The 72,089-nt window shown below is 35.7% G+C and overlaps 2 protein-coding genes across 2 annotated transcripts; both read left to right on the forward strand.

Moving 5' to 3' along the window:
- Positions 1-5,166: 5,166 nt before the first annotated feature.
- Positions 5,167-35,629, forward strand: LOC128550026 (uncharacterized). Its single transcript, XM_053527870.1, has 11 exons — positions 5,167-5,437; positions 7,076-7,123; positions 7,940-8,107; positions 8,569-8,772; positions 9,499-9,702; positions 10,131-10,175; positions 10,527-10,700; positions 11,429-11,662; positions 33,829-34,095; positions 34,412-34,842; positions 35,252-35,629. Exons 1-11 carry the CDS (start codon positions 5,188-5,190, stop codon positions 35,627-35,629), a joined length of 2,403 nt encoding a protein of 800 aa, XP_053383845.1. The 5' UTR covers positions 5,167-5,187.
- A 1,455-nt stretch (positions 35,630-37,084) lies between these two features.
- LOC123535576 (cerebellin-1-like) lies at positions 37,085-39,600 on the forward strand. Its single transcript, XM_045318273.2, has 3 exons — positions 37,085-37,227; positions 37,684-37,968; positions 39,117-39,600. The coding sequence occupies exons 1-3, from the start codon at positions 37,110-37,112 to the stop codon at positions 39,560-39,562; spliced, it is 849 nt and encodes a 282-aa protein (XP_045174208.2). The 5' UTR covers positions 37,085-37,109; the 3' UTR covers positions 39,563-39,600.
- Positions 39,601-72,089: the final 32,489 nt, after the last annotated feature.

A 72,089-nucleotide genomic window follows, 5' to 3' on the forward strand; every position in this document is an offset into this window, starting at 1 on the left:
TAAAAATAGAAAAACATTGTGACCTCTCTAGAGGCCATATATTTCATGAGTTCTTCATGAAAATTGGTCAGAATGTTCACCTTGATGATATCTAGGTCAAGTTCGAAAGTGGGTCACGTGCCACCAAAACTAGGTCAGTAGGTCAAATAATAGAAAAATCTTGTGACCTCTCTAAAGGCCATATTTTTCATGGGATATGTATGAAAATTGGTCTGAGTGTTCATCTTGATGATATCTAGGTCAAGTTCAAAAGTGGGTCACGTGCCATCAAAAACTAGGTCAGTAGGTCAAATAATAGAAAAACCTTGTGACCTCTCTAAAGGCCATATTTTTCATGGGATCTGTATGAAAGTTGGTCTGAATGTTCATCTTGATGATATCTAGGTCTAGTTGGAAATAGGGTCATGTGCGGTCAAAAACTAGGTCAGTAGATCTAAAAATAGAAAAACCTTGTGACCTCTCTAGAGGCCATACTTGTGAATGGATCTCCATAAAAATTGGTCAGAATATTCATCTTGATGATATCTAGGTCAAGTTCTAAAGTGAGTCACGTGCCTCAAAAAGTAGGTCAGTAGGTCAGATAATCTAAAAACGTTGTGACCTCTCTAGAGGCCATATTTTTCATGGGATCTGTATGAAAGTTGGTCTGAATGTTTATCTTGATGATATCTAGGTCAAGTTTGAAACTGGGTCAACTGCAATCAAAAACTAGGTCAGTAGGTCTTGAAATAGAAAAACCTTGTGACCTCTCTAGAGGCCATACCCTTGAATGGATCTTCATGAAAATTGGTCAGAATGTTCACTTGATGATATCTAGGTCAAGTTTGAAACTGGGTCACGTGCCATAAAAACTAGGTCAGTAGGTCAAGTAATAAAAGAACCTTGTGACCTCTCTAGAGGCCATACTTTTCATGGGATCTGTATGAAAGTTGGTCTGAATGTTCATCTTGATGATATCTAGGTCAAGTTTGAAACTGGGTCAACTGCGGTCAAAACTAGGTCAGTAGGTCTAAAATTATTAAAATCTTTTGACCTCTCTAGAGGCCATATTTTTCAATGGATCTTCATGAAAATTGATCTGAGTGTTCACCTTGATGATATCTAGGTCAATTTCGAAACTGGGTCACGTGCGGTCAAAAACTAGGCCAGTAGGTATAAAAATAGAAAAACCTTGTGACCTCTCTAGAGGCCATATTTTTCATGAGCTCTTCATGAAAATTAATGAGAATGTTCACCTTGATGATATCTAGGTAAAGTTCAAAACAGGGTCACGTACCTTCGAAAACTAGGTCAATAGGTCAAAAATAGAAAAACCTTGTGACCTCTCTAGAGACCATATTTTTCAATGGATCTTCATGAAAATTGGTCAGAATTTTTATCTTGATAATATCTAGGTCAAGTTCAAAATTGGGTCACATGAGTTCAAAAACTAGGGCCACTATGTCAAATAATAGAAAAAACGACGTCATACTCAAAACTGAGTCATATGGGAAGAGGTGAGCGATTCAGGACCATCATGGTCCTCTTGTTTTTATCCATACTTGGTATAGTTACTTAAAAAGGTAAAAAGGGTCGAGATTGAAAATTCGAACATAACTTTTACCAAAATGTTATAGGTCTAATTATTAGATATCTTATGTAACTCTGTTGTGAAATATAACAAAAGTGACCGTTGATGGTAGATTTGCGGATTCAAAATAAGATATCGCTACAAACATCTGGACAGTTTGAATTGAAATTGTCATTATTTACTTTCTCATTTTTATATAGGCATAAGTGAAATTATTTTGTATTTAAGGTAACTTGACATGGACAACCAAGATGGCGTCACGAAATCAGGGTTGGTCACATTATTTACTCCTATAGACGATATGCTGCTACAGAGGTCCAAAGATGCATTTTAATAATTTAAAACACACATATACAATTGTAAAAATGCATAATTTATATCCTCATATCTTTGAATATGTCCTTCAGGTGTTCCACCTATGAACAAAAGAACTTATCTCAGCGGATAAGTTCTTTTGTTCATAGGTGGAGCACGTGAAGGGCATATTCAAAGATATGAGGATATAAATTATTTTCAGTTTGGATACATAACTTTTCCGCAAAATGCGCACAAAAATTGACTAGTTTTCATGGTGAGTTTCAGAACTGTTGATTTTATAATTTTATAAATTAAATGCATTTTTACAATTGTTTATGTGTGTATTAAATGATTAAAATGCATCTTTAGACCTCTGTAGCAGCATATCGTCTATACGAGTAAATAATGTGACCAACCTCAATTTCGTGACGCCATCTTGGTTGTTCATGTCAAGTTACCTTAAGGAAGAAAAAGAAACTGAACTAATACTTCCAAATGTCTCGCGATGTGTAAATGTTTTAGAATTCAACAGCTTCCTTAATGGCATATATGAAGCATAAATGTATTTCAAAGTGTGAGATGATTAAGTACACACATGATGTATTTGTGCAAAAGTTTTTGAGTAATTCCTTAGGTTTTTAATCTTTAAATTTAGTTTTAAATGCCAAAAAAAAAAATGTAACAATTTTAAACGAAACACTATGAAGCTACATAAAACGAGCAAACAAAAATTGTTTAACGTTAACAAAAATATGAAAAGACATTTTAAACACCACTGTTACCTTAGGTAAAAAATAGTTTGCATTCTGACTTTATTTTTTTATTATAATTTTTTAAACCTGCTATCCCATTTATGTCATCAAGTTTGTTTGTTAGTTTTGAGCTTAACGTCGTTTTTCAACAGTATTTAGTTATGTAGCGCCGAACAGTTAACGGAACTGATTCTGTACCGCAAACCTCACATTAATCAGAGGTGGAGGATCAATCGTCAAGGGAGCATTCCTCTCGCCCGGGGATCGAACTAGCAGTCCTGCGATACGCGGATCTATGGTCTCCTTATTGAGCAAAGTGTCATCAAGAAAACTACTTTGAAGTCATTGGAAAGCTTATTGTCATAATACTTGGTTTTAATTTTCGGAATAGTTTGTTTCCATAGGAATACGAGCATTACACAGCTTTCTAGCTCATTATAAAAACAGTCATGTGTTTTATTGATATAACCATGATTGATTGAGACTTGTGAATATGAAAAATCAATTAGATAATGTAAATAATTCCTAGATATCGATCTCAGGGTCTCCGAGCCTGTTTTAAGTTTTTAAATAAAAGCGACAGAAATAAGTGTATACATGTTTCTTTTTTCAGCTGAAACATACACTATTTACTTTTACTTCCTTTATGCATTAATCTAAAACTGTTGTAACACAAACAATTTTAGTGTCCAACATTGCTCTGGGAAAACCAACAGTTGGTTCAAGCGTGTATGGAGTGTCCCGATTTAACGGTGTTTCGTCTGGTATCACGGATGGAATAGTGCATGCTGACATGCTTTATGGATCATGTTTTAGTTCGAAAAAAGAATACAATCCGTGGATATTAATTGACCTGCAAGGAGACTATTCACTCGACTGGATAGAGCTTTATATGAGAATGGATTGTTGTGGTGGTAAGGCAACAGATTGTTTCCTATCATTATGATATACTAATCATTAAGATTATATTACAGGTTTGTTCAATTCAAACATTTATAATTTTATTCATAGAGTATAAACATAAATATGCTAAACTTCATTTTTTAAACAATTCGTAAACAGATTTTCATTCAACGAATTTATACATAAATGTGCTAAACTACAATTCGCTAACAGATTTTATATATTTTCATTCAACGAATATATACGTAAATGTGCTAAACTTCATTTTTTAAACAATTCGCTAACATATTCATATTTTCATTCAATATTCAACGAGTATATACATAAATGTGCTAAACTTCATTTTTTTTGAAACCGCGCAGAATTTAATCAGGAAAAGACTGTCTCACAACTAACTATTTCGTATCTAACCGCTGTACAATGTTGTTCAATGCGGAATAATTTACCACCTTTGATGTCATTACCGTTACAGACCGGAAAATTTGGTCTACTCTGTCACCATCTTTTAGGCAGCCGTGGACTTGATCACAAACTAACAAGTACTCATGCCCAGTAAAACATAGTTCAACATACTTTGAGTATATACAAATGGCGCAGTAATTTACTACGAATAACTATCACTTAACATTTTTTTCTTTACAGGGTGTTTGAATGCATAACTGTATATATTACCAAATCGCAGTATCATATTGATGATACGGTTAGCCGAATCAGATCCTATATATATATTTGGCTTCTAACTATCAAAGCGCTGTTAGCGCTTGTGCCATTTTTGGAATGGATTCTTTTATACACGTACTAACATAAATCACCTTCCATCAGTACTGTGCTATCAGTACTTTGATTAAACAATTCGCTGACACATTTGTATTTTAATTCAACGAGTGTATACACAAATGTGCTTAACTTCATTATCTACACAATTCGCTAACGAATTTATATTTTTGTACAGCGAGTAAAATACATAAATGCGCTACACCATTCGGCAACACATTAATATTTTCATTGAACGAGTATATACATAAATGTGCTTTACTTCATCATGTACACAATTCGCATATGCAGAAATGTTCTTTTCTTCATAATCTACATAATTCTCTTGCACATTTATATTTCCATTCAAAGAGTATCTGCATAAATGTGCCTTATTTCATTATCTACACAATTCGCTCGTAACTTTGTAGCTAATATTTGGAAAACAACAATGAATAAATTTGAAAGTTTTTGATATGAATGAACATATAAGCTGACATGGTAGTAGATTAAATGAAGATATATATTACCTGCTAGCTGTACCATTTTCTGGGATAGTTCAATGAAGTCACAACCTTCTATATATCTTTTAAATTTCTTCTTTTTTGTTACTTTTAAGGGGATGTCTTCACAGTGTTTGATATACATTTTTGTATTAATCTCGTTTAGATAATTTCTCTTCAGTCAATTTTTATGTCAGAAGATATATATTACATATTTTATATTGCACTCTCTTATTAGTCTTTGTTTTGCTATTAGGAGATAATTCCTCAGGCTATTCAAGTTTTGTGTAATTATATCCATTCTCTTCTCAGAACATAGGTAATCAGAGATAAAAGAACTTTTGCTGAGATAATAAAAGCGAAGAAAAAAAAATATTAAAAAAAAAAAAAAAAATAAATAAGGAAAATTATGTATTCGGAAGCTAGGCTATACACACATCAACTCAGTTTTAAATCTTCAGATGGTCGAAGTAGTAATGGTGAAATTTCAACGGGACTGGATACAAAAAGTATGGTTTTCGCCGCTTTCATTTGTGGACAGTTTGGGCCAGTGCGGAGTGTGAATATGAAGAACATTCTTGCTCGATATATAAAATATGAGCAGATTTACACGAAAAATTTGATAAATATGTGCGAAATGAAGGTGTTTGGAAAGTTAGGTATGAAACTTTTATCTCCTAATAAAGTCACGTTAGGATTATATCAGATCTCGTGCAAAGTCTCGCAAAATAATGTATAAATATATAGAGCTGCAAAACGAAAAAACTAGGAGAGGAAAAAGAAGGTGCACATGCGGTTATGCAAGAAAAATTGTACATTTCTTATAATCTGTCAAATATACAATATTATATTTTGATGAAACAGAATTTTCGCGTATGGTCATGTGTCGGGCAATATGCTATCAATGTCATAATTTTGCTTGCATACAATATATATATATATGTGTGTTACTTGTATGCACAAGGACAATGTCATGACGTCACAATAATGTAATTTTGACGTCACCGTTCACAAGTTTTATTAAAAATAAACACGATTTGCAATATAATACTACTGGTCCAGTGCCTAAATCCGGACACTTTTGGTGGGTTTTTGACAGTAACTTTGCATTATGAAACCACACGTGCATAAAACTTTAACTGTATAATGTTAGGTTCTTTATAAATCTCTTTGCAAAACAACAAAATCGTATATTGCTGATTTCATCATAAAAATGTCATCCGAATTGGGCCAGTAAAAGCTGTCAAAATTGACCTTCGGAGTGCTTAAATATTCGGACACCATTTGGGTATAAAATGCAACGAATATGTGCACCCAAAAATAACAATAAACACGACTTCGTTTAAAATAAAGCAGTCAAATACAGTCCTGTAAATATATACAAATATCTCCGTCCGAATAAAATTTTATTACCTGTTTATCACGTGATCATATGGACTAGTTTCTAACCTTATATAATTGTCAAATATAACAATAATATACTAAAATTAATCTGAGCAAAAATTAATGTTTAAAATTATTCTTTCTTACATGTTTATTCTGTCGCTGTCGTTATACATTTTGACACAAATACGGGGATCATTATAATGACACTGTGCCGATTTATCTAATGAATGCTGGAATTTTTTCTCTATTGAATTAATTGATATGTAACAGAAATTGGTTAAATCTTTTAAATAAATACTGAGGGTAGTACAGAATTCTAAAACATCTTTTTACATCAGTTTCGATCAGCAAACAAAAAAGAGTCGTCTGCAATAGGCAGAATATTTTTCTTATTTAATCAGTACCTCTTCGCACCTCAAATAACTGGCGCGCGCTGTATGACGTCATCCCCCAACACACACAATGTTTACTTTATGCGGTGCGGATATTTGAAGGTAGTTTTCTCTGGAAAAGCTTACATTCGTACACTATTGTTGACAGCTGGTCATCAAAGCTTTCGCTTGCGTCGATTCTATTCATTTCAGTAAAAAATCATGATCGTAAAGCATTTTTAAACGGTGTCCGAATAATTAAGCACTGTCCGGATTTAGGCACTGAACAAGTACATGTATAACTAATCATCAGAATGTTGCAGTTCGCCTTGGCGCTCTTCAGTTTGGTAATTAAGCAGAAAAAAACTACTTTATAGAAAGAAAACTAGAAGATTAGACGATCAGAAAGATTTATTTAAGAGCAACACTAGCAAAACCAAACTGTAACTGCTACTGGTGTAACATGACTGCAAAGAAATGGAAGTCTTTGTGCTTGTTTCGTAGATATTGATTTATAAATTATTCAAAATCTTATTTCAGTAGGTAACGTGGATGCTACTTCCTTTGCGCTTCAAAAGCCTGCACCAGGTATATATATACTTTCATTGCTTGTCTTCCTTGTTTTTGAACAGCTTGATTTGGGTATATATTTTCATGGTTCTACGCACTGACCAAGATACTAATTTTCATTGTCAAATAACAAATAAAATCAAAGCTTTGGGAAGACTGATGGGGACAAGTTTTGTGTTATATTCTAATGACTGACACCCGGTTCAGCAGTACAACCAAACAGTAGTGTTACCCTTGTTATTTCCCGTCAGGCAAGTTTGTACTTAAAACCTCTACTGTACATTATTCGAATAATTCGATTTACGGGTTTCCATTTACTTTTTAACATAAGATTTCAACATGCTACTCCCTGTTTTGATAAATAAGTGCTTGATATCACAAATTACGTCACGTTGTATGGGTGACGCCTTGGTCGATTAGTGACAACTTGGTGAATCATTTTATGTGGTTTGAATACATACAAATATATCTATTTCACACATGCAACAGTGGTTTGTTTTAAAAATATTCTCAATTTTTGCACTGTCTTTGCAAATCATGTGTTGCCTTGACACCCAATCTATTTGAATATTTTGGCACATTTTATGGCATTATATTGTCAATAAATGGAAGTAAACCTGACAAACATTTCAGAAAAATCTGCTGATTGATAATACCTTTTACTTTTCTGAGTCAACCGCTGAACCTTTACAAATGTACCTGTCCTATCTTTTACAGCAGTGTTAGTTTGCTTCCGGAGATTCCATTTTCACCCCTAGAACAACGTAATACTTTAGTGCATATGTCCTTAGGTTATTTGCTTTACATGTTGTCATTTAATATCTACTGTTTCAGTTGATGGTCAGTGGGGAACCTGGGAATCATGGTCGCCAATATGCTACTGCAATGCAACACGACCAAGAAGAAGAGCATGTGATAGCCCTAGCCCATATTTCTCCGGTCAGCCCTGTATAGGGTCTGATACTTCGTACAGAAAATGTTCACCTGACGCCAATTGTTCAAGTAAGCATGTTTATCTACTGCGTGCTTATTTATTCTATTGTTATTAATATATAGAAGATAAGTTAAGTTGAAGTATCAACAATAATGCGGTTTGAAGCATTCGTAACGGTTCCGTTTTGCTTTGTCCACTTAATTTTAAATTGTTTTGCGTTCGTAAGTTATTTATTATGCCCTTGTGTTTGCATGTTCTTGGGTTTATTCATCAATCCATTGTTAATATTTACTTCTTGATACTAACGCATTTCTTTTCAAATGTATAACGTACATTAGAACTTTATCTGCTATACTTTCCTGTTACATTCATCAATTTGGGTAGCTTTATTTACTGTGATGTCATTATATGTCCAAAACCTTAACGTGTAGTCTGAGGTTTAAAATGTCGCGTGTCAATATTCATCGCCACCATATTTCAATGAGTATCATTTGACTTTAGGTTGTTTGTTTTTTTAAATAATTTTCAGTACACAACGTTGCCCTGGGGAAAACTGCGTACATGTCATCATTGTATTTGTCGCACACAGCGGGTCTTGGAATAGACGGGGATTTTAGACAGAATCCTGCAACATGTTTTCACACTGAGTATGACTATCAACCTTGGTGGCTTGTAGACCTTCATGAAGTTTATTATTTACATCACATCGTGATGTATGACTTCATAACTAATGGTACGTAAGTGATCCAATGATTAAATCATATAATTAACCTGTGTACAGGTGTTTGAAATGTAAATTTGTTTTGTTTGGTTAAATGAAGTTTAAGTCATATTGAGAAACTTTCAATTTTTAATGCTATTGAGAAAGGTTCCATGAGCCCCTCCGGACATTTCTATTTCTACGGGCCAGCATTTAGTAGAACCATCAGTTTCTCCGGTGAGCTGGAGAGATTTTTCCAAACCCATTACGGTTTCAACCCAAACAGATGAGGGACATGTGATTGATAGAAAAACATTTTGAGAGGTGAAAAAGGAAAAAATAAGTGCGAAAAGACTAACAAATTGTTTTGAATGCAGATATCTTACTCCATTGATTAATCGCCTTTTGGTATGTTGGCGGATGCATTTTCTGAAGGTGGTTTGATTGCTTTCCTTGTTTGTGTGTTTTTGTCTTAAATAAAAAGTAACCCCTGTTTAAGAACTGCAAACATGTAGTTTTAAGTCAAACAGCTTCTTTAGTCAATAATTGTTATAGGTTGTTAGATTTGTATCGAGAAATATGCATGAATTCTGAAGTGAGGATATTTAGGAACACTTATGTCAACAAATATCATCATTTAGCAATACGCTGCGATTTTTATGAAATGGCATTTGTATTGATCGCAGATTAGATGTTTAGACTAGTTAAACTAAAACTGTGTAGAAAATAGTTATTGTAATTTTATTATTCATTTTTAAGCTACAAGAACAAGAAGCATAGAGGTGGCTGCGGGACCTACAAAATGTAACATGGCTAGTAGATATTTCAAGTGTGGAGAGCCAATGTTTCACAGCGTAAAAACAATCGATCTGTTAGGAACTGTTGCACGATATGTGAAATTACAGATGATTGGCATAAAAGAGTTCTTTCATTTGTGTGAAGTAGAAATATATGGACAGAAGTGTAGGTTCTTTCAAAATATTTAGACTACATTTGAAATATTGCATTTGACGATGAACTGAGTGACAGAAGTTTGAGGTTTCATTACGAATAGCCATGTGAATATAATGCTACCTGTTGTTGCTAGACAAAAACAACTGTTCGTACATATTCACATGCTCGAATCAGATTTAGTCTTTTTCAGGGCATCGGATCTTTTCTCTATGGTATTTTTTATAATTTTAGGGAAATGATATACATGCATTTATACACACTAAGGTAGAAAGTGGGTAGGGAAGAAGCCGCGAAACAATTTTTAGCCTGATACTAAATGGTTTGCTGTACGCTGTTGTCGTATTAGAGCTGGTCCGACATACATTTTTGGCTGAATATTTTCTTACAAGTATATAATAGCAATATGATCAACATCATATGTTTTTATTTATTTCTAGCCCGAGGAAAGAAGGTTGAAGATAATTGCGGAGATCAAAGAAGCAGTAAGGGTATTGTCTATCTATCTGTCTGTCTGTCTGCACTCTCTATAATAGTATATATCTATTTCTCTATCTGTCTATTTATATAGTCTCTATCTCTTTCTGTATTTGTCTATTTATCTGTCTGTCTGTCCCATACAGGGGCATGGGGGCAGACATGGGCATGGTTATACTTGTTTTCGCAATTATTTTAATCTTTAGTATCCTATTAAATGTATTCCAAGAAATGAAAACGTTTTATGCACCTGTAATGGGGGGGGAGGGAGGGGGGATATGTCAATGTGCTATTATGTTCAAAATATTCATGTCTTATATATTAAGATAATATCTGATGTTATGTTGGATGTTACATAGTTGATGGAAACTGGTCCACGTGGTCACCATGGACCGCGTGTTCCGAAGATTGTGGAACTGGAAATAAGACCAGAACCCGTACTTGTACGGCACCAGTTCCTGCAAATGGTGGCAAGTACTGTACTGAAGACGACACGGATATCATAAGCTGTAGAGGATCTGAAAACTGTCCATGTAACTATTCATAGCTTCATTAAGTAGTATGTTTTAATAAATACATGTGCATTAACACTTAAAATTATGATACATGTATATATTATATAAATGATATGATTTTTTTTTCTTTAACATTCTTTAACTGGAAATATGGTCGTTGATGGGCTTTCTAACGCGACGACACAAGTGACGTTACATTTGACGTCAGTCATTCGGAAAAAGAAATCAACTTGCCGACATGGAAAAAGTGTTTACAATTGAGGTTACGTTATAACTTGACGGAATTTAAAAAGAAATACGTTAAAATTTTATGTTAATATATTTGTATCGAGAAATACGCAAGAGGTGTGCAGCGGAAATATTATTCGACTTTAGGAACACAATATTATTCCGCAAAAGAATGAGTGCATATATCCCGATGTAAAGCTAACACTCCTGTTATCACATTTTGCATCTACTCTTATTGATATTATATAAAGGTTTTAATGAAAATATCCTCCTTTATGAAATTGTCTGGGTGACGGTACACAAAATGATATCACTTTTGATGCCACACCCCTTGATATAGAATATGAACATCGATGTGGGAATATATTAGCGTCTTGAGCCTATTGTTCACACACGGACATTGAAATAAGAATGTTATAGCATGCTGTTGATATTATCATGGCAAGGGCTTAAAATGGTTCAGCAACATTTATTCAGATTGACATGCATGGTACTTTTTTGTATTTACTTTTGTGTAGATTGTTCTGAGGAGTTTGGAAAATGCTACAGCTTGTTCCCACAACTGACAAACTGGAGATACGGAGGAGAAGCATGTTGGCATAGAGGGATGAAGCTTGTATCCATCAGGTCCAAGGCTGAATTAAAATTCGTCAAATCTCTACTCCGAGAGAACAGATACATTGACAACCAGCCTATACCAGTTAATGGAAAACTTGAGTTGCATATCAATGCGAGTTATTTCACACATATTGGTAAGTTAAAATGATATCTACACATCGATAACTAATGAGTGATTAATACATTCTGGAGCATAAAAGTGAAACAAACAAAAATCCATTTGAAACTCCTGTTTCAATGCTCTGTAATTTTAAGATATATCAGGTCAGTGTAATCTTATTTTACTTTTAGTATGGTCCTTATTTGATTAATTAGGTGAAAATAAGCATTTTTTTACTATTTCAGGGGCCATAATTTTTAAAAATAGGTGGTGGAGCCAGCCAAAAAATTAGAGGTGTTCAGGTTATATCATGATAAAGACTTTTCAACCATTTATATTAAATAGTTTTTGAGCTAGATGCGTCACAAGGTGAAAATGTACATTTTTGACAATTTCAGGGGCCATGGATGTGCAGGCTGATCTTGGTCTGCACTGGTTGCAAAGGCAGAAATATTCGCCGCCAGCAGGCCAAAGGTTAATTATCTGAAAGTAGATATTGTCTTATCAATACAAAGTTAATTATCTAACATTATATGAACAATATTGTCTTTGTACTAAACTTAGCAGTCAAAACACAGCCACAAATGGTTAAGCTGCATGATAGATATTAATACCCAGTCACACATACGGCACGGATAGCCACGTCTAGCCATGGATAGAAATGTAGTAATCCGTATCAATCCATACCTGAGCCGTACCTTAAAGTAATAACCCAGATCAATCCGTACGGCTCAGGTAAGAATCGATACGTATTACTACGTTTCTATCCTTAGGCTAAAAAAAAAAATATGTGTGGTTCAGGTAACATTGGTAAAAAAAATAGGGTAGGTTGGTAGGCTTTTTTTTTTTTTTTTTTTTTTTTCCTTCCCTTCAACGCCAGTTGGTACAGACATAGTTGGTCACAATTCTGTGAGATATGCACATGGAAAGCATCTCAACAATATACGCAATTCTAAGTGGCATTCTGTTATAAATAGGTTACTACATGGCCAGTTTTCCAGTTGCCTGATTGATTATGAATTTCCATAAATACATCTCCGACGAGGGACGAGTGAAGCATTGCCTTCATAATGCGTTTCATGGTCGCCGTGAATACATTTTTCCACTGTCACGGCGAGAACACTAGCCGCTGCCATGTTGAAATCGTAATCGATAAGACGCTTGCATTGATTTGTATATTTTCATACTCAATATTTTTCGTACCAGGTTAAAAACCACAAAAAACTATAAAAAAGTGTTAGGGTCGGCGATGAAAAAGTAGGGTGGGTCTGGTTACCTGAACCACACATATTTTTTTTTTTAGCCTTAGCTAAATGTAGCTATCTGCATCGTTATGTGTGTCTGTGGTATAAGCTTGATACATGTCAATACAACATAAACCAGTACCAACATTTGATTACTGATAAAAAATATCAAACAAGAGCTGTCGGATGATAGCGCGCTCGACTATTCGAAGAATTGATTGAAGAATGGGGTCAAAATATTTCCACAGATTTTCAGACAAAAGAAAAAATGGATTAAGCAAAAAATGTTCCTGTATTTGTGGATTTCGATTAGTCTTGCACTAAATGGCAATGTGTGACCATGATGGCAAATATGTTATTAAGTTATATGTTAGGCAAAATATGGACTTGTATGAAAAATTTAACTAATTTCCAAGTCCAAAAAGGGTCATAATTCAGTCAAAATAGTTGACAGAGTTATGTACACTTGCCTACAGATGGAAATCATGTTGATATACTAGTGTTAAAAGTTTCAAAGCCACAGTTCAAATAGTTTTGACAAAAATTTCAAAGTCCAAAAAGGGCCATAATTCAGCCAAAATAGTTGTCAGAGTTGTGTACTCTTGCCTACAGATGGAAATCATAATGATAAACAAATGTTTAAAGTTTAAAAGCCATATGTCAAATAGTCTTGACAAAACATGGACATATATGAAAACAGAACCAATTTCCAAGTTCAAAAAGGGCCATAATTCAGCCAAAAAAGATGACAGAGTTCTGTACTCTTGCCTATTGATAGAGACTATAATACTGAACAAGATATAAAAGTTTCAAAGCCATTTGTCAAACACTTTACACAAAATATAAACTGGTACGAAAAACTTAACCAAGATTTCTAAGTCAGAGGGGGCCATAATTCAGCCAAAATGCTTGATGGAGTTATGTACTCTTGCCTACAATTGGACATGGTGATGGTAAACAGGTGTTGAAAGTTTCAAAGCTTTATCTCAAAAGACTTTGTCAAAATGTAGACTGGTACGAAAAACTTAACCAAGATTTCTAAGTCAAAAAGGGGCAATTATTCAACCAAAATGCTTGATGGAGTTATGTACTCTTGCCTACAACTGGACATGGTGACGGTAAACAAGTGTTGAAAGTTTCAAAGCTTTATCTCAAAAGACTTTGTCAAAATATGAACTGGTACGAAAAACTTAACCGAGATTTCTAAGTCAAAAGGGGCCATAATTCAGTCAAAATGCTTGACAGAGTTATGTACTCTTGCCTATAACTGGACATGGTGGACATGGTGATGGTAAACAAGTGTTGAAAGTTTCAAAGCTTTATCTCAAAAGACTTTGTCAAAATGTGGACTGGTACGAAAAACTTAACCGGGGTGTGACGGCGACGTTGTAGTGAGTAGGACAGCTCTACTTATTCTTCGAATAGTCGAGCTAAAAATGTTATTTTATTCAAGATTCCTCATATTTAACCCTTACCATTCTGGACAATGTCATGACTGATTCTGCCTTTGCAACCAGTGTAGATGATGATCAGCCTGTACATCTGTGCAGTTTGATCATGAACTACACTGTTTTTCATTCAGCCAATATCTTTTTGGTAGGCTTCCCTTATTACAGTTCATGGTACTGTCCGAAGTGGAAGATGGTTAAGTTCATTATAGAAATTTAGCTGGATAAGGGTTAAAGATTGTCTGTCACATGTTTCAATAAAAATGCTGACTTCACTTCAATTTTCCATGTCAGCTGTGCAAAAAAATGCGCTTAAAAAAAACTGTAGCAATTCCGTTTGAACCATTCTTCAGAAAAATACCATTTACTTCATCTAAACAAAAAATTTTGGTGTCAAACCAAAAATTGCCTTACTTCAAACATCCACATCATTATCATTATCATCATCATAACAACAAGCTGTTAAACAATAATTAAATATTAACCATGTATATATCAGAATGATAAAACATTTTAATCACCTAACAGAAATTATCAGTGACTTTGGTACATACATCATCATCATCATCAGCAGCAGCAAGCTGTTACTAAAACACTTTGTAAACATGAATCTTTTCTCTTTTTAACAATCATAATAAGATGCAACCTAAATGCTACCATGATAGTGATGAAAATTATCAGCAGCTTTGGCACCATCATCATGAAAAACGAAAACAATTTTTTTCAACATCATTTTCACTCCTTTCTTATTTTGTAAGAAATAAAGAAACTGCTACATTAATTCTAAAATATATTTGGCCATTAAAAACAATTTCATTGTCTTGGCCTTATATACATGTATGCCTTTGTCATTTCGTATTTCTCATTCCTTCATGCACACCTGGATAATGTTTAATCACCAACATAGAAATACAAATTAAGAATACAATTATCAGCAGCTTTGGCATCAATGACCATCATCATCAACAACCCACTACAACAATCTATCAAAACAAGAGGGCCGAGATGGCCCTAGGTCTCTCACATAACATGCCATAACAGTGTAAACATGTTTTACCTAGTGATTACACAGAAACGAATATTCTGACCAATTTTCATAAGATTGGACCAAAAAACGTGGCATCTCGAGTGTAAACAAGCATTCACTATGATATCTAATGCAGACAAACATTCTGACCAAGTTTTATGCACATCAAATGAACAGGAGTGTTAACACGCTTTTCCTTTGATTTGACTGGGTGACCTAGTTTCTGACTCCATTTGAACCAGTTTCAAAACTTGACCTAGTTACCACCAAGATAAATATTTTGACCAAGTTTCATGAAGATAGGGTCAAAAATGGGGCCTCTAAGGTTGCTTACAAGCTTTTCTTATTATTTGACCTGATGACCAAAGTTTTTGACCAAACATGATTAAATTCGACCAAGGCCAAAAGATCATCAAGATAATCATTCTGTGCAAGTCTGTATTAAATCAAAGCATAAATGAAACCTCTATATTGCTGAAAAAGCCAATATAGAAAATTTTGCCCCTTTCAGGGGTAGTAACTCTAAAACCCATAATGGAATCTAGCCAGATTTCAAAAGGAACCCAAATCTTATTGTGACTTAAACTGAGTATAAGTGTGGTTAAAACCAAATTTAAAATGTCACTTCTATTGTGTTCACAAGGTAAACAAGAGCTGTCTCCATAGGATGACACATGCCCCCGATGGCACTTTGAATGAATAGTTATGGCCGACATTAGAGTTTAGGACCTTACTGTGCCACACATTCATGCGTAGTTATTTTAAAATCCATGCATGAATGACAAAGATATGGACTGGACACGCCCATCAATGCACTATCATGAAATATGACCTTTAACGTCTAAGTGTGACCTTGACCATTGAGCTACAGACCTGGGTCTTTCGCGCGATACGTCGTCTTACTGTGGTACACATTCATGCCCAATAATTTTAAAATCCATGCATGAATGACAAAGATATGGACCGGACACGCCCAACTGTGGTACACATTCATGCCAAGTTTTTTGAAAATCCATCCATGGATGACAAAGATATGGACTGGACACGCCCAACTGTGGTACACATTCATGCCAAGTTATTTGAAAATCCATCCATGGATGACAAAGATATGGACCGGACACGCCCAACTATCATGAAAAATGACCTTTAACGTCTAAGTGTGACCTTGACCTTTGAGCTACGGACCTGGGTCTTGCGTGCGACACGTCTTACTGTGGTACACATTCATGCCAAGTTATTTGAAAATCCATCCATCGATGACAAAGATATGGACCGGACACGAAAATTGTGGACAGACTGACAGACCGACAGACCTTCGGGGGCATAAAAATACCAAATTTTGGCTCTTTTAGGGGTCAGTCAGGAGCTGTAACATTGCATGCTATGACTAGATCTGACAGAATCAATATGGAATGCAAATTTATTGTTGCTGAAGATATTTTACAAGTTTGAATCAATTCAAACCATAACGGAAGTCTCTACATTGCTGCAAAAGCCAAAATAGCAAAGTTTGGATCTTTAAGGAGTCATATTACTCTTGAACCCAGGTCTGGCCAATTTTCGAATGAAATCGAGATATTATGCCAATACAATTTGTGTGCAAGTTTGATTAAAGTTAATTGCAAAATGTTGTCTCTATTGTGGTCACAAGCCAATACTAGCAAATTTTGCCTTTTAAGGGGCCATAACTCTGGACCCTTAGATGGGATCTGGCCAAGTTTCTGGAAGGAACCAAGATCTTATGCCAATGAAAGTTGCTTGCAAGTTTGATTAAAATTGATTGCAAATGTGGTACCTACTGTGTTCACAAGCCAGAAAATAGCAAATTTTGCAAATCATGCTGGTAATTTTTGATTTCTTGAGCATGTGTGACCTATCGTTGTATCTAGTTTACATCAGCGTTACTTTTGTTTATCAACACATACACAAACAAGAGGGTCATGATGACCCTGGATCGCTGACCTGAGTAATATGAGCTACATGTTCCAAATGTCAAACTGATGATAAAATATTAAGAAATTCAGTAGGTCACATTCATGGTCAATGAATTTGTGTGCAAAACTGTGTAGGTCATCAAAATTTCAAGGATGTATCTTAAACAAGAGGGCCATGATGGCCCTATATCGCTCACCTGAGTAATATGAGCCCATATTTCAAATGGCAAACTGATGCTAAAATATTGGAAAGTAGGTCAGTAGGTCACATTCATGGTCACTGAAAGTAAGTTTAAAGATCGGTGTGCAAAACTGTACATGCCATCCAAATTTCAAGGCTGTATCTTAACAAGAGGGTCATGATGACCCTGGATCACTCACCTGAGAAATATGAGCTACATGTTTCAAATGTCAAACTGATGATTTTTAGAAATTTTTTGGAAGATTTTTCGATGTACAATCAAGTAACCCCTGGGGCAGGGCCAATTTCACCCCGGGGGTCATGATTTCAACAAAGTTTGTAGAAGTCTACTAGGCAATGATACATATCAAATATCTAAGATCTAGGCCTTCTGGTTTATTTTTAGCAAATTTATGAAGTTTTCCCTTTGTACAATCAAGTAACCCCTGGGGCTGAGTCAATTTGACCGTGCGGGGTCAAGATTTGAACAAATTTTGTATAGGGCTGGGTACCGCCTTGAAAAAAGTACCGCGGTATACCACGGTTTTTTCCTAATTACCGCGGTATATACCACGGTATACCACCATATTTATCGTAAGACTTACAGCTATGGTAGTGGTCATAAAAATATTGAAAAACTCTCAGAAATACTTCATTTATTATGAGCAACAACGAAGATTAGTTACTTGACTAGAATTAAAGAAAAAAAAGTACACTGGAATATTAACTTGACTAATGACTAGTTAGATTAATGACCCTTAGTATATTTTACCAGCGTGTATTCGTCGGAAGACGCCATATTGTCTCTAGGGAAGCACTGGGTCACATATATATAGGTCGCGCTTGTTTGAAGTTCGATTCGTGCACCTGTTTGATAAACCAGTAACGTTTATGAAGGCTTCATCAGATCGTTTTCAAACAAAAAATAATAAATTTCGCCTGAACATTTTCCATACTATTTATTTCTTTTTTAATACGTGCAAATACATACTGGGATATTTTAAACTATCATCAATTAAACAAGAAGTTGGGACTCGCCGAATTTAGGCCTAAAAAAATGTTGTGGTTCGGGTCACCCGACCCTACCTAGCAAAAGGCTCCGACCTTGCTGTATTTTTCGACGCCAGACATCGCGAAATTCGTCGGTCCGACGGACAAGACCGGAAGATTTTGGCGCGGACCGCCGTTTTACGAGTCGAGGCTGGTCCGACCGTCCGTCATACTCGGCCGATCGGGCGAGTGGTTTTTACGTCGTAACTTACCAAATTCAGAAATTACATCCAGAAAAATAACCTGGATTTCGTGGAATTTACCCGCGAATCGTAAAGATATCAATACGGTCATGCCGGTAATTTTCCACTCCACGAGCACGTGCGACCTATCCTAATATCTCATTTACATCGTCGTTACTTTTGTTTTAAATATTGACACGTACACGAAAAACGCGCGTAGTGCATTCATTCTTTAATATAATCGCTTCAAATTTTCATCACCGCTTGAGAAGTAATACAGTTTGAATTCTATAACAATTTTAATAAGATATCGACAGAAATGTAGGCAAAATTCTATAAAAACCATCGAATTTTCATATAATTATTTGTAAAATTTCAAACAGCGCGATCTTAATTATTTCTTTATTTCTAAAAGTAAATAAATAATACATACTATGGTCATACAATTCAGAGTTTTGACCAGAAAGTGCAAAAAAAAAACAGAATTAAAAATTCCCTAAAATACCGGTATTCCCCGATGGTACCCAGTAGGCATTTGATGTCGGTTAGACGTCGTATAGACGTCGGACCCCGATGTCAGATTAACGTTGGATTTTGGTTGGATTTGCAAACCGTTTAGACGTCGGATCCCGACGTTGGCTAGACGTCGCAATCCGACTATTTTCCAACCAAACTCTAACCACTTTCCAACCAAAATCTGACCAAAGTTTCAACAGAATTTGCAATCAAACAAGTAATCAACACATGTATTTTATCATCTTTATTTCACATGATAGCGACATAAGTCTAATGTCATAAATTCAAAAAAGGTAATACAGTAATTGAAACTTTCAAGTTTAGTCATGTCTGCATGATTCTTCAACTCCGTTAAAATTCCCGTCTGAAATGTATAAAATTTGACAGTTTCATCATTTCATAAAATTTGAAAACTTATACAAGTATGCTAGAGCTATTACTAAACAAGAGGACCATGATGGTCCTGAATCGCTCACCTTTCCCCACATGACCCAGTGTTGAACTGAGTATGACGTCGTTATTTCTATTATTTGACAAAGTGACCTAGTTTTTGAGCACATGTGACCTAGATATCATCAAGATAAAAAATTCTGACCAATTTTCATGAAGATCCATTGAAAAATATGGCCTCTAGAGAGGTCACAAGGTTTTTCTATTATTTGACCTAATGACCTAGTTTTTGAAGGCACGTGACCCACTTTTAAACTTGACCTAGATATCATCAAGGTGAACATTCTCACCAATTTTCATGAAGATCTCGTGAAAAATATGGCCTCTAGAGAGGTCACAAGGTTTTTCTATTTTTCGACCTACTGACCTAGTTTTTGACGGCACATGACCCAGTTACGAACCTGACCTAGATATCATCAAGCTGAACATTCTCACCAATTTTCATGAAGATCCATAGAGAAATATGGCCTCTAGAGAGGTCACAAGGTTTTTCTATTTTTAGACCTACTGACCTAGTTTTTGACCCCACGTGACCCAGTTTCGAACTTGACCTAGATATCATCAAGGTGAACCTTTTGACCAATATTCATGAAGATCTCATGAAAAATATGGCCTCTAGAGAGGTCACAAGGTTTTTCTACTTTTAGATCTACTGACCTAGTTTTTAACCCCACGTGACCCAGTTTCGAACTTGATCTAGATATCATCAAGGTAAACATTCTGACCAATTTTCATGAAGATCCATTGAAAAATATGGCCTCTAGAGAGGTCACAAGGTTTTTCTATTTTTAGACCTACTGACCTAGTTTTTGACCGCACGTGACACAGTTTCGAACTTGACCTAGATATCATCAAGGTGAACATTCTGACTAATTTTCATGAAGATCCATTGAGAAATATGGCCTCTAGAGAGGTCACAAGGTTTTTCTATTTTTAGACCTACTGACCTAGTTTTTGATCCCACATGACCCAGTATCGAACTTGACCTAGATATCATCAAGGTGAACATTCTGACCAATATTCATGAAGATCTCATGAAAAATATGGCCTCTAGAGAGGTCACAAGGTTTTTCTATTTTTAGATCTACTGACCTAGTTTTTACCCCCACGTGACCCAGTTTCGAACTTGACCTAGATATCATCAAGCTGAACATTCTGACCAATTTTCATGAAGATCCATAGAGAAATATGGCCTCTAGAGAGGTCACAAGGTTTTTCTATTTTTAGACCTAATGACCTAGTTTTTGACCCCACGTGACCCAGTTTCGAACTTGACCTAGATATCATCAAGGTGAACATTCTGACCAATATTCATGAAGATCTCATGAAAAATATGGCCTCTAGAGAGGTCACAAGGTTTTTCTATTTTTAGACCTACTGACCTAGTTTTTGACCCCACGTGACCCAGTTTCGAACTTGACCTAGATATCATCAAGGTGAACATTCTGACCAATATTCATGAAGATCTCATGAAAAATATGGCCTCTAGAGAGGTCACAAGGTTTTTCTATTTTTAGACCTACTGACCTAGTTTTTGACCCCACGTGACCCAGTTTCGAACTTGACCTAGATATCATCAAGGTGAACATTCTGACCAATATTCATGAAGATCTTGTGAAATATATGGCCTCTAGAGAGGTCACAAGGTTTTTCTATTTTTAGACCTACTGACCTAGTTTTTGACTGCACGTGACCCAGTTTCGAACTTGACCTAGATATCATCAAGGTGAACATTCTGACCAATTTTCATAAATATCCCATGAAAAATGTGACCTCTAGAGTGGTCACAAGCAAAAGTTTACGGACGGACGGACGCACGCACGCACGCACGGACGGACGACGGACGACGGACGCCGTACGATCACAAAAGCTCACCTTGTCACTTTGTGACAGGTGAGCTAAAAACATAATTGCTACGTGCAAAACAAACATGTTTTATTTTAAATTCTAAAAGAAATCTCTATAACCTCATAAAATGTAATGAAGTTTTATGTTAAACGCAATTGATTTTTAAAGTAATAAACATAATGCATCACACTAAAAAGAATAACTATTAAACTAAGTACAATTTTCAAAAATCTGCAACTCACGTTGCGGATCCCTTTGTGTAAAGTATTTATAAACTTGCTCTATCTTATCCCACAAAATATCAAATTACCGGAAGACTTGTGTAAACCGATGCAGGCTTATCTCGTAAAGGCATGACTAATAAACAACATGTGTAGAAGAAGATCCTTAGGTGAATTTAGAATAATTTATACATGTACACGTATAGAATGCAATTTTTTCCTAAACAGTTTTAAATTGGTAAAAAAGAAATCCGTTTCCGAAAATAGACAATCTCATGCGATTTTGTAACATAATTAATGATAATGTTTGATGTGCGAATGACCTATTATTTATAAGCGCATGTTCAGGCATAACTATCTTTAAACTATATTAGCAAAATTACACCAGTTAATTTTATAAATGAAAACATTTAAACAGACTTTCTAACCAACCTAATTCCAACGTCTCCTAGACTTCTAAGTCTGACGTCTATTAGACGTCGTGGTTATGACGTTGGTTAGACGTTGGATTCAGGTCGCCGACGTCGCAACCAAAATCCAACGTCTAACCAACGTCGGTACGACGTCAGGTGTTTACTGGGTACCGCGGTATCGTACCACGGGAAGATGGTACCACGGTTACCGGTATACTGGTAATACCGCGCACCTCTAATTTTGTAGAGGTCCACTAGGCAATGCTACATGTCAAATATCTAAGCTCTAGGCATTCTAGTTTATTTTTAGAAAATTTTGAAGATTTTTCTATGTACAATCAAGTAACCCCATCAGGCCGGGTCAATTTGACCCCGGGGGTCATGATTTGAATAAATTTTGTAGAAGTCTACTAGGCAATGCTACATATCTAAGATCTAGGCCTTCTGGTTTATTTTTATAACTTTTTTTAAGATTTTCCCGGGTCATGATTTGAACAAATTTAGTAAAGGTCCACTAGGCAATGCTACCTGTCAAATATCTAAGCTCTAGGGCTTCTGGTTTTTGAGGAGAAGCTCTTTTAAGATTTTCCTATGTAAAATCAATTGACCCCTGGGGCGGGGTCAATTTTGACCCCGGGGGTCATGATTTCAACAAATTTTGTAGAAGTCTACTAGGCAATGCTACATGTCAAATATCTAAGGTCTAGGCCTTCCGGTTTATTTTTAGAAGATTTTTGAAGATTTTCCTATGTAAAATCAAGTGACCCCTGGGGTGGGGGTCATGATTTGAAAATTTTTTGCAGAGGTCCACTAGGCAATGCTACATGTCAAATATCTAAGCTCTAGGCCTTCTGGTTTATTTTTAGAACATTTTGAAGATTTTTCTATGATAATCAAGTAACCCCATGGGGTGGGGTCAATTTGACCCCTGGGGTCATGAATTGAACAAATTTTGTAGAAGTCTACTAGGCAATGCTACAAGTCAAATATCTAAGATCTAGGTTTTCTGGTTTATTTTTAGCAAATTTATGAAGATTTTCCATGTAAAATCAAGTGACCCCTGGGGCGGGCTCAATTTTGACCCCTGGGGTGATGATTTGAACAAACTTTGTAGAGGTCCAATAGGCAATGCTACATGTGAAATATCTAAGCTCTAGGCCTTCTGGTTTATTTTTAGAAAAATTTTGAAGATTTTCCTATGTAAAATCAAGTGACCCATGGGGCGGGGTCAATTTTGACCCCGGGGGTCATGATTTGAATATATTTTGTAGAGGTCCACTAGGCAATGCTACATGTGAAATATCTAAGCTCTAGGCCTTCTGGTTCATTTGAAGAAATTTTTTGAAGATTTTCCTATGTAAAATCAAGTGACCCCATGGGGCGGGGTCAATTTTGACCCAGGGGTCACGATTTGAACAAATTTAGTAGAGGTCCACTAGGCAATGCTACATGTCAAATATCTAAGCTCTAGAACTTCTGGTTTTTGAGCAGAAGATTTTTGAAGATTTTCCTATGTAAAATCAAGTGACCCCTTGGGCGGGGTCAATTTTGATCCCGGGGTCATGATTTGAACAAATTTGGTAGAGGTCCACTAGGCAATGCTTCACACCCAATATCTAAGCTCTAGGGCTTCTGTTTTTTGAGAAGAAGATTTTTAAAGTTTTTCCTTTTGGTTGCCATGGCAACCAGAGTTCTGCATGGAATTCAATTCTTTGAACAATTTTTGAAAGGGGGCCACCCAAGGATCATTCCTATGAAGTTTGGTGTAATTCTGTCCAGTGCTTTTGAAAAAGAAGATTTTTTTAGAAATTGTTGACACATGACGCACTAAGCACGACGGACATCAAGCGGTCACAATAGCTCACCTTGTCACTGTGTGACAGGTGAACTAACAAAAAAGGAAAGCAATTCAAAAAATTATTGTAAGAGAACAAAAAGGGATCTGCCAAATAATAACAAGAGCACTGCAATGCAGAGCAATATACACAAAGGAAAGTCATATATGACCTTTGACCCCTAAGTGTGACCTTTACCTTGAAGCTAGTCATCGGAAACATGTGCTCTGCACGTCGTCAAAATGTGGTGAACATTTGTGCCAAGTTTCTTTGAAATCCTTCAAGCAGTTCAAGAGTTACATAGCGGACACGAAACACACTTATATGACCTTTGACCCCTAAGTTTGACCTTGACCTTGAAATTAGACACCCAAAATATAAGCTTTGCACATTGTCTTGGTGTAGTGAACATTTGTGTCAAGTTTCTTTGAAATCCTCCAAGGGGTTCAAGAGTTACAGAGCAGACACGAAATTGCTAACGGGCGGACAAACAGATGGACACCATACCATAACATAATACGTCCCTTCAGGTGTATAAAAAACAGAATTAAAAAAAACCTTAAATAATGAAAAAGTGGCAGCAATTAAAATACATGGAGTTGAAAACAATTTTTGGTAAACAAATTTCAGAGAGGCAGAAACGGTTACGTGACCTCAAATATCAAAGGTCTAATTGTTGTGGTTTCACAGAAGATTTTTAAACTTTTTTCCTATTTGACCGTAGGGCGATAACTTATACAATCTTGGCAGAGGACCACTAGATGATGCTACATACCAAATATCAAAGCCCTGAGCTGTGTGGTTTTGTACAAGAAGATTTTCAAAGTTTTCCCTATATGTGAGTCTATATAAACCATGTGACCCCCGGGGCGGGCCATATTTGACTCTAGGAGGATAATTTGAAAAATTTTGGGAGAGGACCACTAGATGATGCTACACACCAGATATCAAAGCCCTAGGCCCTGTGGTTTTGGACAAGAGGATTTTTGAAGTTTTTTCCTTTCTGTTGCCATGGCAACCAGAGTTCTGCATGGAATTCAATTCTTTGAACAATTTTGAAAGAGGGCCACCCAAGGATCATTCCTGTGAAGTTTGGTGTAATTCTTCCCAGTGATTTTCAAGAAGAAGATTTTTTGAGAAAATGTTGACAGACACCCAACGCACAATGGACATTTGGCAGTCACAAAAGCTCACCATGAGCCTTTGGCTCAGGCGAGCTAAAAAATTATCAATTTTTTTTGCCTTTCTATTGTTCATATTTTACCCTGACTGGGGTATATTTTCCCAAAGGAGGTAATTTACCCTGATCTGGAAGCACAATTTTCTTTGTCCAAATAATAGGACGTTTTGGGTACACCCTATTACCTATAATGTCCTCCACGCCAAGGAACGCTGTTACCACAGAGGTCAGAAATCAATACGGTGGGTAGTGGTGTAAAGCTTTTTTAGCTGTATTTTTTCATTTTGACTTTCCATGAAGATATTCTGGTGCAGGCATATGCGTAAATGGCTGAACATATCATATATAATTAATACTGGTTGCAAACTTAGCAAAATGAAGAAGTAGTCAGCTGTTTAAATTGGACGTTTATTAAAATTGATGCTAAAATCATATTCAAAATAATTTGATCTGGTTTACCTCAACGTCAATCAATCATCTGTGGATAATCCTGGCAAGTTTCAGGTCTGTCTGTACATCTACACCAAGGTTCTGGCCCTCCAAAGGGACCTGGGTATAATCCCGTATGATAAACTTTACCTCAGAGAGCATTTTTAAGTGATGCTCATCATGCCGATGAGTCAAAATATAGGATACCTTTTACGGCAGAGGGAATTTTGCTGTAAAAACTTTTATTTTTGCTGTTTGTTTCGCTTTAAGCCAGAAAAGACATTTTTGCAGCAAATTTCCCTCTGCCATTAACGGTATCTTATATTTTGACTCCTCAGCAATAGGCATCATTTAAAAATGCCCTCTGTGGTAAAGTTTATCATACGTAACTATACCCAGGTCCCTATGAAGGGCCAGAACATCGCTGTAGATGTACGGACAGACATGAAACTTGCTAGGATAATCCCTAAATGATTGTGTGAAGTAAACCAGATCAAATTATTTTGTAAACACTTTAAACTGAGCCGTTGAACATGATTTTAGCACCAATTTTAATAAACGTCCAATTTAAACAGCTGACTTCTTCTTTATTTCACGAAGTAGGCAACCAGTATTAATTATATGATATGTTTAGGCATTTACGCGTATGCCTGCACCAGAATATCTTCACGGAAAGTCAAAATGAAAATATACAGCTCAAAAAACTAACACCGCTACCAACCGTTACTGATTTCTGACCTCTGTGGTAGCTGCATCCCTCGACATGGAGGACATCAGGTAATAGGGTGTGAGATAAGGTAAGAAAGCAACATTATAACATAAGTTCTGAAGAGCTTTTGAACAGACTATAGATAACATTCATAGACTGTTGCGGTCTTAAAATATCAGACCATGAAATAAATCATCCAATAAGCCAAATGAGTACGGCTACTTTTTGAAAAAGTTTTTCTCAACTTGCGCACACACGTGTAGCAGTTCTCGTATTGGGTAGCCTCGGTAGCTCAATTGCTAGCGTGTTGGCACGGTGAGCCGAAAGTTCGAATCCCGGTCGAGGCAGTTCATTTTTACCAGACTGTTACACATGAACATCAACCAGATATCTATTTCCAAACAGTCAGCAAACAAATCTTTATATCTATAACACTTGAAAGAAGCCTTCTTAAAATGAGAAAGAAGGCATTGAAAATTTACTTTGATATTGAAAGTATACTTACAAGTCCCACCCTCGCCTCGGAGCCGGGCCCACAGCTCCGAGGCAGAATCATGGACTGACCTCAACACCCTGTGGGCAAAGGAAGAGACACGCTCTAGAGCAGAAACCAAGCAAGTGCATAGCGCCATCATGATAACTTTGTTTGTCGATATGTAATACTTTGCAAGTGCTAATTTTCTGAAAGTCAAATTTTGAATTTCTCTTTATATAGTAGGTCAAAGCAAGCGGACGATTTCATTGGGCAATGTGCAGGGTTTATTTACTATTATTGTGCACGTCATTTTTCAATAACTGCATATCTTTTATCGAATCCCAAACAATATTACATTCTTTCATTCTTATTTTGATACCTTTTCGACATTTACGTTTTATTTCAGTTTTTCATTTCAGTATTTCAAAACACATGTTACAAATATCTCCCTCTTTCTTTCATTAATGGTTCCTTCCAATCGCCCGTGCCTATGTTCGGACAAGGCGGAAAATAACGATTAGTGACATCGGGTATTTCCGTGCCAAAATAGTTATACAAAGTGCTTTGCACGGAAAATGGTGAGAGTAGAGGTGCTACAAGCTTAGTTTCTTAGTGGACTCGGTTGAGTCTGTGGATGAGCACCGGCTTAGCAGAACTCTGTTACAGTAACACATAATTATATTCATGCACAAAATTTTACTCTCAGCTTTAACAGTGTTTAATATATCTTAGAAATATAAAAGTGTTGTATACTATTATATTCTTACCTTTAAAATCTATATAGACGGATATCCCTTTTACTTTTTATGTTTCACTTTAGCCTAATTTGAAAGCGAGCACATGTAATAAGAAACAGAGATTCTCCGTGATACTCGTGATTCCCATGCAATAGAGATACACTTCGATACCTATTGAAAAAAAGCAACTGGTCAAAGGGAAATAAGTAAATTTGCTGCATTTTATTTTAGATGTAATTATCTCCCATCTCACCAGTACAAACGACCAATGATGCTGGATAATATGGGCTTGAAATGGTTCATTGCTCTAACTCGCTGGAAATGTTCTATATGACTATATACAATGACCCGCAATGGCTCGCTGTAGACAGCAGCTGCAACGTGTCAGTAAGACGACGGAGTCATAACATGTCAGCTGGACGGCAGGGATAACGAGCGTGTCAGCTGGACGTTGGGGATAGATGGCGTGTTAGCTGGACAGCATGTATAGAATGGGTGAGACGGCGACTGGATGGGGGAGATAGAACGTGTGACAGCTGGACGACAGATAAAGAACGCATGAAAACTGAACGGCGGAGATAGAATGCGTGACAGATGAACGGTGGTGATAGAACGCACGACAGCTGAATGACAGGAATAGAACGCGAGACAGCTGGATGGCAGGAATAGAACGCAAGACAGCTGGACTGCAGGAATAGAACGCGAGACAGCTGAACGGCAGGGATAGAACGAATGACAACTGAACGGCGGAGATAGAATGCATGACAGATGGATGGTGGTGACAGAACGCACGACAGCTGAATGGCAGGAATAGAACGCATGTTAGCTGGAAGTCGACAGAGATATATCGCATGACAGCTGAGCAACAGAGATAGAACGCATGTTAGCTGGATGGTGGAAATAGAACGCATAACAGCTGAATGGCGGAATAGAAAGTACGACAGCTGAATGACAGGGATAGAACGTGAGACAGTTGGATGGCAGGGATAGAACGCGTTTTATAGCTGGAAATCGGCTGTACAACAGAGATAGAATGCATGACAGCTGAATGGGAGTGCTAGAACGCATGACAGCTGAACGGCGGGAATAGAAAGCACGACAGCTGAATGGCAAGGATAGAACGCATGACAGCTGAATGACAGGGATAGAACGCATGACAGCTGAATGGCAGGGATAGAAAGCACGACAGCTGAATGACAGGGATAGAACGTGACACAGTTGAATGGCAGGGATAGAACTCATGACAGCTGAAAGGCAGGGATAGAACGCATGACAGTCGAATGGCAGGGATGGAACGCATGACAGCTGAATGGCAGGGATAGAACTCATGACAGCTGAAAGGCAGGGATAGAACGCATGACAGTCGAGTGGCAGTGATAGAACGCATGACAGCTGAATGGCAGGGATAGAACGCATGACAGCTGAAAGGCAGGGGTAGAACGCGTGTGAGGTAGACGGCGTGCGAGGTAGACGGCCGGGATAGAACACATGTCAGCTGAACGACAGGGATAGAACGTTTGTTAGCTGGATTGCGGGGATAGAAAACGCGTCAGGTAGAGTTAAGCAAAGGTGCACGTGGATACATAAAATGCACCATCCAGCATTTTCCAATGGGCTGTTTTGAAATTTTAAAGTTGACAATATTTCTGACAGCTGATATTTTTCAGTTCTCTTTTATTCTCCATTCTGCTGCTGTATGTCTTCAAACTTTACCGCTTACGTCGTCTTTTCAGCAGAACGCAAAATGAAATACTTGATAGTTTTTAAGCAGCCTTTTACATTAAAAAATAAAAATTATCTCTCCAAGTACATATTTGTCAAGATTATTGCGATGTCAATTCAGAGGCAAATGATTATGAACTCAAAACACGTAACTGACGTCGAGTTTCACCAGAAATTCGCGTAAAATACCTTTTTATGAAACTGCCAGATTGTATTTTAATAAATTAGAACAAACGCTCAAAGAATTGGGGGTTACCGTTTTAGATTTCACTCTATTTACTGTGGCGCTTCTCTTATCCAAGTAAAATAACGACGTTTTTATCGTTACTTCATCAATTTCAAATTAATCAAAATCAATCGAAGTTAATGAATATTTCACAGGTGATACTACATGATCGTTTTTTTTTAAATAAAACGACATACTGTTTCTAAGAGCAAAGCAGATTGTACGTTTTGGCTGATTATTTTGTTCTAAGCTTTTTAATCAAAGTCTTTTTTTCTACATCGTCTGTTTGCTGACATCAAGCAAATATTTTTGTTTTACAAGTTAGTCGTAAAATACATTTTTTCAGACAAAAGGTTTTATCTTTATTTTGCTTTGTATACATTGGCGATGACAACGAAATTGTAATATTGCAAAAATATTTTTGTAAAAGCTTTATGACTGAAGTGGAATTAGTATTTTCAAAAAAACATTAAACAGATCTTTTCAGTTGATGTCCTGTTATCGTAAATTGTCTTGTATTATCCGCTCTGAGGTACAAAGTTTGCAGAGAACTTATGATGATACTACAGATCAAGCTAGCTTGATGAAGATGCATCCAGCGGTTCAAGACAAGAAGTTGTTTAACAGTATTTCTTTATTTAACTCTCGTGGCCCCTAAAAGGGTACTGAGTGCCCATATTTGAACAAGTTTGAGTGAGGAACGATGATGCTACAAACCAGTTTTTTTTCTTTAGTTTGAGGCCCGCTTATGGTAACCCCGTTTGTTTTGAAGTTCACAATCATTAATTAAGCCGTGCCATGAGAAAACCAACATAGTGGGTTTGCGACCAGCATGGATCCAGACTGCGCATCCGCGCAGTCTGGTCAGGATTCATGCTGTTTGCTTTCAAAGACTATTATAATTAGAGAAACCGTTAGCGAACAGCATGGATCCTGACCAGACTTCGCGGATGCGCAGGCTGGTCTGGATCCATGCTGGTCGCAAACCCACTATGTTGGTTTTCTAATAGCACGGCTCAATTAAACAATGGCACAGAAGCAGTAATTGTATAAATCTTTGTAACATACCTGTGTAGCAAAGGTAAATGAAGTTTTTTATATCATAAGCTATAGTTATATTTAGTAAAGAACATACAAGGTAACTTATGATTCCATTCTAGTAATTTCAAAGTGCTATAAATGTCTAACTGACGAAACATCGCCATTTTATTCACTGATATGACCCTCGTTCACTAGTACTATTAAAAGTTATCTTATGATTTTATCATAGAGTGGTTTTCTATCCTTAGGCGACACTAAAAGCCGTTTTATGACAAGAAAAAGCAGTGCTTTATAAGGGAGATAATTCTTGAGACCTTATGAGTGCTTTTTAAGACCTACCATGTAAGGGAGGCAAATCAACTGCCCCTAATAACTCAGTTCGAACAGAAAAGAACGGAAAAATAAAAAGATACAAGATCAAAAAGAGTATACTACATTATGAAAATAGCAGTGCAGTATGCTGGGATGGGGGAAGGGGAGGTCTGACCTAAACATAAACTGCAGGGTGGTATAATTGCAAGTTTGGTAAAGATCTCTCTAAAGGTATTTCTATTTTTAGCTACAGTGACCTCTAAAAGGGCTGGATGAAGTTTGATGAATATCTGACAAGCGGCTAATGAAAAAAGTATTTTATACATATTTCTATTTTTATCTCTATTGGCCCCAAATTGGACCCCTACCTCCTCCGTATAATTTAGAAAATTGGGAAAGGATCTTCTAACGATGCTACCAACTAAATCGCTCTACTTTAATGAATAGAAATTTTCAATATAACTATTCATTCAGATATTTTTTAATTCCTTTGATGTTATGTATGGTGGGCAAACGAAACAACGTCTTAAAACCAGATCATCATTTTCGTAAAATCGTACATTCTGTTAAATGTTTCTGTTCAACCTGTTAACAATCAAAATATGTAGTTAACATGGCTTCTGGTTTCAAAGCTAAGCTTCGTGTATTAACTTTGAAACATGTCTCTCTGAAATAACTCAGTCTGTTGAATTTATCACACTTCATTTCCAGTCAATGATTGTACAACCATTCGACCTAGAACCTTCAAATTCGTAGAATGATAGGGCCTACAGAGTAGACCACTCTTGTTTTTCATGTTATTCTGTCAAAGGTGAAGGTAACAAGGGTCTGAACATTGGAAACCGTATCAAACCAAAAACTCGAGAACCACTTGACCCAGACTGTTGAAAATTCATAGGATGACTACCCGTGGATTGAACTCACTAACCCGCGATTTGTAGATCAACACTCTCCCTATTGAGCTAAACATTGGCTTTGGAGGTACCAGTATATACTGGACTGTTGCGCTCAATACTTCTTCACATGATATGTATCATTTGGGATCCTGGGAAAACCTGGGATGGGCTCATGGGATGGGCTCGTGGACATGGGCTGAACTTATTAGCCCCTAACATTTTCTCAGATTCTCGAAGGTTTCTTAAGGTGAACAGTTATCTATAAAATAAATGATACTCCTGGGAATCCATGCCATACTGTCAATAAGATCTGGTCGAGAGTAACAAAATGGGTTAATGTCGAATTCTATAGGCTAATAACAGTAAATACATTTTCTTATTATTGTTATCATTATTATTGTTAATTCTCTTGATCCAGTCAGTAGTGCACTTAATAAAACAGTAATAATTTTAAAGTAATATTATGAAAAATAAAAACATGTAGAACAGTAATAATCTTAAAGTCATATTATGAAAATTAAAAAATATATACTTCTTGCATGAGTATTTATAAGTGGTACCTTTATGAAGTAGACTTATATAGCAGAAGAAATGTATTTGAATATCAAAACAAAACAATTCGGCAGAATGAAGAATTATGAAGATAAAGGGTAGAATTACATGTATATATGTCACAGGGAGAAAAATGATGAATTCAGCAGTTGACCTCTTCCCTAAGTCAGATGAACCTACAACATTAATTTGTTTTGATGAAAATTAATTTTGAGAGAAAATATGAAATGGAACTAATAATAAATCATTTCTGAAAAAAGTTACTGAAAATAAAAAGAAAATATGACAAAAGATGACAGAAATGAATTTAATATATTAGACATATTATAACATATGAAAAGGGAGATTCTCAAACATATGGCAATTTTCAGTTTATTGGTAATAGATTTTGATGTTTACATTAACACAAAGTGGACAATAAATGACCATATTTTGTTCCAAATAATTGCTTTTTAGTTCTACTTATCATAAAAAAAGATGTTTACATTAACACCAAGTGTACAATAAATGATTATATTTTGTTCAAAATAATTGCTTTTTTTGCTTTACTTATAATAAAAAATGATGTTTACATTAACACGAAGTGGACAATAAATGATTATATTTTGTTCAAAATAATTGCTTTTTTGCTTTACTTATGATAAAAAATACAGTCCATACATTTTTCATCACTTATATTGGAACCGTAGAAGTACATTCTAACAAGATAGAGGAGGATTAAGTGTTGGTATTTTCTTTCTTTGTTTCCCTTCTTGGCGGCCAATACAGTGTGAGTCTCACTCTGGGAATTGTAATTACAGGCTGTGTCCCTGTTATCCTTAGCTGACATCTTAATTGCCCAGTTGAACGTTTAATTCATGTTCCTCACTACATATAATTCTCTGACCTTAGGCCATTTATTACCTTGTGGTCAGTGGTAATGGCATAACACTGACTTGTTCATTGGGCAATAAATCTTTGTACTGTTAGGACACTGATGAATCCTCATCGAAGTTATGTAAGCCGAAATCGCATTTTATAAGTCTGTTGAGATAAGCCACAGTAAAAGGGAGCTACAGAAAATTTGATATATATTTAAAAATAAATAAATAAATAAAATGGGAAATGTTTAATCTCAACAGACTGTGTAAGTCTATGTGATAACCTGTGAGCCAGGATGCTTAAAAAGTTGGACACAATTCTAACAAAACAATCGCATTCGAAGAACACATTCACCTTATGCACACACGTGAACACAGACTGTGAAGACATAGATGAATGCAATAAAGTGTATAAAACACAGATGTAACGACCAGGCACGAACACAGATGAACAAGGAACACAGCAGTTTATGATTTATCATTTTTGGTTTACATTTCACTTCTTGAATAATAAATAATAGATCACATGTCACTCTAACCTTTTTTTTTCAACTTCCGAATTTCATGATATAATTTTCATTCTATATGATATTAGCGCTATATTATTACTATTACTATTCCACTCAAGAGTCACTGTATCACTATTACTTAAATGTTTCCTTGATCAAGAGATGACTGTATGTGTTTTGTATCTATACTGGAAATTCACAAGAGAAAGCGATTCATTCACTCCAAAGTAATATTGCAAAGCAAGATGATTTAATCAGTTCACTCCAGGAGGAGGGAAAACGTCAAAATGACCAAATAAGAGCTCCATTGAAACAATTACATGGCGAACCTATCACAAACTTGTCAGATTTCAACATGGCCATTGCCGATGAACTCACTGACGAGATACAAGAACATAAGGAACATTTCGCAAAACAACATGACCAAGTTGATACTCACCGTGATCAGAAACAGCAGCCAGACCAGAAAGGTAATGCATGAGACGAATGCACAGATAATGCACGAAATTTTCGTGTTAAAGCATCAGTAGAATCCCTAGGGGTGCGTTTGCATCTGAATACTTAACGCATTCGGGCACCATCGTACCCCCGAGGGTATTCGCTCAACCTACAGCATGAAAGAAATATGTGTTCACGCTTTTCTATCATAAAAGAGGTAAATCCTAAATTGTATGATTGATGCTGATCAACTTCATTAGTTGTTCGTTAAATGTGCCGAAATTAACTCAACCAAATCATTTCATAATATGAAATGACAGTTGATGTCAAAGTATCATTTTATTGCAGGACCTGGAAAACCAAGCCGACGTTCTATGACTGGTGTACAGCCCGTCGCCTTTCAAGCAGTAGTAAGCCCAGACACGGTCTATCACATTGGACTTCATCAGAAAATAGTTTTTGATTCTGTCCACCTAAACATTGGCGGAGGGTTTCACAATCTCAATGGTGTCTTCATTGCACCTAGAAAGGGAATCTACCTCTTTGCTACCTCGATTCTTTCTGAGGGCGACAGTAGTATCGATGTTAACATTATGAAAAATGGCCATACACTTGCTGGTGGTTTTGCCCAGACCTACGGTCAAGCATCTAACGATCAAGGGTCCGTAACAGCTGCTGCACAACTTAACGTCGGCGACGAAGTGTGGGTTGAAAACAGATGGCTTTCAGATACAAAACTCCGAGGCCATGGCAGCCATTCAAGCTTTACTGGTGTTCTTGTAATGGAAATGTAAACAAACGAAAACCTAAAGAGTAAACACTTATAAGCAGAAGTATGTGTTAATTTTTCCCAAGATTCTTTGGGTTTCCCGGTATGTTTAGAACTCTAAGATCGGTGAATTTCTTGTCAATCATCTGTGATATTTATACCTTTGATCGGGGTGTCATTTTAGAAAGAGTTTTAGCTGATTTGCGATAGGTTTCTTTCATGAAAATCCTTCATGACAATTCCCCAGACACGTCTAAGGAAGAGAGTAATATAAGATAACAAGCCACTAGACACGTCAAGGGAAGAGACTTATATAAGATAACAAGCCACTAGACACGTCTAGGGAAGAGACTTATATGAGATAACAAGCCACTAGACACGTCTAGGGAAGAGACTTATATCAATTAACTAACCACAAGACACAACCATGGAAGAGACTTATATCAGATAACAAACTCCCACCCAAACACGTCATATGGGATAACAACCCACAGATATGTCCAGGGAAGAGACTTATACGAGATAACAAGCCCCAAGATATGTCCAGGGAAGAGACCTATATTAGTATGAGATACCAAGCCCACATACACGTCCAGGGAAGAGACTTATACGAGATAACAAGCTCCAAGACATGTCCAGCGAAGAGACTTATTGGAAATAACAAGCCCAAACACACGTACAGGGAAAAGACCTATATTAGTATGAGATACCAAGCCCACAGACACGTCCAAGGAAGAGACTTATACGAGATAACAAGCCCCAAGATATGTCCAGGGAAGAGACCTATATTAGTATGAGATACCAAGCCCATATACACGTCCAGGGAAGAGACTTATACGAGATAACAAGCTCCAAGACATGTCCAGCGAAGAGACTTATTGGAAATAACAAGCCCCAACACACGTACAGGAAATAGACCGATATTAGTATGAGATACCAAGCCCACAGACACGTCCAGGGAAGAGACTTATATGAAATAACAAACCACCAGACACGTCCAGGTAAGAGACTTTAAGAGGATAACAAGCCCTCAGCTAGTCCATGGAAGAGACTATATAAGATAACAAGACTCCAGACACGCCCAGTGAAGAGACAAACTTTGACAATCAGAATATCGTTAACAGAACAAAACAACTTGAGTGAAAACTTCTAAACTGAGTAATGATAATAAGAGAATGGAATTCTCGTGTTCCTCAGTTTGCAGGGAGTATTACATATTTTTAAGATATGACATTTTTGTCCGTAGTTTTTTACTAATTGACATAATATTTTTTAGACTGGAATACACGGCAGGTAGTATCTTTTTTCAAGTCTAAAACATACTTATGAGTTGACGCAGCAGTACATAACAGTTACTACGCATGGTAATACATATTTAAGGAGGATTGATACAAGCTAGACCGAATAAATCAGTTGTCTATTTATAATGATTTTCTTTCGAACTTTCTTACTTTCATTGTCTTTTAAGGAGGGACTCCGTGGCCGAGTGGTTAAGGTCGCTGACTTCAGATCACTTACCCATCACTGATATGGGTTCGAGCCCCACTCTGTGCATGACTTCCAACTGTCATCCAACTGTCTTGCGGATGGTCGGTTATTCTACCCAGGTGCCCGGATGAAACTGAAAGCATTGAGGGGTACCTAGGGTTTTCATTCACCTGATCAAAGCTGAAAACCTTTAATTGTGTTGGTGCGTGGTTAAACTCAACAAAACATGCAAAATTCATTGTATATTAACAACATATTCTACATATGGTATATGTATGAGTTATTTTGTATGAACTACGAGGTTAGTTTAAGGAAAGATGATTGGTTTGCGTTAAATCAGTTGTCTATCCTACTACCTTACATGATATCTGACTACCTGCATTGGCAAGGCAAAAGGTTGTGCACAATAAAATGCGCTGCTTACCAGTAGGTCAATGCCATTCATTACAAGGAACAAGTGCTTGAAGACTTAAAAAAACACACTGCCAGAAAGTTAATTTACCTAAAGGTAGAAATTCTGTAAAAAGGATTCGCTCTTGTGCGAACTAGATTTTCGGGAATTTTCGTGGATTTAAATCAGTGAATTTTCACAGTCACATAATTCACGTTGTAAAAGAGCAAACAATCATAAGGCTATGGCCTGTATATTTTCTGCAGCACTTCGAGCACTGACCTTATATGACTGATAAAGGATTTCACACTGTATGGTGATGATACTTTATAAATAACATGCCTTATATTTGAAACACTAGGTTCATTTCTTATCGGTGAATTCTGTCATTGTTAAAAATGGCGAAAGGATTTGTTGTTTCGGTGGTTTTGTTGGCTTTTTATGAGGTTATAACGGCTTCGGTAACCTCTTCAGAATCCCAAATACTATCGATGATTAAAGATCTGCAGCAGAGAGGTACGTATATATAACTGTGGTATGTTAAAAATGCTCTTTGTAAACAGATACTCAAATTTTAACGAACAATTTTAACTGTGATAACTTGTGCGTTTTTGTGATTCTGTATTTTGTTAATATATGATTAAATATTCTTCGCTGCGTTCTTTTAGTATACTGGTAAAACTATTCTTCGGCTGAGACCATAAGAACCATCCTTTTTTACTCAAAAACTGAATATGATATATGCATCGCATGTCATTTTAAAGTTACTATTTTCCAGTAGACCTCATTTCATGTAACTATTTTTTTTTATTTTTTGTGAAATTATTACTTAACAATGAGAAAATTTCTTTTAGAATATCGGGTCATTTGTTAATAATGTATCACCATTATGTCACATGATAATAATAAATATTAACTCAGACTTATTTTATAAAAACTGATTTTAAATTTAGATTCATATTTCCTCTACAGTAACCATACAAGAGAAAGCGATCCATTCACTCCGAAGTCACATTGCGAAGCAAGATGATGTAATTAGTTCTCTCCAAGAACAAGAACAACGACAAAATGACCTGATAAGCACTCTACAGAAGCAGTTGCAATTACATGACGAACATTTCTCAAATTCGTCAGACATCAACATTGCCGTAGTCAACAAACTCTGCGAGAAGTCACAGTTACAAAAGGAGCATATCACAAAGCAACATGGCCAAGCTAAAATGATCCGTGATCAGGAACAGCAGTCAGACCATCTAGGTAAGGTGTTGGTTAATCGGAAGAATAATTTATGTTGTTTCTTTGTGTAAACATTTGTACAACCGCCTCGATAGACCAGTCGTAGTGCTGGAGGTCGTGGGTTCGATCCCCGGTCGCGTCCTACCAAAGACGTGAAAAATAATATAATGTGTAAAAGCTGACTGAAACGATATGAGTTAAAGTGCTTTTATCAAATACATGTATTCATTAGATATTCAGGAACGTCGACGTTGTCTTGTAACTTTGACGTCAGTTTCTTTCAAATATTGTTAATTATGCGTTCTAGGACGTCTTGAAAATGTTTGTGTCAGTCATTTTAATCAAACTAGTGCAGGTGTTTGAATGTTACTAGAATTTTGAAATAGATATTTTTATTATTATATACTTCTCTCAAAATCAGCACACTGTTTAGGTTTTCTATGAAACGAGAATATGTGAAAAATACGTTTAAGCAGCTCTTGAGCGCGCGAATCTTTCAGTAAACATGTGTATATTTCCTTGTTAAAACACCTCTGAGAACGACTTAAAGAACATTTTTATATTTAAACCACAGAGTGTAATTTCAAAGAATAATTCTCATCAGGTGTTTTTTAGAAAATAATATTGGTGAAATTAATAAGTACGTTTATGGTCAAAATTGTTTAAAGCTACACACCCACAGTTTGTGTGAAATTGTTATCATGTTCATCTCCACCATGTTTAGCATAGAATGACACTGAAAAATGATGAAGTTAATGAGATTAAAAGATAGATATTGGTGAAAATTTAAGAAAAATATACACTTTCTGCATTATTTCAAAGGCGTTGCAACGGTTTACAAACTTGTGCACAATATTCTTGGTTATTTATAAGAATATCTTGCAAAAATCTTATGTCAATAAGTTTGTACCACTACTTTCAGAATACTCACTTTTTATGGATTTTTGAGAGAAAGTATTTTTCGCCTAAAATGTGTAGGTTAGTTCCTTAAAGCGTAGGCTTCGCCTTAAATGTGTAGATTAGTCCCTATAAAAGATATCATTGCCTTTAAGATGAAACCCTTTCTTCTTTTTCGCATTACCCAACAGCAATGAACCTTTTAACGAAATCCTTATATTTTTCAAAATACCAAAAGGGGTTACATTGATTTCTCCTTATTGTTTTATCAGGAAAGACACAATCAAAAAGACATGTCGTGGATGAGGAGGAGCCTGTTGCTTTTCAAGCAGTAGTCAGCGCAGATACTATCGAACATATTCAAATTCACGAGAAGATAGTATTCGATTCTGTCCGCCTTAACCTAGACAGGGATTACAACAGTGTCAATGGTGTCTTCGTCGCACCAAGGCCGGGAATCTACTTATTTTCTACTTCGGTTCTAACTGAGCCCAACTGTAGTCTCGATGTGAACATTGTTAAAAATGGCACTCCGCTTGCTGGGGCATTTGCTAACACTGAAGGGAAGTTATGGTACGACCAAGGATCGGTCACAGTTGCTGCAGAACTTAATGCCGGCGACGAGGTGTGGGTTGAGAATACCTGGCCTGCTGACGCAAAAGTACGTGGTCATGGCAGTCACACAAGCTTTTCTGGTGTTCTTGTAATGGGCATGTAAACCAATAAAAAGCTGTAATACAAAAAAGCTTCAACTAAGATTTTAAGTGCTAACCTTATTTCATGATTTTTCCGGTTCGGCACTATCTTATTGTATTAAAAGTTTCTTTCCTGACGTGAAATTTGCTAGTTCATAAACACAACGTATTCTTGTTATTTTATGACTTATGTATGGGGCACCGTTTAATCATTAATTCACTATTTTGTGATATCATAATTGATGTATATGTCGTATAAGATATTTAATGTATTTGTGATATCCTAAAAAAATTCAAGACATCATGAAACGGTTTATTACATGATTTTTTTTATAAATATTAGTTTATAATGTGTGCTGAAACAGATCTTTCATTTATGTTATAACATTGTAGGTGTATGAATTACAGATCAATATAATTGCACCTTTACTAATCCTACCTGGCAGGTATTACAACACCTGTTCATAAACTGACATTTTGATTCAAACAAAACTGTATTATCTTCATTATAATATAGTAAGTGATATGTAATTTTTATTACCGGCTGTGAAGTTTGAAGCAGTTCTTTAAAGATAAATCAGACACGTATGAATGAATTATAATATTGTGTCTGAAATCTTTTTCATTTTTTTTCCATTTCAGTTGTGCTTGAATGCACTTGTTATACGCCCGAAGGGACGTATTATGTTATGACGCTGGTGTCCGTCTGTCCGTCCTGTCTGTCCGTTAGCAATTTCATGTCCGCTCTGTAACTCTTGAACCCCTTGAAGGATTTCAAGGAAACTTGACATAAATTTTCACCACACCGAGACGATGTGCAGAGTGCATGTTTTGGATGTCTCGCTTCAAGGTCAAGGTCACACTTAGGAGTCAAAGGTCATATCAGTTTGTTTCGTGTCCGCTCTGTAACTCTTGAACCCCTTGAAGGATTTCAAAGAAACTTGACACAAATGTTCACCACACCAAGACGACGTGCAGAGCGCATGTTCCGGATGACTTGCTTCAAGGTCAAGGTCACACTTAGGGGTCAAAAGTCATATCAGTTTGTTTGGTGTCCGCTCTGTAACTCTTGAACTGCTGGAAGGATTTCAAAGAAACTTGGCAGAAATGTTCACCACACTGAGACGATGTGCAGAGCGCATGTTCCGGATGACTCGCTTCAAGGTCAAGGTCACACTAAAGGGTCAAAAGTCATATATGACTTTGCTTTGTGTATATTGCTCTGCATTGCAGTGCTCCTGTTTTTATTTGGCAGATCTCTTTTTTGTACTTACAATTTTTTTTGAATTACTTCCCTTTATGTTACTATAAATAGCTTATTTTGAAACTTTTTTATTATTGGCCGTAGGGAAAAACCGAGACCACTTTTCTGTGGTACAACATGGATGGTACTTCCAATTTTTAGGTCTATTTTTACATACCTGTACCTGATAAGGATTTTTTGTAGACTTTGAATATTTTTTGTGGGCTTAGATTTGTTTCTTGAAGTTTTCCTTTTGTTGTTCCAGTCCTTTGGGCTACAACAGTCAAGTTCTTAAGATTTTGATCCCATCCTATGATGTAAGCCTTCGGGCGTATATTGCTCCGCTTGGCGGCGCTCTTGTTGTCACTCTTTGTGGTCACAGCTTTAAATTCAATATTAAAAACTTCAGTTATTGATATAAAGACAACTTTCATAAATTTCAAATTTTGTAAAATCATTTTTGGTTATTTGAAGCATTTAGAAATCTTCAATGTCTTTCTATCTTTTATAACATATTTTAGGTTCGCCTTTCGCCTTGGTTTTGAGCTTAAACACAGAGGGTCTTCCACTTTTTAAGATTAATATAAATGATTTGACATTCTTGGTGACATTATTAAGAAAAAAAAAACTTACAGAAAATGAAAGGTTTGACCAAAAAGTATAAGTAATGTAAAAAAAAAAACCCTTTGCTCTGTTACTGTTTTGGAAAGAAATCAAGTTCTTTTTTATTCTGTCACAAGTTTGCAATAATCATAAATGGTATGAAAACATTGATATAATCATCGACAAAAGCAACCACTGCTATGGTACCTTTCTCGTTTTAAACGACATATTGCCTTTTTAGACAGCACCCTGTCCTTTTTGAGCTTTCGAAATAACGCTTAAATTGATTTGGGGTGTATTTCGAACAATGATTATTTTTGTGGAAGAAAGAATACATTTGGAAGTATTTTAGTGTAACCATATCAACGAAACAGACCCGAGTATGTCCACAAAGCGGACTGAAGTACGTCCACTGGACCGAAGCATGTCCGTCAGGCGGACCGAAATATGTTCACTAGGCGAACAGAAATTTGTCTTTCAGACGAACAAAATTATATCCACAATGAGGACTGAAATATGTCCACCAGGGGGATTGAAGCATGTTCACCAGACGTACCGAGGTATATCCACAAGGAGAACCGAAGTATGTTTGCACGGCAGACCGAAGCATGTCTACCAGGCGGACAGAAATATGTCCTTTAGTTGTATGTCCGCAAGGTGGATCCAAGTATATCTATCAGGCGGACCAAAGTATGTCCACAAGGCGGACCGAAGAATGTCCACGGGGGGACCGAAGTATGTCCATTAAGCGAACCCAAGCAAGTCCATCAGGATGACCAATATGTCTACCAGAAGGACCGGAATATGTCACCAGGACGAGTTATGTCTACTAGAAGAACGAACCGAAGCTGTACTACCACCTAAACATGTCGGAAATAAAGTACTCACGCCGGGACTAGCTGGATGGGCCGATTGCGTTCCAAGCTAAACCAAGTCGGGCTATCAACCATCTTGGTCTAAATCTGGTGTTTATGTATTCTCAACATCATTAATGGCAGGTCATGGTAAAGACGTCGAAGCACAAATTATAAAGAATGGTGTATTTATCGCAGGAGCAATAGCACAAGGTATACATGAGAATGATCAAGGTTCTGTCACTGTAGTTTCACAGCTTGAGCGTGGAGACGAAGTTTGGGTAGAAAACACTTGGCCGGCAGATACAGCTATTAGAGGACATGGGTATTCAAGTTTCATGGGATGCCTTGTTGTCGAAATTTGAGTGTTACTCATTCATTAAATATTGCATAGTATATACAGTTGTTTTGATCTAAGTTAAACTTCTCACTACTCCGACTGATATCTCAATGATTATATATAATTTATGTCTCCATTTCTCTAAACATTAAGAGTAGAAGTTTGGACATCTAAATTTATTAAACATACGTATACAGGATACAGAATACAAAAGTAATGTTATTTAAAGTCGGTAAATTGTATAGGACATCAAAAAGCGGTGTACCGCTGTGTCCAAACAGTTAGCAATGCCAGAGTCTTCTGAAGAATCTCAGCTTCTTACTAAAAATTAAACAGGTCTCATGTGTCAAAGAATTACTGGTGCTGCTAAAAGTATGCTACTATTTCAAAGCGGTTGGTGCCATCTGTTAGATACAAGAGTTGTTTGTTGCCCAAACGTTCTACAGTAATTGATTAGAAACTGTCTTAAATCTCAAGGAGTTCGATCCTCGGGCGGGGCGTATGTTCTCCGTGACTATTTGATAACCGACATTGTGTCTGAAATCATTAGGCCTCCACCTCTGATTCATGTGGTGAAGTTGGCAGTTACTTGCGGAGAACAGGTTTGTACTGGTACAGAATCCAGGAAAGCTGGTTAGGTTAACGGCCCGCCGTTACATGACTGAAATACTGTTGAAAAATGGCGTTAAACCAAAAACAAACAAATAAATCTCAAGGTGATGGCGACTTTACAACCCCTGAGGTACTGACACAAAATACAATAAGGATCGTGCCCTAAACACGGCCAATCATCCTATGAAAAATTAATAGCCGTCAACCCAAAGTGCTACAAAGCAGTTTTCAGTTTCAATGTCAGTGAGACGTTGACCTTTGACTTCTAAACCTAAAAACATGTGTTTATATTGACCACAAGCAATAATTATATGAAGTTAAAAATCATTAGGCACCTCCGTTCTTTAGTTATTAAGAGCAACATGTTTTCAATCTCGATATCAATGTCACCTTGACCTACTGACACGTGGAATATAAGGGATCATCTACTGACCACTGACAATTATCCCATGATTTTTTAAAATATCGGGCCAAAGGGTTCTATAGATATTGAAAGGTAACAGTTTTCAGTCTCGATGTCACTGTGACCTTGACCTTTGGCCTAATGATCCCTAAAATAATAGGGACCATCAGCTGATCAATTATCCTACGAAGTTTGATGAATATTGGCTCAAAACTAATTTCACTCTTAGTGTTATTGTGACCTTGACCTCTTTTATTTTTGAAGTTATCGCTGGATTTACTTTCCTTCATATTTTCTAGGACTTTTTTCAATAGCAGCTACAAATCTTACATTTTCAATGCAGCAAAATATAGAAGGACAAAGGTATTCACGAATATAGTCCATTAGCTATGTAATACTACTATCAAATTTCATGAAAAATTCTCTTGTGTTTTCAAAGTTGTATCAAGATCCATTTCTTGTGACTTATGGACAAATCATATACATTTACACAACGTGTTATAAAATGCTCTAAAATCTCAGAATGTGCCCTTGACTTTTGGACTAGGGGTATGAATTTTAAATAATATTTTCTTGCTATGATGAATGTATAACTACTTGACCTGTGTGACATTGGCCTTTTAAGCATAGTCAAGTATGTGGCATGAAATCAAGATTATGTTAAATGTTTCTGCTGAGTTATCTGAAAATCCATTTATGCATGGCAAAAATGTTGGTCTAACAGGCAAGGGACATACCAAGTCAAACCTTATATCCAAAACTGGTTTTCAACCAGTAAGAGATTGACAAGTTTATTTTTGTAAGAAACCTTTTTATCCATGCTGTAACTGTTTTAATTACCAACAACTATGAAATTTCTTGCTACCTGGCATAACATGTCTCAAAGTAGAAAATATTCAGTCTCAAATACTACTACTGATTTAAAATAAAGAAATACTTATTTCACTTGATATTTTATTGCAGACATACAAATGCACTCTGATTTACAAATAGTCTGATAAAGTTATCAAACATTTAATATATACTTTAATGGAATGTTGTTATAATACATACACACAACACTTACTATAGAAACAACATTCACTTTTAAACAAAGCTTCTTGAATAATTTATAACAATTCTTTTGACTAGGTATATTTTACAGGTATCCTTCTGTCTAAATTTAGAAAGCACGTTAATAAAAAACTCAACTTTCAGTAGGAAACTTATAATCAAGGTAATGATAAAATAAGAGCTAGAAATTTTCATGATTTTGAACCAAACAGCTACAATATTAATTTAGGAATCTTCTTCATAAAAAAGTTTGTTCTTTAGTATTTTTCCATAGCATCAAATATACAGTTACAAAATCTTGATTAATGTTCATAAAACTCCAAGGGAGAATTTAGTTTTTGTCATTATTTCATATTTTTTTTATCACTGTTAGTTAAATTTAAAATAATAAACTGTTTACAAACATAGCAAAAACGTATATAAAAGCTATTAATTTATAATTCATACTATTAAACTTTCAGGAAAGTGTAAAAGGGGAGACAATAAATTAAAAATCACATCAGTTACTTGTAATGTATTCAGAGTGATGCATCTTTATAATGAATATTTGCATTTATTATCTTTATATAAAAATTAAATGAACAACATAAGCATACAATGATATTATGTATTGAAAACAATGGATTTCTGACATGTATCTGACAGTGATTTTTCATATTATAAATAAATTTCCCATGAGCTAGTTCTTGTATTAGCATAGATTAGATATTTAGATTTTTTAGATTTAGTTGAGCAATAACAACAAATGTTTCCAAAGCTGACAAGTAAATGTGATATTTCTAAAATGTCGTAAACTTCTACTAAATTTTCTCAAGTGGTGGGACCAGTGCTGGGCATATTCCTGTGCTTTTGAAGTTCCTTGGAAAAACTTGAACTTTAAATGATAAATAAAATAACTCTATGTGCACTGTTTGACTGAGAAAAGTTTATCAGAAAGGCTGTTTTCTGCAATGCATCAAAATAATGATGGCTCTAATTTACTTGATCTATGTCTTCAGTTTATGAAATGTAATTTTGTGAAGCTAGTTTTAGTATGTGTCCAGTTTATGTCTTATATGAAACACTAATTATGTTTCACAACCCATCCTATCTTTTCACTATAAAAGCTGAGCAGCTGACCCATTTCTGTTCCAAAGCAATAGATTTACATTCTACAAAAAGACAGAGCCTTGAAAAAACATATGATAAGTTGCTTTTTTTAGTTTCCACCAATGCCTTGATGTGTTAATCAAAACACCAAAAGAAAGTTCTGTGAAACTTTTGTTTCGTTTCTAGAGAATAATTCATAATGAAAATATGCTGAGCATTGGTTCTGCCACTCTACACATTCTATTGACATATCAAATAGATATTTTTCATGCCTATTTCACAAATGAATAAAACTGCCTCAAATTTAACTCACACAATCAAGTTTTTTCTCTAATTTTGAGCCAGTCCCTGCACAATTTTCTTTGCAAATAGTTATCACAATTGTCCTTATTTCCTGGTTACAATCTAAATTGTTCTATCTAACATGTTGCTACTCGGATTCCAACTGTTTATCTCATTTCATAATTTGCTCTTGAATTCATTCGATGTTGGATGAACGAAAATATGAAGAAAAGAACATAAATCCCAGCCGCTATAAAACAGTTCAGAGCAACTTGGTCATATTTTTCATGTACATAGGAAATCGTGAAGTTCTTTTTCTCCCATTCTTTTTCATCAAACGGAATGTCCTCAAAGAGTGCCGGGCTGTGAATTCGGAAAAATACTCCCATCAGAGCCTGAAAGTAAAGAATAATAGATACATTCTTGATTGTTGATGTGATGATAAATCAAACACAACCATGGTAAAGTCTGCAATAACAAACAGGTTTGACATAAATACCAGTGAGAGACCAACATGAGTTGACTATGAAGTTAAATTTTGCCACATGACGTTTATTTCATTAAAACCATGTAAAAGGTTCATTGTGATCATCTTAGTATCTATTTAAGTGAAAATAATCAAAGCCTTTTTGTGGTGTATGTAGCACTACATGTAGTAAAGCACAGTAACGTGTTCATCTGTCTGATGTTTACATGTATATCTAACTGATTGAGCTAATGTCCCTGTGGTTTCCGGTATATTCCTGTGCAACTGAACTGTGTATTATCAGTCTATACCCCATGACAGATAATCCAATAAACAAATTTACTGGATAATTGCCTTCAAGTTTCAACAGGGAACTATATAAATGACTTTAAGAAATCACAACCAAGTGAAACAAAATTTCAAACTTCTATTCTAACATGACTCGATTTGATTTCCAGTTAAACAAAGAAGGAAATGAAGCTCTGTATATTCTGCGATAAACAACCGTTGACGCGGACTAGTAAGAGAGCATTATGACGTCAAATTGCCACATGATGTCCGATACATTACTCCTCGGGTAAATAAAGTCCAGCATAATATTTATTAAAATATGTCAATAAGCATGTCAGAATGAAAACAATCAAGGCTTTCTTGTGATTTATCGTCTAATTTACAATTTGAGGTTCATCGTTCAGATGCTTCAGTATTAACCACGAGGGGTCAGCCCTCGTGGTTAAATTCCTACGCATCTGAACTCTGAACCATGGTAAATTAGACTATAAATCACTCGAAGTCCTTGATTATTTGCTAATTCATAATATTCACCCATTGAATTGGGCAATAAAAGCTTGAATGGGCTTCAAACCCTGATATGGCAATGTGACTAGCCTGTTAATCTACCAATTATATTTTGGCCAATACAGTAAAACTTTACTAAACTACACTAGTAGTGTAACATAACAAGAGCTGTCGCAGTAGAAAGCACGCTTAACTATTTCGATGCCGGACAGTGAATTAGGGCACATCAAAGGAAGCTGGAGTTATCAATGGACTGTTTAATGACTTCAATGCGGACGACGACATTGGACAATAGTTAGTTTAATTCTTGAGTCAAATGTATTTAGCGGAAGTGTATCAAAACACAGGGCCATAAATCATGAAATATTTCTGCAAGACTATTGCACAATGTGTCCTATCGTGGCAAATAATGTGGAACACTTCTTTCAAGTTTGAATCAAATCCATTAAGTAATAACTGAGACAGTGCAAAACTGCATCACAACTTTAACCTGAAACTAGATATTGTTTTTCAACAAAAAAGTATGTCTCCGACCACTAATTAAATATGCAGACATTGTAAATGCCACAAATTAAGAGCCTTTAAACTCCAGTTAAAATCACTGAAACATAACACTGCAATGAGATACACCTAATAGGATTGGCACTGATCACTCCTGTCAAGTTTGGTGGAATTCTTACCAGTGGCATAGGAGAAGTAGCACACACATCATAGAATTTGACAAATTAAGTTTACTAACTCTGCTAAAAATCACAAGAGGGCCATAATGGCCCTATATCGCTCACCTGTTATCATTGCACTTAAGTACAAGAAGATCAAAAAATCAGAATCAAGATCAATCAAAAGAATTATGAGAAAATAAAGTTGAATTTTTTAAAAGTTACTTCAAATAAAATTATTTTCAAATCAGGCCAGTAGTTTCATGCCCAAAGGATAAAATCATAGGAGGATAGGAGCAAAATTTTGACTGATGAAGCCCAAAGGACAGGAACAACAAAGGGAAGAAATTAAAAATAAATCTAAGTCCTCAGAAAAAATATCTAAGTCCAAAGGACAGGAACAACAAAGGGAAGAAATTTAACCAAAAAGAAAATAAAATTCTTACAAGGTACAGATATGTCAAAATACACCTAAAAATTGGAGGTACCATCCTCGTTGTACCACAGAAAAGTGGTCTTGGTTTTTCCCTATGGACAATAATAAAAAGTTACTAAATAAGCTATCTATAGTAATATATAAGGGAAGTAATAAAAAAAAAAATTATTGTAAGTAAACAAAAGGATCTGCCAAATAAAAACAAGAGCACTGCAATACAATGCAAATGCAGAGCAATAAATATGTACACACAAAACAAAGCCATATGACATTTGACCCCTAAGTGTGACCTTGACCTTGAGGTGAGCCATCCAAAACATGCGCTCTGCACGACGTTTTGATGAGGTGAACATGATTTGTGTCAGGTTTCTCTGAAATCTTTCAAGGGGTTTAAGAGTTACAGAGCGGAAGGGAAATTGCTAACCAACAGACAGACAGACAGACGGACACCGAGGCAATAACATAAAACGTCCCTTAGGGCGTATAAAATGGAATCGAGATCTTATGGTGATACAAGTTGTGTGCAAGTTTAGTTAAAATCAAATCATAAATGAAGCTGTTATTGTGCAGACAAGGTCAAAATAGCTAATTCTGGCCCTTTCAGGGGCCATAGCTCTGGAACCCATTATGGGATCTGGCCGGTTCGAGAAAGGAACCAAGATCTTATGGTTACACAAGTTTTGTGCAAGTTTGGTTAAATTCAAATCATAAATGAAGTTGCTATTGTGCAGACAAGGTCAAAATAGCTAATTTTGGCCCTATCAGGGGCCATAACTCTAGAACCCATAATGGAATCTGGCCGGTTCAAGAAAGGAACTGAGATCTTATGGTGATACAAGTTGTGTGCAAGTTTGGTTAAAATCAAATCATAAATGAAGCTGCTATTGTGCAGACAAGGTCAAAATAGCTAATTTTGGCCCTTTCAGGGGCCATAACTCTGGAACCCATTATGAGATCTGGCCGGTTCAAGAAAGGAACCAAGATCTTATGATGACACAAGCTGTGTGCAAGTCTGATTAAATTCAAATCATTAATGAAGCTGGTCAAAATAGGTAATTCTGGCCCTTTCAAGGGCCATAACTCTGGAACCCATAATGGAATCTGGCCAGTTCAAGAGAGAAACCAAGATCTTATGGTGATACAAGTTGTGTGCAAGTTTGGTAAAAATCAAGTCACAGATAAAGCTGCTATTGTGCAGACAAGGTCAAAATAGCTAATTTTGGTCCTTTCATGGGCCATAATTCTGGAACCCATAATGGGATCTGGCCAGTTCAAGAAAGGAACTAAGATCTTATGGTGATACAAGTTGTGTGCAAGTTTGGTTAAAATAAAATCATAAATGAAACCACTATAGTGCAGACAAGAAATTGCTGACGCACAAAAATGGCAAATTCTGGCCCTTTAAGGGGCAGTAACTCTAGAACCCATGATGGGATATCTGGCCAGTTTTCGAAAGGAATCAAGATATCATGCCAATACAAGTTTTGTACAAGTTTGATCAAAATTGCTTGCAAAATGTGGTCTCTATCGTGTTCACAAGAAATTGTGGACGGACGATCACAAAAGCTCACCCTGTCACTATGTGACAGGTGAGCTAATAAAACCAAAACATGCCAATGATACATGTATGCACAACTACCAATCACACTAGTGAAATTCAGCCCAATGGTATATAGCAAGTAGCAATGTTGGACGGCTGAAGTTACTTAGTTAGTAATATGCATGATACGAACCAAAAGAAATAATGTGAATTGCGGCAGCTTTATGCATAGAAATAAACTTCCAGTTCCCTAGCCTATGCACATACTTTGGCTAGAGAAAGGATTCCAGACAAACAAGTTTGCTGTCTAGGGAACCAGTTCTCTAGCCTCTGCCATTCATGAATGGCTTCCAGGGGTAACTATAACCAAGGTGTGGACATGGACACTGTGTAGCAGTGTGTAGTCCAAATAATATAAAGCAACCTAAGTCCAAAATGAGGTCAAGGTCAAACTGAGGTCAGGTGATGTCTGAAGATGAGGAATGGTCACAGGTTACATCTGCATTAGTATCAAGTCATTCTAGTAAGGGATATTGATGCTAGACGGAATGGTCCCATTTGGTTAACCTCGTACGGATGGATAGGACAATCACTATAGAAAGCTATGCCTCCCGCATCAGTAGATGCCGGGGGCATAAAAATATTAACATAATTATATATGTTTTCTTGATTGCTTTGAAAAGTTGTAAGCCCCAACAGGGGTGTGGGAATTGGGGATTCAGGGAAATTACCTCACTATAAAGGTTTTCAAAGATAAGACCTTAAAATATTACATTCTGATGGATTCTGAAGGCATTTCACTGGACACATATTTAGCTTGTGTAAGGCAGAGCTCTGAAATGATTGTTACTGTCTGACATTGTTGACTGTGCACATACGGTATGCATACAGTCATAGGCACAGTTGGGCACAAGAGAAAGTTTTGAGTATCATCATGTTTAAACATTTTCTTTTTATATATATCAAAAGTGTTTACATTATTCTTTTGACCACAACTGCACTTTAGTTGCCCCAGAAGAGGGTCGTGAAAATACGTGATACTCGACACACTATTGAATTACACAGGGTTTTCTTTGACGCACATTTTTGTGCGTTTTAGCACACTGATTTTCAAAATGACTCTCAAAATAATTCTGAATGCGTCACTGGTGGCGCAACTCAACTACCGGCTGAAATTATGGCGACGCGAATTTTCGTACCCAATATTGTAAGTAAGTACTGATTCGTGTGAAGTAAAGGTAGACTGCGTTATAGGTTTAATTATCGGCTCGCTATCAAAAAGATGACGTTTTTCTTGTCATCTGCACGCGGGAAAACCCTGTTGAAACTGCCTTGACATTCATATAAAAGTCTGCACACCGAGAGGGTTCTGTGAAAAATAATTGGCTATTTATTGAAATGGCAAAATGAAATGCTGGCCATGTATCAAAACAATCCTTTCATATTGGGCTGCGAAAAATTCTTGCAACACTAAACTTACTCATCAGGAAAGTTCCCTCAATCATGCAGATCTATGCATTCAAAAGGTTGCAATTACTGTCTGATTTAAAAAAAAGTGTAAAAAGTTAATTTGTATATGTACCTGTATTTCTTTTTGTTCTAAACAGTGCATCGCAAGTTAACAAAACAAAGTGTTTTCTATTGGATTTTTTCATACAGTATAGATTTCACTACCATTTTATTCATATTTTGAAACTTAAAAGATGACCCCTTGAAATTGAAAATGACCCCTAAAGTCAAACATTAAGGGGTCATAATGACCCCCTATCAAAATTTCCGAGGGAAAACCCTGATTACAGCTATTTGTCAACAAGGTTTTGATACTTTTTTCAATAAATATTATTTTTTTATGTGTTTTAGAACGTTTTTACTTATGCTAATGAGTATGGAAGCAAATCTATTTGTTGATTTTTTTTAGCCTGCCCGTATTGGCCATGTTACTAAAAATAGAAACAAGACTGGGTTTCCCAATTACTTCTGGGTTTAATGTGCAAAACAGACATTTATTAATTTTTTATTACGTTAGAATAGTCTTGGTAAAAAAAAAATCTGGCCTGTAATATTTCAACATGTACCGGGTAGACTACATTCGTGTTCTTTCCAAATTCTGGAAAATCGAAAAACTTTGAGATTTTCTCACTTCAAACAATTGCATTTCAACATATAAAATTGCAAGTACTTGGGTTTAAGTGTCGTCTGCCGACTATTGAGTTGAAGAAAATTTGGGATGGTGTTTGAAAATGTTCTCAAAAAGTAGCCTACTAGTTCAATGTGACTTAAATGCTAGGTAAGTAAGACTGCTTTCCAGTTATAATCGGTTTAACTGTCGTCTGCATTCTACCGCCTTAGGCTATGTATCGGTATAGTTGACACCAGTCCTGTTTGGAATACACGAGGCAATAAACAGTCTGCTTTATTGATTTTTCTATGCTAGCTGACCGGGGATGGCATAATTATCTATGCAAATATTATATGAAATAATCGCCAGTTCATGTAGTCAACAAGAGCACCGCCTTGCGGGTGCTGACGCTCATCTGATTTTTTTTGTATAATAGAAATATTGTCCTACCCATGATTTTCTAAGTCTAAAAAGGGCCATCACTCTTGCAAAAAGCAGGATAGAGTTATGTTTCTTGATGTACAGTGTCCACTTATGATGGTGAAAAACTGTTACAAGTTTTAAAGCAATAGCTTTGATAGTTTATGAGAAAAGTTGACTTAAACATAATATTCAACCAAGAAAATGATTTTTCTAAGTCCAAAAGGGGCAATAATTATTGCAAAAAGCAGGATGGAGTTATGTTGCTTGCTATACAGGGCCAGCTTATGATGGTGAACAAGAGTTGCAAGTTTTAAAGCAATAGCTTTGATAGTTTAAGAGAAAAAGTTGACCTAAACATAAAACTTAACCAAGAAATCTGATATTTTCTAAGTCCAAAAGGGGCCATAAATCTTGCAAAAAGCAGGATGGAGTTATGTTTCTTGCTGTACAGGGTCAGCTTATGATGGTGAACAAGTGTTGCAAGTTTTAAAGGAACAGCTTTGATAGTTTAGGATAAAAGCTGATCTAAACATAAAACTTAACAAAGAAAACTGATTTTCTAAGTCCAAAAGGGGCAATAATTCTTGCAAAAAGCAAGATGGAGTTATGTTTCTTGATGTACAGGGTCTGCTTATGATGGTGAACAAGTATTCCAAGTTTCAAAGCAAAAGCTTTGATAGTTTAGGAGAAAAGTTGACCTAAACATAAAACTTAACCAAGAAAGGGTACGCCTATAGTGCGCAATGGACATAAAGTGCGCAATGGTGCGAAATGGAAGTAAAGTGCGCAATGGAGTCAATTTTTTTAGGAATGATTATTTATTTAAAGGAAATATCATTGGAAGGGTAATTAAATAATAATAATTAAAAAGGAAACACAAACATCAAATAATTATATATTTTTACATGTTATTTTTATATATTTGTACTAAGTTTAAACGTATTTGAATGATATATATGATTATACGTTAATAGATAGTTTTATTTCTCTAAACAATTTTCCCAAAAAGGTTATAAATTATATGTTAAACATACAAACACGCGAATTTGAAACTCATTATAAAAACATGCTAAAGTCTACTAGTTTAATATCAATTGTAAAATGGAAGAATCATATTTAGAAGGAAAAAAATGGCAAAAACATGTAGATCTTAATACATCTTTATACAGATAAGATAAGAAATATAAAATGGTATGTTTAATAACAATAGTATGGTACATATAAACAAAAAAATAAATATATAATATTTATACACTGCTCAGTAAACCTATGACCCTTTATTTATAATGTGTTAACATTTTTCAGAATAATTTGTACTTGTATATCTAAGAAAGGCGATAATACAAATTGGAACAATCGTAGCATTAGGATGTTTAATCTCAAAACTTACTTAGTTACTCTTTTATACATTAAAAGACATCATACAGCGATAATTAGATCAATAAACACGTGCGCTCTTTCATGATGTAACCAATTAAAATAGCGTGAAGTACTTACCAGATGCGTGATTTAATCAGTTAGCACAGGTGTGATAATCCTGATAATTCAATTATACACCTTAATCATATCTGCGATGTGTCACATGTTTAATTGTAAAGAGCCTTTGAACGTATATTACATATGAAAAGGGCGCTCAACAAATCTGGTATAATAATAATAATAATCAGTCGGCAGCTTATTTTAGACAAAGCAATAAAAGGGTTATTAAAATTCGTTAAAGTTATAATTATGATATATCCATCATTTTATTGCAATATTATTTACCGATAATAAATTAAGTAAAACTATTTTAAACAGAACATCTGTAGCTGGGAGTATTTTTTTTTTTTTAAATCAAGTTATCGCTCCTAATAGAATGTTTCCATTGCGCACTTTGCCTATGTACAAATTGGAACAATCGTAGCATTAGGATATTTAATCTCAAAACTTACTTAATTACTTTTTTATACATTATAGAGAGTTTGGACAAGCCTTTTGATGTAACTGAAATTGATAAGTGCATCTCAACATTATCAAGAAATAAGGCACCAGGCATCGATTTAATTGTTTCAAATTTTTTCATAGATGCCAAGCCTTTTATTACATCATTTTTAGTACAAATTTTTAATAAAATATACAGTGAAGGCGTTTATCCTTTAAGCTGGACAAAGGGTATTATTGTCCTAATTATCTTTTCTCAGTTAATATATAAACAAATGAATTAATAATTTTATCGATTATTATCATTTTGTTGAATTTCCTTTGTATAAAAACACCTCTTTCACGTAGTTAAATATTGTTTTATTAGCCAGTCTGCGTATTCAAAAAAGTCGTCTGCGTTTTCCCTCTATAACTATATCTAAGAAAGGCGATAATACATCCTGGAACAATCGTAGCATTAGGATATTTAATCTCAAAGCTTACTTAATAACTCTTTTATACATTAAAAGGCAATATGGAGCGATAATTAGATCAATAAACACGTGCGCTCTTTCTTGATGTAACCAATTAAAATAGCGTGAAGTACTTACCAGATGCGTGATTTAATCAGTTAGCATAGGTGTGATAATCCTGATAATTCAATTATACACCTTAATCAGTCGGCAGTTTATTTTTAGACAAAGCAATAAAAGGGTTATTAAAATTCGTTAAAGTTATAATTATGATATATCTATCATTTTATTGCAATATTATTTACCGATAATAAATTAAGTAAAACTATTTTAAACAGAAAATCTGTAGCTGGGAGTTTTTTTTTTTTAATCAAGTTATCGCTCCTAATAGAATGTTTCCATTGCGCACTTTGCCCATTGCGTGTCAGTGATTTAGCACAAATACTTGTTATGTGCCTATTTTTTTAAAAGATTTTTCACGACAATTCCATTATTTCAAACAAGTTTACACAATAATAATCGTTCCTATACAACGACTATACAATAAAATTGATTGAAGTCGGCAGTTATATAAGGGTTATTATTAATGATAGATATAATTATAATTATAATTATGATACATCTATCATTTTATTGCAATAGCATTTACCGAGAGTAAATAAAATCTTTCAAACATTTTTAAACAGACAACTGTGAGTATTTTCTAAATATTTGAACATCCAATTATCGCTCCTAAAAATGTTCTTTGCGAACTTCACCTCCATTGCGCACAATTTGAATTAGCACAAATATATGCTGCTTGTGTGCCATTTTCATTTCTTGGCATTTAACAACGTTTCCATTAACTATAGCCAGCAAGTTTACCCAATAATCGACGCTATAAAAAAAAATTGACTCCATTGCGCACTTTACCTCCATTTCGCACCATTGCGCACTTTACTTCCATTGCGCACTATAGGCGTACCGACCAAGAAATCTGATATTTTCTAAGTACAAAAGGGGCCATAAATCTTGCAAAAAGCAAGATGGAGTTATGGTTCTTGCTATACAGGGTCAGCTTATGATGGTGAACAAGTATTCCAAGTTTCAAAGCAATAGCTTTGATAGTTTAGGAGAAAAGCTGACCTAAACATAAAACTTAACCAGGCAACGCTGACGCAGACAACCGCTCAAGTGATGACAATAACTCATCATTTTTTTTCAAAAAATCAGATGAGCTAACAATGCCGTAGAAATAACAACCTACAGGCTTTTCAGTTCTTAAGGGAGCGCCTAAGAATAGCCTGCGAGGCTATTCCTATGGGACCGTAAGAATAGCCACTCCCTTTCTTGTTGAGAACTCCAGGTAGACAACGTGAAATATCAGAATGTAAAATCGGTCTACTCGAGGTCTCATTATTTAGACTAGGATACTGGGATGAGGACAGCTCTCCATATAATCAAGCTAAAATAGAAGAAATATTAGTTTGATGTAAAAGCAAGCTTTCCATACTTGCAAAAGATTATACTAAACCAATACAGATTCCAACATAGGAGGAACAAACAATCGACTCGAGTACCCCTCCCACTAAATTTTTATCAGTGGGCAAATCATACTTTTTCCAGTGACCACAAATGTAGAGTATGTACTTACCAACATGATTATACCCCATATGCTTAACAATGTACAGCATATTGAGAGTTTTGGGCCACAAATAGGCATGGCTGAATAACTTTTGTGAATATTTTTCAATATTTATTTTAACCGGAAGTCATCTGACTATGAATCTATGAATGGCTAAACCCCGTACCCATTCCCACAGGGTTAAGAACACTAAATGATTTGCCTTGATTTACCTAGACTCTTCCACGCGTTAGATACTACATAGATCTATTAACTGTATTCGATAAGACAGATCAGTGAAACAGACTATAGCCGTCTTCTGAGTTAAAACTCGTGTTGGCCCAATTTAAATCATACATTCACAATAAAAAAGTTATGTTACACATGTACGCACACATTAAGGATGGTGAAATATTTTCATAGTCTACTGAAGGGTGAACTTATTATCTTTATTTTTCCATTCTATGTGTAGTGCACTCTTAAAGGCATTTACGTTTTCTGCTACTACTGTCTGTTGGGACATATTGTTCCAATTATTTACGACTCTGTTGGAAAACCTATGTTGACTCACTAGACTGTTTACGTGATTTTTAGATAGTTTGTAACAGTGTCCTCTTGTAGACGTAGATGTTGAAAACTTTATGTTAGGAATATAGGCTTTTTCTTGCATACCAGACGGGGATTTCCGGTATTTTTACCGGTGCTGGAAAAATCCATCTTACACCCCGGGGTGTAAGATGACTCTCGTGCTTTAAATGACGTATTACGAACTACATATATGTAGAAGATTTATGTAGTTATTTATATTTTATTTCGAAAAACGGAATAAAAATCCAGTACCTTGACAGTTCCTCTTTATTCCTGATAGTATATTTCTCGATTCAAAACACGTTATTTTATCAAAAATCCATAACGTTACTCTGCAACAGATCAAACAAGACCAGAACTAAACATTGTTATTTGTCTTTGAAACGTCATGACGTCTTTCCTGTTTACGGACGTTGCTTTCCCGCGCTTTGTTAAAATACGCTGCTATAAGAAATAGTTCTAAAAAGAAAGCCGTTCGACTGATTTTATTTTTATTATTATTTCTTGATATCGGTATGCAAGAAAAAGATTCTGTCACTGGTTATAGGTGCAGATGGGAATATCCGGCTCTCGGGTAACTGTTTAGGCGGTAACTCGGTAGGAACCTCGTTACCGCCTAAACAGTTACCCTCGAGGCCGGAAATTCCCATCTGCACCTACAACCAGTGAAAGAATCTTATAGTCATATCCATGCATTATATTAAAAAGTTGTATAATATCAGCCCGTTCACGTCGATAATACAATGTGGGCAGGCCTAATTTCTTAAGTCTCTCTTCATATGTAAAATCCTTCATTCCGCTCACAAGTTTTGTAGCACGCCTCTGGACATTTTCAATTGAAATAATGTCTTTTTTAAATTTTGGGGTCCACACTACACTTGCGTATTCAAGATGAGGTCTGACAAAACTCTTGTACAGAGGAACAAAAATATCAGCATCCAATGAAGTAAAGGTGTTACGGATCATCCCCAAAGACTGGTTGGCTTTTTTCACTTTTTGTGCAATATGTTTATTAAAACTGAGTCTGTCGTCGAAGATTACACCTAAATCCTTTTCTTTTTTGATATTTTCAATAGGGGTATTTCCAGAACTACCAGACATATAATACTGTGCGCCACTATTGTTCTTCCCTAGATGCATACACTTGCATTTTCCGGCATTAAATTTTAGTTGCCATTTATCTGACCAAGTTGATAAAGCTGATAATTCCGACTGTATACTCTGTCTATCCATGTCAGTTAATATTTCACGACACAACTTAGTGTCATCAGCAAATAATTTTACAATATTTTCAACAACCTCAGGCAAATCATTAGTGTAAATCAGAAATAATGTTGGGCCTAAAACACTGCCCTGAGGGATACCACTTTTAGCTGCAGCCCAGTTAGAGTGCATATTACCGGCGCGGACTTGCTGTTGACGATTATTTAAAAAAATTCAATTCACCTTTACACATTACCCCTAATGTCATAAGCATACAGTTTATTTAGAAGCTTCTTATGTGGTACAGTATCAAATGCCTTCGCAAAATCCAAGTATGTGCAATCCAGATCACCACCCTTTTCGAGGATATCTGACCATTCCTCAATTACTTCCAATAACTGAGTAACACAAGATCTGTTTGACCTAAACCGATGTTGTTACTTGTGCCTTTTTTCATATATCTGGTAAAACCCCAGTCTCTAAAGAAATTGTAAAAAGCTTGGAAACTATGTCACTAATCTCAGCACTGCATTCCTTTAAAAACAACGGGTGAATCTGATCCAAGCCTGGAAATTTATTGGTTTTTAAAGCATTTAATTTCTTCTTTACAAGCGATGCATCCATGTTAATACTAATTAATGGGCCAATGAATCCACTATCTTCAAGTTCTGGAACATTATCCAAATCCTCATCGGTAAAAACACTTGAGAAAAACGAGTTCAAAAGTTCTGCCTTCTGTCGATCAGTATTTGATAATGATCCATCCTCAGTTCTCAAATCGCTTATACCACCATGAGTGTTTGACTGTGAACGCACGTAATTCCAAAAGGATTTACTATCAGATTTAGTGTTCTTTGCAAGAAGGCGTTCAAAATTTAACTTAGATTGGCGACAAATCTTTGTTGCTTGATTTCTTTTAGCAGTGTATTTTTAATAGTTTTGTTTTAGTCTGACACATGCGATATTGCTTCCAAACCTTTTTTGCCTGGATAGCAAATTATTGGTTTATTTTTAGGCAGTGGCTACGATTACGGTACCGTAATCCTAGTCTAGGATTAAGGAAGTTCCGTATTCCTAGACAATCCTATGAGGATAGACTAGGATTACAGAAGTATTTTAGAGGCGTCAAATATATATTAGGACATGCATAAATGATGTTGTAAACTTAGACACATGGTCCTACTGCAATGAAGCGAATTGATCAGCTTGTCCTAGCTTCTTAGTGACTTAATTAATTAATTAATTTATCTATTTATTTGGCTGTCTGATGTTTGGTTTGCACTATATTGCTTGAAACCTTTTTTGCTTACATGACTGCCTTGTTGCTGATTGACCTCAGCCTCAGTAGCCTCGTGGTAGAGTGTCCACTTTGAGTGCGGGAGGTATGGGGTTCGATCTCTGGCCGCGTCATACCAAACACGTGAACAATGGTACTGGTAGTAAAGGTAAAGGTATATCTTATTTACCGTCGCTTTGTGAAACAATGAACATAAGCTCTGTGAGCTTTTGAGCGGCCCTATTTAAGAACAGTTAAAACCAATTATACATTACCCCTAGCAATTTGCTGATACCCATTTACAGCTGGGTCAACTGAGGCAATCATGATAAAGTGCCTTGCCTAAGGACACACCACAATGGGAGTAGCCAGAAATCGAACTCGAGGTCTTCGCCTCCGTAGGAAAGCGTCTTAGCCCTCTCGACCAAAGCGTCCACTTTAGCTCCCTTGCTTGGCACTCAGCACTGAAAGGGTTGTACCAGGAGGTAAAATAAGCACAAGAGCTTTATACCTCATGTTGTATGTTGGATTATATGCGACGTTAAATAAAGCTTACCGTTACCTTTTACCTTTACCTTTGACATCTATGTAGTATCATTATGCTTCATTTGCATGACTCTTTAATCTGTGTTAAGGTGCTGTTGCAATCATGTATCAGTGATTTTTGTTCAACTTATATTCAGTCACATATAAAATGATGGAATTAATTATTATTTATTTATTTATCTAGTCAAATGATTAAACCATAAACGCATTATCACTAGAACTACATTTGTCAGGTTTGTAAGAATTGTTATCTCTTATTACTGCTTTTTATCTTTTTATCTTGTCGATCTCATCTTTTATCTTAAAGTTCAAGTAAAGATAAAGGAAATGTTGTTCGTATGTTAATTCCGTCTGCTAAGAAACTTCTTTAATAATTTAAAGAAGAGAAAGAATTTCCAAAATTGGCTTAAACATGAGAAAATAATCAGCGGCTATTTTGTTTCCATGACAACAAAAGACAAAATGGCAGATTTATTAATTTTGTAGATACATATTTGGACTGTATTTACTTGTTTCTGTAAAATAGTTTCTCTACTTTTTCCAGATATAATGGAAAAATACCATGTTTTGAAGATGGATTTTATTTAAAAGTAACTACTGTCAGACATTCCTTGCCCTATAAACATGTTGGCAATAGTGTGTAAAATTGATATCAAAAGACAATTATCTCTTATTCTATTTATCATGAACTGATATAACATGCCTAGAACAACATATATATTTATCATATTGCGTAAATGATTTCTGAAGTAACAATAGATAAATTAAATTAAAAGTTTATGGATTTGAAAATTCATCCGCTCCTAGAACATCTGAATAAACAATACGGAAGGTTGAATACAGCTAAGAAAATATTTAGTGACTTTCTGATATTCTTATAAAAACTAACAATAAAAACAGCTCCCACCTTCGTAAAAATAAAAAAAAAATCACCCTCTTGAATAAATCAGAACATACTTAATTTCCATATTTTTAAACATTTGATACAGACAGTCACATGCCCCAAGCGCCGATAATGTTACTTCCAGACTCAGTCAGAGAGACTATTAATCTCCAAATTTAACACATCACACTTGCAACTACCTAATCAAAAATAAATGCCTAGAATTAGGCATAATTATGCAGTCAAGAGTGCACGATAGGAATATCGTCTAAAGTGTAGAAGCCTTTCCATGAATCGATCTATGTAAACATTCTGATGTCATGATGTACGTAATGGTGTCATTATATTCTAGTCTATTGTTTGTTTCAATCAGATTTAAGGAAATTACTAGGTGAGATTATAGAATTTGTTTAGAAATACAACATTAAAACCGGACTGGACTTGAATCTGGAATGGAACTGATGTAAAAACTAGTCCGTCAATATGATGGGAGGGCCAATTTTTGTTTAATATCAAGACATTGACGTGATAACAAACAATATCTGGCAAGTGTTATCGGGCAGTTTTCATAGTAGTTAATATTAAAATATGTATAGTGCTTAACCAAAAACATGATAGGTTAAAGAAAAAAAAAACATTTGAGAAACATTACTTGTATAGTCATAATTTTACATATAGCGTGCAGACCTGTTTATCATTTTAATATAAATGGTTATGGTGTCAAAGTACATTATTCTACTCATTAAATTATTCGTGTATAATATATCGCCCAGATAACGTTAATGGATGTTAAATGCAGTAGCGACATTTATCTGCTTTATTCACATTCTACTGCTTTCTTCACATAGCAATGCAAATGTACAAGACATGCATGCAAAAGGTGAACTAAATTTTAGATTGCATGTTTATACATATTATATATAAAAGCAATAGGATCGGGCCAAAAGTTCCTGTTTCTTTAGTTCTGTTAAATGGGGACCATACGCCGCTTTTTATGGAATTGCACTCTGTATCATTGAATTAAAGTTCCATGTGCAGCGTCGTATGAATACATCTGTGGGTGTCTCTAAATTGTATTCTGGTACTTTTAACATGAGTGTGTAGTTCTGCTGAACCCGGGGGTAGAGAGTGTGGACGGTAGCTTGCATTTCCACTACCGTGCATGAACAGACTCAATCAAACCAAGCCTGCAACATTTTCGTTTATGTCGTGTTGGGCGACCTGTAGTTTTCTACTTTTTCTATTAGCCCTTCCCTATCATGATACTGAGAGTTTCAGAATGAGATTATTTCCTTTGTATTTTCGTAACATTTGGATAAATGATAATAAGGAATATTTATATAATAATGAAGTTCAAAAAATAAATGAAAGGAAAAAAGTAAAGAAAAGTACAAAGAATGAGAAATACTTTATTTTTGAAAAAAAAAGAGTGAAGGAAGAAATAAAACTGAGTTGATATTTATCTGCCCAAAAGCCCCAACCGCAAACACCGGACACACATGTCAGACAGTAATTGTTAAAATGTGTTTTAATTTAAATCTAGACCATATTTAGTCATGTTCGAACCTTCTTGTCGATTTGATAAAACAGTGAACATGTTAAAATAGTCTTTTATTGTCTTCGTCACTTAAATGGTTTATTCCAAAGAGTAAATAAGATACGCATCAGGTCCGAGTACTATGGACACTTGAAAACATGTATAATTATCGAGTAAGTGATTGTAATACAAATTTGCATTTAGATTGCTACAATTGTTTCTGATTCTAGTATGATGTATTTGAAGAAATCTGTCACCAAGAAAAAAATATGACGTAACGTCTGGCGTTATGAACAATTTTTAAGTTTGCATTTGAACGATGAAAGTGTATTACGCGTGTCCATATCGAAATTGTTCCACATTTTAATAGACGATGGTATAACTGATATAGAATATATTTCGAGACGTCGAGCAACTGTAGTACAGTTGTCATTATTTCTGAAATGATATGTATTAGTATCGCGAACTATTTCTTAAAAATATCGTTCAAGTAACCAGGTTATTCGCCGTGGCTGTATTTATAAACTAAAATTAATTTTTGCATTTTCATCCTCTTTGGCAATGAGATTTCGCGAAGAAGTTTATCTATAGAAAGAGTCCTGGTTTGGTCAAAGGGAAATAACTAACATAGCCTTTGATTGGTTGAAAAAGTATATGGTATTTCGAGACAAATATTTAAGATGTAAAGTGGTCTCTCATTGGTGAAATATCTGTTGAATATGTTTGAAAACTGTTTTATTTCTTAAATTGAAGTTCTAAGCCATGATTAATGGAGGAAAAAATATTTGAAGTGTATTTTGTTTGAAAATTTTGCTTGTTTTAGTGATTTGGTATTTTCATGAAATGTAAACAAAAATTCACTGCCGGACTGGGGGTTACTGACTTTCGGGTGAAAAAAGTGCACAAAAATGATGGTCAACATGTAAATTTCTGGCTGTTTTCTTTTAGGCCTTGAATAGTTCTTTCACCCTGGGTAGGTGGCATCAAAAGTTTAAATGTTAGGAAAGGGCTATAACCCAAAACATTACAATGTAAGTCTATGGGAAAACTGTTACTTCCCTTTGACCTAAAGGGCACCCTGAATTGCTATATTGCCATGCCATGCGGGTGGCTGTAAACAGAGAAATACACGATGAATGTGTTTTATTTGCATGATAGTGTCTGGTTTAAAACTTTTAAAACATAAAACGTGTCTTCACATAGATTTTTCATGAAAATTTATCATAAAAATGGGATTACTACTGGTACTGGTGTGACGGAGAGGTACTTTTCTGCCTCAGAAAGCTATATTGCAGCGTATATGCTGTTCTATGCATATTTATATGATTTCGACTGAATTTCAATCTTATATATGCACAATTGTGAATACAGTAAGCAATAACTGGAACCAGATAGCTCTGTGTAAATCGGAAATCCGAGAAATGAATATTATTTGGCAAAAAGAATAAAGATAGCGTTCTTTTTTATAAAAAAGTATAAGCCCAGTGAATGTCTGAAATGATACAGCTGGACCTTGATCTTGATCATTCTCATACATTTTGTGTTAATTTGCATAAAATTTAGACAAATCTGTATTTGAAACAGTCGCTGGTGTCAATTTTACTTTATTTTCTGTACTATTTTCGAAAAATGAAAAAAGTATCTCTTTCAAAGGTTTATTTGAACGGTAAATAGGGGACTTTATAGTTAAAATAACTGCCGATTTATTGAAATATAGTCACGTAATTGCGTTAGCACATCGCTAATTATGTGAGAAATACGGAATGAACGATATTTCACCATAAAGGGAAACAATTTATCAATCGCGATTGACAATAGATGATAATACGAATCTGAATTACCTCCCTTTAATAGCAAAATACTTATTTTTTGCCTATTTTTATGATGTCCCGTTTATTTTGAGTAACTTAAATGACATTTTTCGTTAGATTGTGTTAACACATTGGCAAAAATGCATGGTGCTTCCCCTGTAATGCATTTTTTCTTTTACAGAAACTGAAAAAGGCATTAAAAATAGTGTTCATTTGAGAATTTTCCTACTTTTATCCTTAATCTTCGGGACTACATGAAGATTTATGTCATTTTTTTTGCCAGTCTGGTAAAACGTAAATATCTAACAGTGACATTACACTTTTAACAAGTTCTGCACGTCATATTTTCTAATACAAGCTGTAGAATGTAGCATCAGCAGTCAAATTCCTACAATTTCATGACGTCAGGTGCTTATTTTGACTGCTCCCCGGGGTCCGTTTAACGCATATATAGATTTCAATTTATTAATTTTCTTGACTGTACCACTTATTGCTATATATTCGTTCAGTTTTGATTACACTCTTGCATCCTAAAGTTGTCTGATAGGCGCATAAGGTGCAAAATCTATGAAAACACGCGATTTTGGTGGTGGGTGGGGTAAGAAATAGACCCAACGTCGACATAAATGTCAGCGTATTCATGAAATATACACGCAAGCAATTAGACGGGACATTTATTAGTATGCATTCCTCATTTGAACCATATGGGTAAAATAATAGGAGTACGGTGACTGAAATATCATGGATTTCTTGATTCAAGTGAAATATTATCTCTATCTCAGAATGCAGGCAGGTCCCGCCACCAAAATTTCGTCAGCGATTTTCAGCATATGGGTATCCGAGTAAAAAGGTAATCATATCTCAGTTCGTAAATGTTTATTTTATCATTCTGAGCAATATTTTGTTCATATAAAAAGAAAAAAGTATCTCTTTAGGTCAAAGGGAAATAACTAACATAGCCTTTGATTGGTTGAAAAAGTATATGGTATTTCGAGACAAATATTTAAGATGTAAAGTGGTCTCTCATTGGTGAAATATCTGTTGAATATGTTTGAAAACTGTTTTATTTCTTAAATTGAAGTTCTAAGCCATGATTAATGGAGGAAAAAATATTTGAAGTGTATTTTGTTTGAAAATTTTGCTTGTTTTAGTGATTTGGTATTTTCATGAAATGTAAACAAAAATTCACTGCCGGACTGGGGGTTACTGACTTTCGGGTGAAAAAAGTGCACAAAAATGATGGTCAACATGTAAATTTCTGGCTGTTTTCTTTTAGGCCTTGAATAGTTCTTTCACCCTGGGTAGGTGGCATCAAAAGTTTAAATGTTAGGAAAGGGCTATAACCCAAAACATTACAATGTAAGTCTATGGGAAAACTGTTACTTCCCTTTGACCTTGACCTGTCACTATTCGATCAGCGTCATACTTAATACTTTCAAGAACTTTTTTCGTACAGATTAAGTATGGCTATCCTATACTAAGGATACACACTAGTATTTAAAACCGGTCTAAATTCCGATATATAAATTTGATTATACGTGGCTCCAATTATTCACATTGTTCCGAGATTTTTTTAGGTAGACGATGCTATATCTAAAATATGTTTATGCCGTGTTCCATCATCCTTATAATGTCTCACCTTGTTGCTTATGTAAGTCATTGAAATTTAAGAGTCTGATTTGAAAATATATATTAAGAGAATCGCGACTATTTCTGGACTGTGAAAAGTACATTATTTCAGACTTAGCAGCGCTGAACTACACTAACAATTCTTTTGCCCACATATTTTTTCAATATCACAGTTGATGGTATGTATGTCCCCAAAATTATACATTTCTCTGTCATTAAATGCTTTGCAAATATGATGATAAATGTCTACAGTCGGTAAACTGTATACATTTGTATAACGTGACATGAAAAGTTATACGAATATGTGAAGATTATAGTTCCAACACAACATATAAGAGATAAAAGCCTGTAGTTCGACGAAATTGATTTGTCACATATTTTAATAAAGGACATTAGGATCTTCCGTATAATTGGATATATATTTAGTTGAATGGATTTATTGAAAAGTATACTATAGTTAAAGTCTTGCGAATCGAATGAGAAGTTTCTTTATAAAGCATTCTATTGCTGATATCACCAGGCCCGTCAGCCTTATTATGCCACCCTTCGAAGAAGGAGGGGTATATTGTTTTGCAGATGTTGGCCGGTCTGTCGGTCGGTCGGTCTGTCTGTATGTAGACCAATCAGTTTCCGGATGATAACTCAAGAACGCTTGGGCTTAGAATCATGAAAGTTGATAGGGAGGTTGGTCATCACCAGAAGATGACCCCTATTGATTTTGAGATCTGTCTGTCAAAGGTCAAAGTCACAGTGACCCTGATTAGTAAAACGGTTTCCGTATAAAACTCAAGAACGCTTGGACCTAGGGTCATGAAATTTGATAGGAAGGTTGGTCATCACCAGCAAATGACCCCTATTGATTTTGAGGTCAGTATGTCAAAGGTCAAGGTCACAGTGACTCTGAACAGTAAAACGGTTTCCGGATGATAACTCAAGAACGGTTGGGCTTAGGATCATGATTGTTGATAGGGAGGTTAGTCATGACCAGCAGATGACCCCTATTGATTTTGAGGTAAATATGTCAAAGGTCAAGGTCACAGTGATCAGGAACAGTAAAATGGTTTCTGGGCAATAACCCAAGAATGCTTAGGCCTATTGTCAAGAAAATTGATTTTGATGTTGGTCATGACCAGTAGATGGCCCCTATTGATTTTGAGGTCATTAGATCAAAGGTCAAGGTCACATTTGCAAGGAACAGTTGAACGGTTTCTGATCTTGTCAAAAGCCACAGGGCCTAGGGCTTTGATATTTGGTATGTAGCAAAATCTAGTGATCCTCTACCAAGATTGTTCAGATTATTTCCCTGGGGTCAAATATGGCCCCACCCTGGGGGTCACATGGTTTATATAGACTTATTTAGGAAAAAACTTTGAAAAACCTCTTATCCAAAGCCACAGGTCCTAGGGCTTTGATATTTTGTACATGGTCAAGGTCACAGTGACCAGGAACAGTAAAATGGTTTCCGGGCAATAACCCAAGAATGCTTAGGCCTATTGTCAAGAAAATTGATTGTGAGGTTGGTCATGACCAGTAGATGACTCCTATTGATTTTGAGGTCATTAGATCAAAGGTCAAGGTCACATTTGCAAGGAACATTTGAACGGTTTCTGATCTTGTCAAAAACCACAGGGCCTAGGGCTTTGATATTTGGTATGTAGCAAAATCTAGTGATCCTCTACCAAGATTGTTCAGATTATTTCCCTGGGGTCAAATATGGCCCCACCCTGGGGGTCACATGGTTTATATAGACTTATTTAGGAAAAAACTTTGAAAAACCTCTTAACCAAAGCCACAGGTCCTAGGGCTTTGATATTTTGTATATGACATCATCTAGTGGTCCTCTACTAAGATTGTCCAAATTATTCCCCTAGGCTCAAATGTGGCCCCGCCCTGGGGGTCACATGGTTAACATAGACTTATATAGGGAAAAGCTTTGAAAATCTTCTTGTCCAAACCACAAAGACTAGGGCTTTGATATTTGTAATGTAGCATCATCTAGTGGTTTTCTACCAAGTTTGTTCACATTATCCCTCTAGGGTCAAATATGGCCTCACCCCGGGGGTCACATGGTTCATGTAGACTTATAAAGGGAAACACTTAGAATCTTCATGTCTATAACCTACATCATTCAAATTTGGACCACATGTATTGTTTTAAGTTGCAAGATGAACCTTGGCATGAGTTGACCTTAATCTTGACCTAGTGAACTACTTTCACATTTCTGTAGCTACAACCTTCAAATTTGGACCACATGCATAGGTTTGTGTACCGAAACAAACTTTGACCTTGTTATTGACCTAGTGACCTACTTTCACATTTTTGAAGATACAGGCTTCAAATTTGGACCACATGCATAGTTTTGTGTTCCGAAATAAAATTTGACATTGATTTTGACCTAGTGACCTACTTTCACATTTCTCAAGCTACAGCCTTCAAATTTGAACCACATGCATAATTTTGTGTACCAAAATGAACTTTGATCTTGAGATTGACCTAGTGACCTAATTTCACATTTCTGAAGCTACAGGCTTCAAATTTGGACTGCGTGCATATTTTTTGTGTTCTGAATTGAAATTTGACACTGATTGACCTAGTGACCTACTTTCACATTTCTCAAGCTACAGCCTTCAAATTTGGACCACATGCATAATTTTGTGTACCAAAATGAACTTTGATCTTGAGATTGACCTAGTGACCTACTTTCACATTTCTGAAGCTACAGGCTTGAAATTTGGACTGCCTGCATATTTTTTTGTGTTCTGAATTGAAATTTGACATTGATTTTGACCTAGTGACCTACTTTAACATTTCTCAAGCTACAGCCTTCAAATTTGAACCACATGCATAGTTTTGTGTATCAAAATGAACTTTGATCTTGAGATTGACCTAGCGACCTACTTCGACATTTCTGAAGCTACAGCCTTCAAATTTGGACTGCATGCATATTTTTGTGTTCTGAATTGAAATTTGATATTGGTTTTTACCTAGTGACCTACTTTCACATTTCTCAAGCTACAGCGTTCAAATTTGAACCACATGCATAGTTTTGTGTACCAAAATGAACTTTGATCTTGAGATTGACCTAGTGACCTACTTCGACATTTCTGAAGCTACAGCCTTCAAATTTGGACTGCATGCATATTTTTGTGTTCTGAATTGAAATTTGACATTGGTTTTTACCTAGTGACCTACTTTCACAATTCTCAAGCTAAGCCTCCAGATTTGAAGCACATGCATGGTTCTGTCTACCGAAATAAACTCTGACCTTGAAAATGAGCTAGTGACCAACTTTCACATTTCTCAAGCCACAGCTTTCAAATTTGGACCACATGCACAGTGTTTTGTACCGAAATGAAATTCAATCTTGATTTTGATCTTGAGCTAGTCTTGAAATTTGGAACATTAAAAAATGGCTCAGTGGTCGGTGCCAAGATCACTCTGTGATCTCTTCTTAGGTTAATAGGTTAAAAGTCAAAGTCATATTGGACCAGAACAGTAGAACTTTTGTTTGCAGTGAACTTATAATTTCTGTTCCTTATGCAATTACTGAATGCATCAAGGGGAGCATTTCGTGTTCGACGAGCTCTTGTATTAATGATAAGGTTTGATCAAATGTCTACAACATCACAACATCTTTATCTGTAGCAGTAATGACTCTTTTTTTATTTTGGTTAAAATTCTGGTAAATTAGCTTGTGAATCATCAATCGTTGAAATAGAAACAAAAGAAATCGTTTCATGTGTTGGCCTTTTCTTTATCAGAAAATGCAGAGATGTCCTATGTTTTCGAAAGATGTGTTTTTTTCTGCAGCTTGAGGAGTTGTATTTAACTATCAATTTTACCATTTTCCAAAATTGTCATTGATTGGATGAATTTAGATCGCTTAGTGTAAATTCAATATTGTTAATATTTATCTGCATATCTGGAGACAAGCTTAAAATGAAATCTCATTCACAGCAATAAAAAAACAAGTCTGCAGCATGTGACGCGCAATAAATAAATATTCAATGGGATATCAGGTACCTGTCGGATAACATCATTCGCAAACCTCACAAAAGTATTATTGTCTTATACTGCTCATGAATAGACTCAATCAAATCGAGTCTGCACTTTTCACTGTTTGCCTTGTTCTCGATGATTCCGAGGGATCTACTTTTCAGATGTTATTATAGACGGAGCGGGTCATACAACAAATGGGCAGTTTTTAAAGCTCATCATAAATGAGCAGCTTTGATATATCTGTTTTATTTCATCTTGATGCCCCGTCTTATGTAAAGGCCTTGAATATATTGTGATGTTGTAGTTGTTAGTTGCTGGCACTACGTGTTTGTGCAATTAATCACTGACACAAAGTTCCGTTTTATACATTTAATGTTACTTTCTAAGTAGAGAACATAATAAATAGCAAGTTCGTTAAACGTTAGCTTGACGTTAACAAATGAAGAGCATATATTTAAAACAATATCAAATTATTTTCTAGTGGAGAACCACAGTGTTATCCCTTGGAAACCCAAATCTATTCTCCCTTCTTAACAAATCTCAGAATGGTATATTTATAATTGATTGACCAATAAAACTAAAATATTTTTGTAACTAAAACAACAAAATAACCAATCAGATTATAAGTAAAACCTAGGGTAACACATCAACATGGTATGCAATGCTGATTAACAAAATCTGTAAAGAGATTCTTTGGAAGCATAGAATGCAACCAAGCAAATTAATAAGCAGAGTCGGTTTGATTGAGCCTGTTCATGAGAGGTAATGAAAGGTGTAACACCCCTCACGTCCCCTAGTACCGGCTTAAGCGGAATTCTATTACAATAAAAATGAGTGTACTCCATGATCCGAAAGGACCAGAAAATATAACAACAATGAATCTTAGTACGGAGAGACATTTTACAGCCGCCACACCCCTCACGCCCCTTAGTACCGGCTTAAGCGGAATTCTATTACAATAAAAATGAGTGTACTCCATGATCCCAAAGAACCAGAAAATATAACGACACTGAATCTAAGTACGGGGTGACATTTTACAGCCGACACACGGCACATAAAGCTTGCTGTTGTGATAGTTAATAAAATATGTAAAGAGATCCTTTGGAAGCATAAAATGCAACCAAGCAAATTAAAAATAGCAGACTCGGTTGGATTGAGTCTGCTCTTGAGACGTAATGTAAGGTGCAGCACCCCTCACGCCCCCTAGCGCCGGCTTAAGTGGAATTCTATTACAATAAAAACGAGTGTATTCCATGATCCCAAAGGACCAGAAAATATAACAACACTGAATCTAAGTACGGCCGCCACATGGCAATTAAAGATTGCTGTTGTGATAGTTAATAAAATCTGTAAAGAGATCCTTTGGAAGCATAGAATGCAACCAAGCAAACTAATAGCAGACTTGGTTGGATTGAGTCTGTTCATGAGAGGTAATGTAAGGTGCAACACCCCTCACGCCCCCTAGCACCGGCTTAAGTGGAATTCTATTACAATAAAAATGAGTGTACTCCATGATCCCAAAGGGCCAGAAAATATAACAACACTGAATTTAAGTACGGTGGGGGTGGGGAGGGGGGCGGCTTTTTACAGCCGCCATACCGCACATAAAGATTATTTTGCATCCTCGTTTCAAAAAGGACATAAATGCTATCAAATCAGTTCAGAAACGTGCTCCTTAGCTAGTTAAAGAAGTGAGACATTTACTGTATGAACAACGTCTAAAAACACTGAAAATTCCAACACTTGCTTATCGAAGGTTTCGTGGCACTATATAGCACTGTAGTGCACAGGAAAAAAGAAAATATAGAAAGCTACAATTTCAGTAAGAAAAGAAAACAGTAAGACAGAACATGATATATATTGAGTTAAAATATAGACAGTAATTCATTTTAATAGGATTTAATAAGCGGCTGAAAAAAGAAAAATGACAGATTTTTTTTTTTTCAGTTAAACAAAATCACAATTATTTGAAAATAAAATATATGTACTAAATAATATAGTTTTAGATTTTTTCCAAATTCGTAATCGTTGGGATAGCGTTGGCATCCTTCTTTTGGCCAACAAAGAAATAGAGTTGGCCCAACGTTGAACAAACCAAAGAGATACTTCTTTGAACAAACCATGATAGACGAAAAAATGCTGTTGGTCCAATGGAGGGCCAACGATAAGTGTATGATACCAGT

Source organism: Mercenaria mercenaria, chromosome 17 (assembly GCF_021730395.1).
Source record: "Mercenaria mercenaria strain notata chromosome 17, MADL_Memer_1, whole genome shotgun sequence".
NCBI classification, from domain to species: Eukaryota; Metazoa; Mollusca; class Bivalvia; order Venerida; family Veneridae; genus Mercenaria; species Mercenaria mercenaria.

Excerpts from the sequence above, each read along its gene's own strand:
- LOC128550026 (XM_053527870.1), top strand. The coding sequence starts at position 5,188 with ATGTATTCGGAAGCTAGGCTATACACACATCAACTCAGTTTTAAATCT. Across the intron at positions 8,108-8,568 it reads ACCTGACGCCAATTGTTCAA|TACACAACGTTGCCCTGGGG; the intron begins GTAAGCATGTTT and ends AATAATTTTCAG. Across the intron at positions 8,773-9,498 it reads GTATGACTTCATAACTAATG|CTACAAGAACAAGAAGCATA; the intron begins GTACGTAAGTGA and ends TTCATTTTTAAG.
- LOC123535576 (XM_045318273.2), top strand. The coding sequence starts at position 37,110 with ATGGCGAAAGGATTTGTTGTTTCGGTGGTTTTGTTGGCTTTTTATGAG. Across the intron at positions 37,228-37,683 it reads TAAAGATCTGCAGCAGAGAG|TAACCATACAAGAGAAAGCG; the intron begins GTACGTATATAT and ends TTTCCTCTACAG. Across the intron at positions 37,969-39,116 it reads ACAGCAGTCAGACCATCTAG|GAAAGACACAATCAAAAAGA; the intron begins GTAAGGTGTTGG and ends TTGTTTTATCAG.